The sequence below is a fragment of the Hemibagrus wyckioides genome, linkage group LG04 (assembly GCF_019097595.1).
Source record: "Hemibagrus wyckioides isolate EC202008001 linkage group LG04, SWU_Hwy_1.0, whole genome shotgun sequence".
NCBI classification, from domain to species: domain Eukaryota; kingdom Metazoa; phylum Chordata; class Actinopteri; order Siluriformes; family Bagridae; genus Hemibagrus; species Hemibagrus wyckioides.
In genome coordinates this window covers 17,393,926-17,465,142 of record NC_080713.1, presented here as the reverse complement: position 1 = coordinate 17,465,142, position 71,217 = coordinate 17,393,926, and the positions used below count along the sequence as shown (strand labels likewise).

At 37.9% G+C, this 71,217-nt stretch overlaps 4 protein-coding genes across 11 annotated transcripts in view; all 4 read left to right on the top strand.

Moving 5' to 3' along the window:
- skor1b (SKI family transcriptional corepressor 1b) overlaps positions 1-7,550 on the top strand; it is a 9,005-nt gene extending 1,455 nt beyond the window's left edge. Inside the window, exons 1-9 of one of the 5 annotated variants that reach the window (XM_058388335.1) lie at positions 1-1,128; positions 2,320-4,063; positions 4,404-4,491; positions 4,581-4,691; positions 4,830-4,901; positions 5,193-5,283; positions 5,529-5,603; positions 5,879-5,953; positions 6,944-7,550. The exon at positions 1-1,128 is cut by the window's left edge and continues 1,455 nt beyond it. In XM_058388335.1, coding sequence (XP_058244318.1) covers positions 2,330-4,063; positions 4,404-4,491; positions 4,581-4,691; positions 4,830-4,901; positions 5,193-5,283; positions 5,529-5,603; positions 5,879-5,953; positions 6,944-6,977 — 2,280 coding nt within the window. In that variant the 5' untranslated portion in view covers positions 1-1,128; positions 2,320-2,329 and the 3' untranslated portion in view covers positions 6,978-7,550. Of the gene's footprint in view, positions 1,129-2,089; positions 4,064-4,403; positions 4,492-4,580; positions 4,692-4,829; positions 4,902-5,192; positions 5,284-5,528; positions 5,604-5,878; positions 5,954-6,943 lie in introns of those variants that run through there. The other 4 variants (XM_058388337.1, XM_058388338.1, XM_058388339.1 and 1 more) reach the window with 4 other exon arrangements.
- Positions 7,551-12,510: 4,960 nt separating this feature from the next.
- On the top strand, positions 12,511-35,762 carry pias1b (protein inhibitor of activated STAT, 1b). 2 transcript variants are annotated; one of them, XM_058388099.1, is made up of 15 exons: positions 12,511-12,553; positions 29,329-29,776; positions 30,818-30,847; positions 31,120-31,204; positions 31,447-31,494; positions 31,799-31,889; positions 32,157-32,291; positions 32,437-32,542; positions 32,653-32,726; positions 33,204-33,364; positions 33,705-33,835; positions 34,178-34,364; positions 34,584-34,723; positions 34,953-34,993; positions 35,298-35,762. In XM_058388099.1, the coding sequence occupies exons 1-15, from the start codon at positions 12,512-12,514 to the stop codon at positions 35,577-35,579; spliced, it is 2,001 nt and encodes a 666-aa protein (XP_058244082.1). In that variant the 5' UTR covers position 12,511; the 3' UTR covers positions 35,580-35,762. The 2 variants fall into 2 exon arrangements, with proteins under 2 accessions (XP_058244082.1, XP_058244083.1); XM_058388100.1 differs by lacking the exon at positions 30,818-30,847.
- A 5,896-nt stretch (positions 35,763-41,658) lies between these two features.
- Positions 41,659-49,119, top strand: morf4l1 (mortality factor 4 like 1). 2 transcript variants are annotated; one of them, XM_058388570.1, is made up of 13 exons: positions 41,673-41,817; positions 42,740-42,797; positions 42,905-42,951; positions 43,126-43,193; positions 43,427-43,513; positions 43,760-43,840; positions 43,963-43,988; positions 44,126-44,214; positions 45,836-45,937; positions 46,060-46,148; positions 46,547-46,719; positions 47,399-47,483; positions 48,710-49,119. In XM_058388570.1, exons 6-13 carry the CDS (start codon positions 43,782-43,784, stop codon positions 48,792-48,794), a joined length of 708 nt encoding a protein of 235 aa, XP_058244553.1. In that variant the 5' UTR covers positions 41,673-41,817; positions 42,740-42,797; positions 42,905-42,951; positions 43,126-43,193; positions 43,427-43,513; positions 43,760-43,781; the 3' UTR covers positions 48,795-49,119. The 2 variants fall into 2 exon arrangements, with proteins under 2 accessions (XP_058244552.1, XP_058244553.1); XM_058388569.1 differs by lacking the exon at positions 42,740-42,797 and having other exon boundaries at positions 41,659-41,817; positions 48,710-49,118.
- A 2,386-nt stretch (positions 49,120-51,505) lies between these two features.
- uacaa (uveal autoantigen with coiled-coil domains and ankyrin repeats a) lies at positions 51,506-66,198 on the top strand. 2 transcript variants are annotated; one of them, XM_058388045.1, is made up of 16 exons: positions 51,506-51,809; positions 52,576-52,703; positions 55,001-55,089; positions 55,234-55,298; positions 55,891-55,948; positions 57,352-57,422; positions 57,911-58,017; positions 59,666-59,847; positions 60,700-60,731; positions 61,573-61,623; positions 61,978-62,005; positions 62,086-62,126; positions 62,412-63,524; positions 64,221-64,361; positions 65,626-65,691; positions 65,926-66,198. In XM_058388045.1, the coding sequence occupies exons 1-16, from the start codon at positions 51,762-51,764 to the stop codon at positions 65,995-65,997; spliced, it is 2,292 nt and encodes a 763-aa protein (XP_058244028.1). In that variant the 5' UTR covers positions 51,506-51,761; the 3' UTR covers positions 65,998-66,198. The 2 variants fall into 2 exon arrangements, with proteins under 2 accessions (XP_058244028.1, XP_058244029.1); XM_058388046.1 differs by lacking the exons at positions 65,626-65,691; positions 65,926-66,198 and adding an exon at positions 64,712-65,619.
- The last annotated feature ends 5,019 nt before the right edge of the window (positions 66,199-71,217 follow it).

Below are 71,217 nucleotides of genomic sequence, written 5' to 3'. Positions count from 1 at the left end.
CGGCCACTGATATCCCTGAGCTGGGCTTTGTAGTCAGGCACTGCTCATTGATCGCGCTATAAATACTTGTAAATAATGAATAGTCCTGTAATACCTATACCACTTCACTACTAAGCTAAATCAAATATATTACAGTCATGCATTTGCTATACATGTTATATTCCCAAGTTTCGCGTCCCGTGCGATCTACCCGAGTAACCCGACATTTAATAAAATTGACGATATAAAGGTTGAGATCGAACTATAATCTAGCTGATGCTGAAATAAGATAGCTCTTATCATGTATACAAATAGGACATTATACAGGTCTGCTGGCAGCAATCGGTTATCTGTTGATCAACATTTTTTGGCAGAAATGCGTTTCTAATTTAAAGCTAAACTTTAGGCTTTTAAAAGCATCATAAAGTTAACTGGTAGAGAGCGCGCGCGAGAGAGAATGTGTGTGTGTGTGTGTGTGTGTGTGAGAGAGAGAGAGAGAGAGAGAGCGCTCGGTGTGATGCTTACTCCACCACATGACGATGACTTGAGATGCTTTTGGAAATCTCAGTCCATATTATTCGGATGAGTCTCAGCTAAACTCTGCTGGTTTATCCAATCAAACAAGTAAGCATGGTAACATGTAGATTCTGTCAAATAGCCCGGCGCTCACATCCACACGCGCACAAACACATGCACGTCCCTTTCGCGTGGTAGGCTAAAAGATCACGTGGTGAACCTTAGAAACCGTCTCGGGCCTCTGTGACAGCAGCGTCCGTCGTTTCCATTGGTCCCGGAGGCGGATGCTTAATGTAAATACGCCGGCGCTAAGTGGGAGTGCCTCGCCATTAGTTTAGCTGTCAGTCGATCTCCGGCGCGCGCGATCTACACTGCTTTTATGTGATAAAGGCGCGCGCTGGCACGGGGACACTGTGCGCGGACTGCAGCATGCAGAGCCACGCGCTTTAAACACGCACAGTGCGACTCCACAGAGCAGATTACATGCAGCTGGAGTCCCAGACTCTAACCAAATCAAGAAGGAAACCACCGAAGACAGAAAAATAATAAATTAATAAACATACGTTTCTTAGAGGAGGTGGCTGGCGAGATCTCTACAGATAAGACTCAGAGCTTCTCTTCTCTTCAAATAAGGTAAGCCTTAATCATAATATTCATAATCATGTCATCTTTTCCTAATTCCATTCCATTTCCCAAATTTCCTCGTTGATATCACTTTATTTGCATGTTTTATTTATTTTAATGCGGTCGTTCAATATGTGTTTTAAAATAAAAATCTTACTTTGACAGGCAAATAATCGTCAAAGTTAATAATGAGATAATGTATCGTCTCGAGCCGAAATTGTTGATTGTGAGAAGTGTGTTATTTCTGCGAATTTCCGCTTAGATTTAGCAGAATATCTTAAACAACGATAAAAATCGGTATATAAGTTCTTTATTCTTTGGTGAAGATGTCTTGCATTGCTCAGAGTATTTATCCTTCGCCTTCATCCCTGTTCTTACACAATTACTTCCATTAGATCACTTTCACAAGAAATATATGATGAAACTACGCCAATAAATATAAATATAATAGCCAATAAAACTACAAATCCCTCATTCGTTTATTTAAAATATATATATAAATATATATAAATATGTTTAAAAATAATAATAAAACTATGAGAACGAATACAATTTTAATAAATCAAAATCGAGTTTATTAAAACTTTATTACAAGGTTAATCTCAGTATAAAGATCTTCACCCAGATTCTTTTCATTTGAATTAATGAAGCCTAGAGGAGTGCTCATGTGCTGCTGATGAGACTTGAATGCCCCATGTAAGTTACCTCATATAGTCTACGAAAATGTTATGTACTTAAAAAAAAACAGTGTTGCTATAGTTTATTGCAGTTCCGTGTTATTTTTTATTTAATCTTTTTTATTTGTTTTTGCATGTATTTTATGAGGAGCAGCCAAGTTGTTCTGCGTGTTAACTTATTTATATTTTATTGTCGTGGCCCTTAAAACTATTCAAGCCTTATTTATTATTATTATTATTATTATTGTTGCTGTTGTTGTTGTTGTTGTTGCTGTTGTTATTATTGTTGTTGTTGATAATCTTCTAATTAACTGTTCCTCGCTTGAACAGATATTTTATCTTGGGTCTGTTGAAGACTTAAGGCAGAATGTGTTTCCTCTGTTTTATTCTATACATTTAAATTATGTTTTTAACTTAAAGCAAGCTAGGAACAAAACAACCCAACTTGTTTCACGCTTGTTAAGGATATTTGCCTTATATGTTTCCAACATACCCTTTGGTAACAAGTATTTGGTGTCCGCAGATTTCCAGGAATGGAATCTATATCGAGTCAGATATCAGCCGGAAGAGATTCCACCTGTTCACCAAACTCGAAGCAGGAGTTGCAGTCCTACACCGGCCCCACACTCAAACCCAACCAAGTCAGCGAGACTTCTCTGTACGGAATACCCATTGTGTCTTTGGTCATAGATGGCCAAGAACGACTGTGTCTTGCCCAGATTTCCAACACCCTCTTGAAGAACTATAGCTATAACGAAATCCACAACCGACGTGTGGCTTTGGGCATCACCTGTGTGCAGTGCACGCCAGTACAGCTGGAGATCCTAAGGCGCGCAGGCGCCATGCCCATCTCCTCACGGCGCTGCGGGATGATCACCAAGCGCGAAGCAGAGCGCCTCTGCAAGTCCTTCCTCGGCGAACACAACCCGCCCAAACTGCCCGAAAATTTCGCTTTCGACGTGTCACACGAGTGCGCGTGGGGCTGCCGCGGCAGCTTTATACCGGCCCGGTACAACAGCTCTAGAGCGAAATGCATAAAGTGCTCGTTCTGTAACATGTATTTCTCACCAAACAAATTTATATTTCATTCTCATCGCACGCCCGAGTCCAAATACATGCAGCCCGACGCGGCAAACTTCAACTCGTGGAGACGGCACCTGAAGCTGACGGACAAAAGCTCTTCGGAAGATGTGATCCACGCTTGGGAGGACGTGAAGGCCATGTTTAACGGAGGTAGCCGTAAGAGGACACTACCTGGACATGGGTCTGAAAGTTCGTCCCCACTGAAATCACAAGGCCCAGTGAATCAAGTCCAGGGTAGTTCATCTGAGGTGCCCCTTAAAACCCTTCGTTGTGAAGATGACAGAGCCACCGTGCCTATACCGAGTGGCATCCGCAGTTACCCGGTAATCCCGGTACCTAGCAAAAGTTTTGGGATGCTGCAGAAAATTCCGCCACCCCTCTTTCCCCATCCATACGGTTTCCAGGCATTTGGACTGTGTCAAAAGAAAGACGATGGCGTGGTAGGGGATCAGAACAAAACTAATTTGCCTGGTGTATTTTGGCCAGGCGCGAAGGACAGTGCTTACCCTTCATTTCCCATGTTTTGGCCCACGGCAGGTGGCCTGCCTATGGCTCCTTATCACCACGCACCACCGAAACCGCCTCCCGAGGTCCTTTGCGCACGGCAGCACGAGTTCGATGCCTCAGAGCCGAGTGAGAGGAGCGCCAGCACGCCCAAAGACTTGATTGAGAACGAGCGCTGCTCCAGCACGCAGTCCAGCCGCAACGACGAGGACAAATCCGGTGATGAGACCAGACCTACGGAAAGCATGCCAAGAAAACCCAGCTATGTATCGGCCTTCAGGCCTGTGGTTAAGGACACAGAAAGTATAGCAAAGCTGTACGGCAACAGAGGCCCGTATTCGGGAACCAGGCCCGGATACCTGTCACCTGATTTCCTGAGCGAAAGTTCGAGTTACAGGTCAGCCTCTCCGGACGTGGACGACAGCGCAGAGGACCCGGATGTGGACGTGGAGTCTCACAAAGTACAGGAAGATGAAGAACGCCTTCAACTTTCAGTGGACAACCACCACAGTCCTCCAGCCACTCTGTCTGTTCACGTGCACGGCGATGGAGGGAAAGGCCAAGGGGAGGAAAACAGCCGAAGTGTCGCAATGAGTGACCCACACACAACACACACGAGTGAGGCAGAGAAGCAGAACAAACCGCTGCTGGAGAGCAACAAACCTGCAACGCGCTTTGAAGTGAGTACAAAGTTCATTCAGGTGTCTGTGTTTTAAATGTAAATAGTAATGATGTATATTGACAGTGCAAATCTATCCACGATGCCTCATTGTAATGTTAATATGGTGGGAATTTTTATTGTCTCTCAATTTGCAAATTAATTCTACTTACTTTGGTAAGAGGTCATGGCTATTGTTCTTCAAATGTGGATCTTTCATTTTCTCTAAATAGTGATTATGCAGATTGCCATTACCATTGAGAATTTATTAAAATAGTCTGCTTTTTTTGCAGTCTCAAGAGGTTTGCAAGAACGAGTGAAATTGAAGATAATTGCCATTAATTGCCTTGTTAATTTTACAGGTGTATACACATGAAAGGATGGCGCCTCTGTATCAGATGAGTGCGCCATGTTTCGGCTCCACAGCCACTTATCAGCGCGACTCCAGTGGTAAGCTCCACATTCAGATTGTCTCATGCCGTACAGCCTTTCTCTTTTTACAGAGTTTTTTAATCTTCTTGAATGTTTGTTTCCCACAGTTAAAGATGCGCATGAGGAAGAGCCGTCATCCACAGTAGAGGAAATAACTGCACCGAAAACACTGCACGAGCACACCGGCGCTCCCGAAGGAGGCCCGAGAGAACCCGAAGGTGAGATTCATGTAGGGAAAAAATCTTTAAACGCTATACGTCAAAGATGTGTTATAATGTTATAATAATAATAATAATAATAATAATAATAATAATAATAATAATAATAATAATAATTGTTATTTCCTCTGTGTCCAGATATGGAAGCTATGCGCAGTGAAGCAGGCAGAGTGTCACGGATTGAAATAAACATCGAAAACATGGCGAAAGGTACAATAATAATAATAATAATAATTATTATAATAATAATAATTATAATAATAATAATAATTTTGTACGTGCTTAAAATTTCGTTATCTTTACTGAAAATATAATAGTTGACCCAGTGATCAGTCAGAAACAGGCATATATTTGATTTGTTTTATAAATGTTAAATGTTATCTAACGACAAATTGGTCATTTTAGCCGACTATAGTCTGTCTGCATCTTTATATGTATTCAAATACCCGGTGCATATACATATGTATATTTACACGGTTGTACCTTTGTGTTCATTTTTAGAAATACAGCCAAAAAGTTCAAGCACTAAAGACAGGAAAAGCTTGATGCGTTCATGGAGCTTAATGGGCCAGGAGTCATATTGTACTAAAATGTATATATATATAATTATATATAAATATATATAACTATTAACATTTATAGCTATATTTCTATGCCATTTTATTTTATTTTATTTATTTATTTATTTATTTTTGCCATAATGCCATTTGTCATTTGAACTGCTTAATTATTTATCCAGGATCTATTTCACCCTAACAGACTTATATACTGCTCTTAAATAACCATATTGGAATAATGATGCTGTTGAAATAACTGTTCAAATTTTCTCATCAACAGAAGAGCTACAAAAACAACTAGTGGAACAAGTAGAGCTGAGAAAGAAGCTGGAACGGGAATTCCAAAGTCTGAAAGGTATTTTCTCATAGGCATGCAATTTTATTTTATTTTATTTTATTTTATTTTATTTTATTTTATTTTATTTTATTTTATTTTAATTTATTTATGAAGCACTGGTTTTCTTTTGACCCACTTTTTGATTATTTATTAAGGGTCACTTGTTTCTCTTAATGTAAGTCTTTATGTGTGGACTGATTATGCAAGAGTTACACTATAGTAGGATTAGATTTTTTTCCCATTTAACCAACGACAATATTGTTAATTTCTGTAATTTAATAATTGTTTCCCAGACAACTTTCAAGACCAAATGAAAAGAGAGCTGTCATACCGAGAAGAGATGGTCCAGCAACTGCAGATTGTTCGAGGTGAGGTCCTAATTACCCAAAATATATATTAACTCGCATGCAATCATTTTTTCAAAATATTTTACAGCACATGTACAAAGGGGACATAGATATATTAACAAAATAATTTAATAATAAACCAACACAATTAGAAAATGAATAAAAAGATGTGTTCAGGTTACCAACAAATATCAACAAATCAACAGCAGTTATTTCAAATCCAGATCCAATGTTTTTAAAATAAAATGCAAGTTCATTTGGTCAAGTTTAATAAAATTATGAATTAATTAAGTGAGCAATAATTGATTAATTTCTGTCATTTTCTTATGTTCAATGTGTATTCAATACATCACAGGGAATTTAGAGGAATACAAATGTGTAATCTTGAGGATGACTTTGTTCTTGATTATTATGATTATTATCTCCTGGGTTTTACAGTTTATTATGAAGGCATTCGGGTATTTTTTGTTTGTTTGCTTGTTTTTGTTTATTATTTTGTTTACTACAGTGAAGTGCAAATCCTTAGATTATGAGCTGTTTTGCTCACTTGTTTCAGTATCAAAAGACTATAAATCTGAATAGCTGATTCTGGAGATGAGTAGATGAGGTAGGATAATTGGCCTTTCATATCTGAGTCATTCTTTGTCTCTCCTGCTCAGACACATTGTGTAGCGAGTTGGACCATGAAAGAAAGGCTCGTTATGCTATTCAACAGAAGTTAAAAGGTAATCAATGATTCTAGCAAAAGGCAAATGATAAAACCAGAGCTAGGCATAAAGAAAACGTCCTGCTTAAGGAACTGCTCATGTACAGATTCTGTACTGTTGCAGACATCACAGACTTATATATTATCTTGGAAGGTTTTGCTTGCATCATAACACAAGACATTATGAGCGGTGTATTTCTTTATGGCCTTTGACCTTCTGTCCACTCTGTCTTTGACACACACACACACACACACACACAGATACAGACCTTGTTGTTTTAAGCGATCCATACCCTTTTTCCCAGAAGCTCACGACGCACTCCATCATTTCTCGTGTAAGATGCTGACCCCTCGTCATTGCTCTGGGACCTGTACATTCAAGCCTCCTCTACTACCACCGTGATGCCTTCAGCTTGTCCTTCACAAATAAGACTGCTCAAGACATGGACAGTGATATACCAATAAAAACAAGATTCACAACCAACAGAATTCCTCAGTTATTGGCCTGCAATGAGCAAGTGTGTATGGTAGTATCCTAGTTCTCAAACTGTAATTATTACTAAATAAAAAAGGCTTATTGTATGAACTGTATCATTTATATAAAATCTAGCTCAATGAAAAACTGACATGTTTCACTGAAAAAAAAAATATCATCTGTTAAGAAAAAAAAATTGTAATAGGTGGCTTTGTGCAATGCATATATTATGTAATATATTTTATTTATTGTGATACTCTTTCTGTTGGTGAACTGTTAGGGCACTTTCTTACGTTAGATCCTACACTAATTTATTAACGTATTTTTAACAGTTTTATTTAACCCATGTTGTTCATCAATGTTGTTTGTTCTCATGTGTAAACAATGTAAAATTGATGTAAAGCACTTTAAATAGACAGCGCTGATGGCAAACCTGATGACTGAAATGTGTATTAAAATATCTTGTTAAACTATATGATGACTTTTGTCTTATTATTTGCTGTGAGAATAGATAGTCTTGTAGCAAGAGTTGTATGTTACGGGACATAAGACAGTGTTTTAGAGTATGAAACTGCAAATGAAGTGCATCGAGATGAACATAAGAAATTTTAAGACATGGATATAGTATGCAAACTTTGACACACATGCACACACACACACATATTTTCGGACCTTAAATAACTATCAGTTAATAATTCATATGGATAATAATCAGCTATACTCTACAGGTCATGGGAACAATAATGCTTTTTATTTAAAGATGTTTGAATGAAATGCTCAGAAGATTTACACAATGGTCAGATGACTGTATAAAAGCACAACAGCAGAAAACTAGCACAATATCACACCCTACTTTATACTCATTATGTCTATATAACTATTCTGAATATATCTACATGCAGATATAGGTTACAATGCAAGGTTACACTATATATCAGATCACAGAATTAGTAGATCCGTATTTTTATACACTCTTTAACGTGTATATATATATATATATATATATATATATATATATATATATATATATATATATATATATATATATATACTAACACATAAATATATTACATTCAGTTCTCTTTGTTTCTTGCTATATCTGTGTTATTGCACAGGCAATGGTCTGGGGACACATAACAGAAGACTAACATGCCTTCCACCATTTAGTCTGCTTACCAGAGCAGTGCAAAAGCAAATATAATTCACTTTCAGTGTTCTCAGGTAATCCTGGTGTTTGCAAATAATTGAATGTATTTCTTTCTAATCTATCTGTGCATATATGTGATTTGAGTTCAATTATTAATATTCATTTTATTAATTAAATAATCCGATCCTAAAACGATCCTAAACGTTTCAACGAAGAAAATTGTTTGTAATACTTGGTCTCATGGCGCCATCTAATGGACTCTTTTTCCAAACATCATATTATACCGGTGGTCCAGCGACAGGATCCCGTGCTATCCTGTGCCAAATCAAATATGCGGACCGGAAGATCCGCTGTGGTCACCGACCACGAACAAAGAAACAACAACAACAACATACACCGCCCAGGCATAGCATTATGACCACCTGCCTAATATTGTGTTGGTCCCTCTTTTGCTGTCAAAACAGCCCTGACCCGTCATGCACTGTGTATTCTGTCACCTTTCTATCAGAACCAGCATTAACTTCTTCAGCAGTTTGAGCAACAGTAGCTCGTCTGTTGGATCAGATCACACGGGCCAGCCTTCACTCCCCACGTGTATCAGTGAGCTTTGGCCGCCCATGACCCTGTCACCGGTTCATCACTGTTCCTTCCTTGGACCACTTTTGATAGACCCTGACCACTGCAGACCGGTAAGAGCTGCAGTTTTGGAGATGCTCTGATCCAGTCGTCTAGCCATCACAATGTGGCCCTTGTCAAACTCACTCAAATCCTTACGCTTGCCCATTTTTCCTGCTTCTAACACATCAACTTTGAGGACAAAATGGTCACTTGCTGCCTAATATATCCCACCCACTAACAGGTGCCATGATGAGGAGATCATCAGTGCTATTCAAATCACCTGTCAGTGGTCATAATGTTATGGCCGATCTGAGTATACTACTCAATGCAAAAATAAGTTAAACAGCTGACTTCTGAGGGCTACTTAATCAACGCTAGTGCATTTGATTCGTCCAAGAAAAAAAAGAGAAGGCAATAATCTAGGTTATTCTGCTACACACAACCTACACCATACCTACACACACACACACATTGATTTTTAACCACAGTATATTTTTAGACCTGAAAGGAGCTTGCAAGGGCCTAAATAAATGGACAAGTGTAAGCTGTTGTTGAAGATGAATGACTATACTAGACATAGGAAAAAAGAGAGAAAGGAAGATTCAAAATGACTCTGCTTGGAGTAAGTACCTGATCTGTGTAGTGCCTGTTTTTTTTGTTTGTTTGTTTGTTTGTTTGTTTTTTAAATCAACTACTGATGGTGGTGATCACTATCAAACAGTTCTTATGGATATTATGGATATTTAGTTAATATAATTGTAATTATCTGCTCTCACTTAAATTGAAATGAATGAATCTAAAACAGTAATTATAAACAAGGAATGATAGGCTTTTAATCTAACTGCAATTTTATATACATTTATATAACAAGAAAATTATATATAATTTTATATAAAAGCAGGAAATGCTGTTAATATAATATATAGTTTTCCAAATCTACACTTGAGTGAGAAGTACATTTCAAGAATATAAAGCTCCAATAGTTTGAATAATTTAATATGATTATTTTTGATGTAATCATGGTAGCTCACTAGTTACATCACTAGTTTTGATGTAATCATGGTAGCTCATCCTTGTACTTAAACCCTACTAGGTCCTTGAGCAAGGCCCTTAAGACTTGACTGCTCAGCTGTAAAAGAGATAAATTGAAAGTTGTTCTGAATAATTTTTTTCTGGTTTGCCAAATGCCGTAATATAATATGTTTTATGCTGCAAATAAGCTTGAGAAGCCTAAAGTTGTAGGCATCCTATTTATAAACAACACAGGTTCCAGAGTTGGCTTAAGAGATTTAAACCAGATATATTTGCCATAATAATATACATATGATGTACCTTCATCTTTCAGGTTTGTTGCATTGGTTCTTTACAGACTATGGCTTGGATGTTAACCATAGCATTATTATTTGAAAAAGTGAATTATAAGACTTTAAACTCATTTTATATATAATTACATGCATTCAATGTACTCAAGATACTTTTATTAGAGCAGTCCTTACAGTGCAAGTCACATACCCAATCAGGCATAACATTATGACCGTGAAGTAAATAACACTGATTATCTCCTCATCATGGCACCTGTTAGTAGGTGGGATATATTAGACAGCAAGTGAACATTTTGTCCTCAAAGTTGATGTGTTAGAAGCAGGAAAAATGGGCAAGCATAAGGATTTGAGCGAGTTTGACAAGGGTCACATTGTGATGGCTAGACGACTGGATCAGAGCATCTCCAAAACTGCAGCTCTTGTGGGGTGTTCCGGTCTGCAGTGGTCAGTGTCTATCAAAAGTGGTCCAAGGAAGGAACAATGGTGAACTAGCCACAGGGTCATGGACAGCCAAGGCTGGTGCATGTGGGGAACAAAGGCTAGCCCGTGGGTTCCTATCCAACAGATGAGCTACTGTTGCTCAAATTACTGAAAATGTTAATGATGGTTCTGATAGATGGTTCTGTTTTAGCAGCAAAAGGGGGACCAACATAATATTAGGCATGTGGTCATAATATTATGCCTGGTTGGTGTATAATGTGGTTCAAACTATACATCCATTTTAACAAATAAAATAAAATGAAAATAAATAAATAAATAAATAAATAAATAAAATAAAAACAAAAAAACACAACAACTGCAGTCAAGGCAATAGTGAGGAAATTTCCCCACTGTGGGGTGAATAATGGTTTATCTTATCTTATCTTATCTTATCTTATCTTATCTTATCTTATCTTATCTTATCTTATAAATAAGTCAATTATTGTAAATGGATAATGTATAAATAAGTATGTAAATATTTTATATAGAATGAAATATAAAGATGTAAATAAGTTATTGCACAATACTCCAGGATTTGCATAAAATATTAAAATGATTAAAAATAATATAGAATGTAAAGTGCAGCAGAATGTAAACATATTGAGTAATATATGAATAGACACATACTGAGGTATACAAAGAATGTAAACATATTTAAGTTTTGTGTAGGAAAATGCTGAATCAGATTGTTGCGATCCTTCAGTTTATGTGTTGGTGTGTGTTCACAAGTATGGCAGCATTTAGCTCCTGTATGGTGCTGGGGTAAAAGCTGTTCTTAAGACGTGATGGACCTGAATCTGAATATAAATCTGAATTCTGTGCTATAGGTTCTATAATAACATGAAAAATAAGTGTGATAATTGTATAGTGGGGACATGATATGATATGCTCCAGGCTCCCAGTGACCCTGTGTAGGATGAGATGAATAGATGTTGAGTAATATTATATTGCAGAAACAGCTGCCAGTACCGATGCAATTTGAGCTGTTTTTCTTTTAAGCTGTAGAAGCTTTTAGGAATTAAGTTTGCAGTATCTTACTTTAGGTGCAAACATTTACAAGAAGGTGCGAGAAAAACAGAAAATCCTTTTAGTGTATTTTGGTCTATTTTAGACCAATTGTGGTGTATTTTAGTGTATTATATATATACATACACACATTATTTAGAGGGGGAATACAAGCAACTAACAAGAAAGTATGACTTGCTTAATGATCTGCCAAAATCAGATCAGTGTTGCGAGGCTAAAAGTGCATATCATATCACTAGACTTTCTGTGGTAATATAAGCACAAATGACCTGAAATCCCTGCTGAAAAATTCACCTTTGTCTGTAGGTTACTAGCCGGTAGACTGTGTTTAATAGCTGATAAGTTATTTTCCCTTTTCTTTGTTTTTTGCTGACTAGAAATTAATTCATCATTGTTGGAGATTTTTTTAATGACTTAAATGTTATATTAATTTCTTAAAACGGAATAAAATCTACGAGGTAGCATTAGTATTGGTCATTGAGAAACCTCCTTTGAGATCTCCTTTATTCCAGCATCCATCAGCAGCTCGCCTGGGTTTTTGGCAGCTGGAAGCTGTTTTTCTTTCAGCCAGGATTATGGTGTTTTTCATTTGATGTTTCTTTTATTACGTTCTTCGCATCCTCTGTTTAATTGGGTGTTTCTTGTATTACTGCACTCCGTTAAATGATCCAGTCTCATTAGTTCGGCTGCACAGATCTGGCCTATCTGAATACCGATGGTTCATTTGAAAAACTGGGCGCTAATTTTGAATCTGAGGAACGTTATTAGAAACGCGGCTCGCTCACGTGCCGAGGGCCTACCGCGCATGCGCCAGAGAAACAAGATGGCGGAGAGTGCGGAATTGAAGGTAAAGCGTAGCCAAAAATTTACTATTGATATCATCTCTAATTGAGGTATTCTTGACCGCGTAGTGGTGTTTGGATGTATTTTGTTTATATGAGGCGGTGTGCCAAATGTGTCTTAAGCGGTCTAACTACATCGGCGGCTTTGTTGCATGATGGAGGAACGTTGTTATTGTTGTGATGTTCAGACTTGGTTGTGTCAACTGGGGTGGCTGGGAGCTAACAGAGCTAGTTAGTCCTGTCGGAGCTAGCTAACAGCTTCCTCCTCAGCTTTCATTAGCGAAACTGGTTAGTAGCTAGTTACTTAGAGGCTAAACCTCAGCCGAAACATTGCTGTGGGTTGTAGGTTCAGCATAAATAATTTTTTGTTGCACTTTTTGGCCTGCGACGCTGCAATATCGTTGATGAAACAGTGTGTAGTTATGAGCAGCAGGCTGTAGTTAGCTTAGCTGGTTTAGCTTGGTTACTAGCTCCGTCTGTGCGCGTAGGCTGTGTGGGTCTGCAAGCCGGCTAGCGAGCTGTACATTATTAGCCATGTCTGTAGCTCGACATGGTGGTATAAAGTGAAGAACTTAGGCCACGGTTTAACTGTTCAAATGATTCAGACTAATTGAAAACATAAACGATGGGTGTATTTTTTTTCCTTCATGACTGAGTGACACAAACCGAACGGCACAGGACCGAGTATTGATTTGTTTAAATCCTGATGGCTAGCTCAGCCTGCTGTGGTGGATCTGCTAATGTAGTGCTCAGCTAGCTTCAGGTCTCTCTTTGAGCTATAGGAGTGTTGTAAAAACAAATAACTCGCAAATATAATGTTTAAACATGTCTACATTTTCAGATATGCGTTTTGATTGCTGTTAATATTCAGTGTGTTCTGGAAAGAAGTTTTATCAGCTGTGAGTGAATTTAGCTCAGGCATTGAGCATGTAATATTTTGGTGAGATAATCGAACGGCTTTTTCTGAACTATTTTCTTTTATACTTTGGTGGATATTGTAAAATAGTTGAAGCGTGTTTTTATCTATTAGAATAGTTTCTTTCACTTTCATGTTAGACATTTTTAGCTGCTTATCGTGTGTTGATGAAGCCGATATGAGGAGCTACTTCAGACTACTGTGTTGTTGTTATTATTGTTGTCAGTTTTACAATTTACTGTAATTATAGATCAATGTTTGATTAACAGCTAGGCACCAGTATTGTAAATACTTGTTAGATTTATTCATGAAGTTTGTTTCATGTATTGACTCACCCACATGTTGCACATGTCCTTAATACACATGATCAGACTCTTTTATGCTTTTTATTTGTCCTTTTGTAAATGATTTACTTGAAGGTCTGCCTGACATTTTTTTCAGCATCAGGTTAATTTTAAAATTCTGGCAGGGGAAAGGTCTGTTTTGATGTTTATGTACTGGTTTAAAGTAGTCTGAATATCGAATTCATTTGCTTTTTATAGTGAATATTCAGGACTGATCTAAATGCAATTTCACATGGAAGACTGAGAAACTATTTTGACCCCAGTGTTACTGACCTGTTGCTAAATGTTATCCTTTTGTTATGCTGGTTGTAAGTTCAGCTTCAGAGACTTCAGAACTGTGAGTTTATGTGCAGGAAGGCAGCAGTATGGCTCAAATGGACAGTTTAGTTTACAATAATCAGTACACAATGTCCAGCATGAGGGCATATTGTATTGTGTTAGCTCAATAGACAATACACAACTGTTGTTACAGGACTCTATAGTCACTAGCAGTCCAATACTGTAAAAACAAATAATATCCAATTACGCAATAAACAAATTAAGAATTGTGGTGTTTTCCTGTTTCTGGATATAAAGATCAGTAGGTTAGAATAATGGACACTGAGTAGTGCAGCAGCATGTCTCCAGGCAAAGTGCAGACTCTAATCATTAGTTTTTCTCTTCTATTCGCATACATTATATTGCCAAAAGTTTTGGGACACCCCTCCAAATCATTGAATTCAGGGGTTGTGCTTGGCTTCTTAGTCCCAGTGAAAGGAACTCTTAATGCTTCAGCATACCAAGACGTTTTGGACAATTTCATGCTCCCAACTTTGTGGGTACAGTTCCTGTTCCAACACCAGTGCATAAAGCAAGGTCCATAAAGACATGGATGAGTGAGTTTGGTGTAGAGGAACTTGACTGGCCTGCACAGAGTCCTGACCTCAACCCGATAGAACACCTTTGGGATGAATTAGAGTGGAGACTGCGAGCCAGGTCAAAACTGAGACATCTGCCTTTACATGCACATGAATGTAATATGGAGTCAGCCCGCCCTTCACAGCTCTAACTGCTCTTCTGGGAAGGCTTTTCACAAGGTTTAGGAGAGTGTTTCTGGGCATTTTTGACCATTTCTCTAGAAGCGCATTGGTTGAGGTCAGGACTCTGTGCAGCCCAGTCAAGTTCCTCCACACCAAACTCACTCATCCATGTCTTTATTGTCCTTGCTTTGTGCACTGGTGTGCAGTCATGTTGGAACAGGAAGCGGTCATCCCCAAACTGTTCCCACAAAGTTGGGAGCCTGAAATTGTCCAAAATGTCTTTCACTGGAAATAAGGGGCCAAGCCCAAACCCTCAAAAACATCTGAATTCAATGATTTGGAGGGGTGTCCCAAAACCTTTGGCAATATAGTGTATATTTAAACATTGCTTTTCTCATTACATCAGTACCTGACTAATACAAGAACCTTGGAGGTGAGATTAAACAATTGAGGTAGAGACAGAGTGAGTGTTCTCTGTTGTGCACAACCAGTATTGATACTGCAATAGAAAATTTATTATTTTTCTGTTTTTTTCCCTCACTATTTATCTCACACACTGTTCACTAGGCTTGTGTGATAGTTTTTTTCCCTACTGCTAGCAAACTTACCATTCACAAAATGGCAGTAAACTATTTATTCCTCCAGAACTAATAAACAAGCCTTTTCAACAAGTGTAGTCAGGAGTGTAGGTGAGATGCAGTAATATCAGCTGGAAAGTTGGGAACTGCTTGCTGAAAGGAGTCGATGCACTATATGTAAACCTAACAGTTTGTTTTCAGTATAATCCTTTTACTATTTGTCTGGTGCTCAAAGCGTTTAAATGCGTATAATGCACATAATGCTTGCATGTGCGTTCCAGCATAATGATGCTGCATATTTACTAGAAATGTGTTACTTCTGTTGAGAGCGTTTGATGTTTGGAATAGACTGCAGTGCAGCCTGCATGTGCATGTTGGGAGACTCTGCCCGGGAGTCGTAATTTAGCACAATGAACTGTTAAGAAAGTAATAGAAACTCCATTAACTATGCAGCATTAATATGTCTAATCTGTAGCCTACATGCCTGCAAAGGAGAGTTGGATTCTGCTTGGGACTTCTCACAACAATGACAAAAATACAGCAGTTGTAATCATTTTCTAATTATCATCACCGTTAGAAAGTATATTGGTACTTTGTTAGATTTGATACTTCTTTGTAGCCCTGTTTATTTGGCCTACTTATTTTAAATATACAGCATAATTTCTGGCTTAGATCTGGTATTGTCCTTAATAAATGATAAGTGAAAGATTTAATTCCATACTAAAGAACTCAATACATTCTCTGTTTTCCATGACAGAAACGAGGGCAGCTGTACGTCAAGGGCATGTGAGATTTGAGTATTGAGCTGAGCTTCCTTGGTGTCAGTTAATATTTTCATTGACACATTTCTAGTTTTATTCAGAAGAAAAAGATCACTTTGGTTTATTTCCGTTTGACATTTGTGGAGAGCTGGTATTGGAGTATTGTAATTAAATATAAATAATAACCAAATAATATAATGGTAATATTCTAATACTATCCCTGTATGCCGTGGCAGTGTATTGTTCAGAGATGATTGTTTTGCTGAATGAATACATCGTATAATCAAAAATTGAGTAAATTGCAGCCATATCGCAGCAAATTACACTTTTATTTAGCTGTTTTGCCTTGCTTTCCATCGTTCACTGTGCAGTTTTACTCTTATCCACGTCAATATATCTGCATATTGTGTAGGATTCAGCTAAATGCATTCCTTATTGTTTACCTCACTGTAACTCACATGCTGAGTAGTACAACAGGAATTGAGACAATGAATGAAGCTATAAGAAGCATTTGCTTTCATTTCTATAGCATCATCTTAATCATTAATTCTAGACTAGTTCTACCGTCCAGCGTGATTTCCAGACGGTCTCGCAGTGTTGCATATTTTCCGGCAGCTACACAGGTCAATTAGTTGGTGGTCATTGCTTTTTGACACGCATCTATGTTCACTCTGCAGATGTGAAGGTCATATGCATCCCAGACCATTAGAGCCTGTTCACACCTGATTTTTAGTAATGTCCACACGTGATCTGACCACCCAGGATTAAAAAGCACAAAGTATTCTTTTGTAGGACATCTTGAGCTTTAAGCAAGTTTCTAATTTCTCACAGCCTTCATTTGCTGTGAAACTGATGGTTGAAATAAAAATAAAAAAAAATCATTTATTTGATTGGGAAGTTGATCTGTCTCTGTTTTATAAAGACCTCCTTAGACCACACAAAACATGTTGGACAACAGGCATAAGTGGACATGGGCAAACTCCTGCTGATTTCTACTGGCCTTGCTTGTATCCATTTAGTTATATATTCAGTATTACACACCTTTGCATGTTCAATATTTGTAAAACCTTTAGGACCAATTTATTCTGTCACTCTGGAAAAACTATGGTTCATCAGAAAACCAAAAATGAATTGTTGGTTTAAAACCCCCTACCCCTGCCCCACTTTTTCTTTGACTTCAGGTCATGTGTGTTATTGCTGCCTTGTTTTCTTGTAGAAAGGAAACTAACATGAAAAATAACATCCCCTTAGAGGTGCTTCCTCCTGTGTAATTGTTCATCAGACTGTTTTAGTAAGTCAGAATGTTATGACTCACAGTAACCACAAAAAAGACACAGCCAAATAAAGAAGTTTTCAATCAGGAACTGAATATGTAATGCCCGTAAACAAGAATTTTGCTCAAAATTTTGAGAGATCTAGATTTCTGCATGAAGAGATCTTAAATTTTGATAAGCAAAAGCCCACAATGAACACATCACAATAAACATCAACTAATACAGCATTACAGGATTATTGATGGAAAACAATGGGAACTAGCAATATATAATAGCTGCTGTTCAGTCCATTTCATTTAATTTTTTTTCTTTTCTTTGTCAGCAGGTACTAGGGTTAGGACTCAAGGATGTCTTCTGAGTTTTGGATGACAGGTTTCAGCTTAGTAATCGCCTGTAGGAATTTTGATAAAATGTGGAATTCCCTTTCCTTTAATGATTGTCCCAAGGCAAGAATGAAGCACTACGTCAGAGGTGACAACATTTATTGTTTAGCTATAGCATTTACAATACAAGAAACACCTGAAAACTACACTACTGCTTTTTTAGCACAAACACTGAATAAAGATTTGCTTGGTGGAAAAACCAGCTCACTTTAAGGGAATGAGCACAGGATCTGAAACACATTTGCTTCAGGATCGCTTACTTTTGCTTCATGCCAGTTTTATCTAGTTGAACCAGTAGAAAACCAAAAGGTAGGTCTCTGTGATTGGCAAAAGCATGTGACTTCTTTTCTTCTAAATCATGCTTGAGAAGCCATTGCATCTAGTTAGACGTTTCATTGTTTTTGTTTTTTTCCCCCAGCTACAAGCCAGGCCTTCTCTATCATAGAGTGACTGTCAACCAGGTAGAGGGAAAGCTAGTGCCCACAATAAGACGCGTGAAGCTAGCCAACACTGCCCCAAACTACCACTGACAGGAGAGAGAGAGAATATACCATCCATCCCATTCACGGAGCATTTTTCAGAGGAGTCAGTTTTTTTTCTAGCCTCCTATCCTCGGATGGCTCCGACATCATCTAGATTTGAACTCGTAATATATTGACGATAGATATTATGGTTCTTTTCCTTATGCCCCACTCAGGAACCAGATGTGTTTCCATTTTGTTTGCTCTATTTTAGTGTAGTTTCTGTATCTGATGGTGGATCAGGCTCTTTAAACAGTGATTCTGTACATTATAATGCCATGATCTATATTAGAAGTGGAGCACACACAAACCACTGTCACACTTTGTTTTAATGCTTTCCATTAGTACGATGCCTTTAGAAATACGTGCCTATATGTAGACCAAGTAATTCAGGTTACAGAAAACAGTGGGTTATCATTTAATTATGTGATTATTATAAATGAGAGCAGCTGTAACATCGTTTTTTTGTTCATTATATTTTTACGGTAATATAATTTTAAAACAAAACCGAGAAACAGCTTGCTACTCTACTGACCAATGGTACAAATAATGAATTTGATAACAATTTTGTTTTGAACCAAAACAGCTTCACGTAGATGCTGCCTCATTGTTCATTTTAACAAGCCAAGATCAAACCGGCTAAACGTAAAAGCCCTCATTATACTCTGAAATTGCTGCACATACTTTACAACTAAATAAAAAAAATTCTCTTTAGCTCATTAAATGAAAATGATGACATAAAATGTTGCCAAAACATGAGCTGTTCAGTATATTTGTCTCCCCAAGCAGGAGCGGTCTGTGCTTTCATTATAAATGTTCATGCATCATTGATGTGCTGCTATGAAAAGTATCTCTGCTTGCGCCTGCTGCATTGTACCACACTTGTACTTTTTTGAGTAAAGCTTAAATTCCTCTTTGTTGATGGCAGAAGCTCTACTCTATCGTTCCTGCATGCTTTTCTAACACTAGCTCAATTGTTTACATTGTAGTGGTGAAGCTGCTGTCAATAATTATTCAGCCTGACACATGCAGACAGTTTCCATCAGTAGAAAAAAACAGAACTTGAGTATGTACGTTACTTATAGTTATAATAGTAGATAGAAGCATCTGGAGACCATGATGGTCGCTTTGAACTACTCTTCCCACAGTCAGTTTTGCACCGGGGTCTCCATCATTAAATATTTGTTGGCTTCGCCAGGAAGGAATTATGTTAAATCTGTAATGAATTCATAAACTACGCTGATGCTCATACTTATAAGTTGCTCAAAAGCTCCTGCTTACATAATTGCACGTGACTATGTACAGTAACTGAAAGGAAATTATTTATAATTATATATTCAGGTAACACCCAGATGAGGATGGGTTCCCTTTTGAGTCTGGTTCCTCTCAAGGTTTCTTCCTCATACTATCTCGGGGAGTTTTTTCTTACCGCCGTTTCCTTTCCGTTTCATTAGAGCTTAGGATGAATTTAAATGTAAAACTTTGTTTACTGTTTATTCTGAATTTTTATATTTCTTTATTTTAAAGCTGCTTTGTGACAAGGTCTGTTGTTAAAAGCGCTATACAATTGAATGTCTACTGTGGATAAACGCTGATTGTTTTTATTAAAAAAATATTTGAATCCGTGTTCCCAGAGGCTTTAAAATGAAAATAGTTATGGGAGACGTGATGTATACTGATGTCACAAATGCTTGTTTGGTTAGACTGCGTTTCTTTTTATGGAGCTCTATAAATAGTACTGTGGCAATTCTGTGTTCTGCACAGATCAGACATTTGCTTCAGGTGGAGACCATGACAGAAGCTCTATTTTCTCTTTGCGAGAATGTATTTGTTATTTGTTATTTGTACATATTTGTTGTAAGGCATTGGTGATCAAACGTAATTTTTATAACTGTACAGATGAGTTCTTAAATGTGATTGGCCAGAAGTTGCAGTGAGGAAGCATTGTTGTTTTGTGTGCCTAAATTTTGTTGTGTTGTAGATGCAACAACTCTCAATAACCACAGTTTGGGTTGCAAAGGGGCGGAAAATTTCCTGTAAATTTCCATGGAAACTTCATTTCGGGAATTTTGGAAATATTCCAAGTTGGAAACAGGAATTAATGGGAAGTTATTTAAATTATTTAGAAATTTGGGGAAATTTATATAAACTGTACACTACCAGTCAAAAGTTTGTAACGACAACAAAAAACAACAGTCGGTTGTTATTTTAAGACACGAAGGTCAGGTGTTCTGGGATCGTTCTTGCAAGAACAGTATTGTCGAGTGCATTTGCAAAACCCATCAAGCACCATGATGAAACTGGTTCACATGAAGACCATCCCAGTAAAGCAAGACCAAAATTTACCTCTGCTGCAGAGGAGAAGTTCATTTAGAGTTACCAGCCTCAGAAATCACCAATTAACAGCACCTCAGATTAGAGCCGTTACGAAGGCTTTACAGAGCATCAGTAGCAGACATATCTCAATATCAACTGTTCAAACGACATTATTGTGTATTTCGGCCGCCTTCAGCATTGTTTTACAATGTAGAAAGAAATAAACATCAAGAAAGATCATGGGATTAGAAGGTGTGTCCAAACTTTTGACTGGTAGTGTATATACAAACACAAATATAAACATTACATTTGCTCATAAGCTGACACACTAGCAAACTAATGTGTAAATGTAAATGTTTGCTCAGTCAGTGTATTTGTTTTTACAATATTTTGTTGCACAATAGCTTACACACAGCACAAGAAAGCTCATGTAATATTTATGTAATTTACATGACTACTCACCAAGATGGACTTTTTTTTTTTACTATTTTGTGTGCAGGGTTCAAGAAATGATCAGTGCATGTTATGGAGCAATGCACAGTGCATGTGGAGGTGTATCCTCAATAGCCCTGCAGTGCTGTGTGCATGTGATTGAGGAATATACAGGGTAGAAATTCAACTACAATTGCATTACATCTGGTTGTTTTAACCAAGATTATGCTGCAAGATATTTCTTTTCAACTACATTTAAGTTCCCTGTTGTAGGCTAACCTGCAATTATCCAAAATCCCGGTTTATTCCCATTAATTCCTGTTAATTCCCATATATCCCCGTTAATTTCCATGGAAAGTTTCCAGCCTTGAAAATTCCGGGAATTTTGCAACCCTAACCACAGTGCACCCACATGCTTGTGATTTGCAGTATTTTCAGTTGTGGCTATAATTTTAATGCATTATATTATTTATTTATGTGCCGGGATAAGGGAACAGCTTCCCACAAGTCAACGTCCAATGACTACGATCTAAAGTTGGGGAAATGTGCTGGTGTCTGATTTCATACATTAAACAAGGCGAGTGGTGATGGAAGGCAATATGATGAAGCACTGCCATCTTTCAAATCTGTAGTATGGGGACATTTCAGTTTCAGTGTGGAGTACAATCAAGAAGAGAAAAGTGTAAACAAAAAAATGATTGTTTGCGAGCACTGTTTTACACGTCACGCCTATTCAAACAAAAACACGTCCTACATGACTGCACATCTGCAGCGCCATCACCCACCTATACCACTGTATGGAAGCAGGATAGCCGAGCAGATCTAAAAAGTCTCTCACTAATGCCTAATGCTAATTTAAAGCAGTATATTTAAATATATTCGATTTCATATTTTCCCCAGTATATGGGCTACCAGCAGCTGTGAGCTGCCACAGCTAAGATTCACTTTCTCTTCTGTGTTATGTTTTTATATATACGTTTATTTTTATTTAAATACCTTTATTTATTTATATCGAATGTAATACTAGAAAAAAAACGAACCGAAAACCATGAAAAAAAACCTGAGGTACATATTGAACCTCGGGCTAACTGTAGTGTTGCATCCTTATTGTAGATATGTAGGTTTTTTTGTTTTGTTTTTTTTAAATGCTTCTGTAATGTAGTGGTTGTGTGTGATTTTGTGCTTTCGGGTTTTTTGGCCTGCGCCGTGTATCGATCGCTCAGCTACAATAGAAAATGATTATTTAATCTGGCACATCAGTTCAGTGGAAGTGTTACTGTTTTACAAGCAGCTATAGTGTATTTCTGGGAAACGTCTTCACTGTCATGTGCTCTGCTATAGCTGTGTGTGGGGAAACGAGTGTGTGTGAATATAGCACAAACGGACCGCTGCAGCACAGTTTCACTTTCTTTACTGTTAGACGTTATTAAAACTATAGTAAACTTAGCATTTAAGTAGGAATAGCAGAGAAGAATGTTTGGAATCTAGGAGTGGTGTTTTCTGATAACGGATTAATTACAAAAATGCAGTTAATATACCTGTCTCCAGCGCCAAAGTGTGGGAAACGTTACAGGTATTCTACACACAGACATGTTGCGACAACTTCTCAGCTAAGGATTTATTTGGGGTTTTAAAGCTTTGCGGGATTTTCCTATTCAACCGTTTTTAAATTCGAGCTGTAAAGAAATGTTATATAGGATTTTGTGTAAATAATCATTTGGGATCCCAGCTATACAATATGGATGTTTAAAATATTGTCACCCCGTATCAACCTTTTCCGCTTTAACTCTGACATTTTCAGAAATAGGTCAGCTGATAGAGTTTAGTCTCTTGTCTACCTTTCCCTTTAAATTTTAGTCATTGACGAGTGTGTTGGCATTAAAATATCTAAGTAAAATTTGTGTGCTTTAGTAATGTAATGGCAGATGTGGTTACAGCTGAGTGATATAATATTTTTCAATTGCATGGCACTAACAAGTGCATGAAGTATAGTCTCTGTGAGCAATAGATAATATTTTTCATCACATTTTACCTCTATTTAGTAAAGCAAAGCCTTTATGTTTGTTAGGTGCTCAGGATTAAGTCTTTCCTTTGACCCCTGCTTACTTTCAGGTTGGGATATGTAAAGAAAAGAACATGCGTTTACGTTATACAGTATAGGTTTAAGGGCTCGTGTCTAAAACAGAAGACATTTTTACATCAAGCAAATTCAAAACTAAAAACATTACACAAGATCAATAACTGTTTTTAAACACTGTAGTCATGCTGTAAAGTCCGCTCCAGTTCCTTTACCTTTCTCAAAGATATTTTGATGTAGATTTTGGTGTTTAGATTCCATGTGACATTGTGCTAAAACTGAGATGTGTCAGTAAAGCATAATCACTAATTAATACTCCCTTTATTTGCTAATCGAGACATGTATGTTTCAAGACGAATATTCGGTTCGAAGCATGTCCCAGAACTGCAACTGCACACACTTTTCATCTTCAGCCCCATTCTGTATGTGTGATATTGACTTTATAGATATTGACTGTAATTCTAGTAGCTGATGATTAGCTCAAGCCACACTTTGTACATACTTGCATGGAATCTTTTTCAATGCTTATTCACACCATCGGCATGTTCCACGCATATCTAAAATGTTCCAACCAAAGTATTTTTTTCTTAAGTGCAGAGATGAAATTCAGCCAGCATGGAGTAACAACTCCTAATGAATTCTAATACTTCACAGCTGTTTAGCCTTGTCATGCTCAAGAATTATTTTCCCACTGCAATTAACCTTTCCTCCTTTAGTGATCAGCAAACCGCAAATTAGATAGCTGGAGCCAGTTCCCTGGCTAAACATGTTCCCTTGCCAAATTGCACAAACAGAACTGCTCATACAGTTACTTTATTCTTTTAAGTGTTCACACAATGCACATAGTGTACCATGTTGAAATGAAATTTAATTCATTTGACTGCCTTAAAGATGGAGATGCTAGTACTCAGAAAGGATCTGCAGGTTTTACAGTAAAGATCAAGAACTAGACACTTGTAAAGGTCTCACTGGAGATATAAACCTGCTAGTGTCCATGAATGTTTATATTTATCTGTTGGTCAGTACAGGTATTTGCATGTTGCATATATGCACTCCTTTCAGATGGGACATTTCTTTTTCATATTGTTTCTCTGACTTCATGTGGCTTCAGTATTTAAATACACAGATCATGAACAGTATGACCACCTGCCTAATATTGTGTTATTCCCTCTTTTGCTGCCAAAACAGCCCTGACCCATCATGCACTGTGTTTTCTGACACCTTCCTATCAGAACCAGCATTAACTTCTTCAGCAATGTGAGCAACAGTAGCTCGTCTGTTGGATCTGACTACATGGGCCACATGCATCAATGAGCCTTGGCCAACCATGACACACTTCCTTCCTTGGACCACTTTTGATAGATACTGACCACTGTAGACTGGGAACATGCCACAAGAGCTGCAGTTTTGGAGATGCTCTGATCCAGTCGTCTAGCCATCACAATTTGGCCTTTGTCAAACTCGCGCAAATCTTTATGCTTGCCCATTTTTCCTGCTTCTAACACATCAACTTTGACAAAATGTTTACTTGCTGCCTAATATATCCCACCCACTAACAGGTGCCATGATGAGATTATCAGTCCTATTCACGGCACCTGGCAGTGGTCATAATGTTATGCCTGATCAGTGTAAGTCATGTGTGTACCTTCCTAAACCAGTCACCACAGGTTTCTAAGCTGTCAATCACAGACTGAGTGTCTTAAGGCAGCTTAAGCCATTGCTAGAATATTTTAGTTGATGAGCTCATTTCACTTATTTTTGATGCGTTGACAAGGAGGGAAAAGCTAAGATGTCTTATGTCTCATTTGAGATCTTGGTCAGCTACACTCTCCTATGCATTGATTCTTATTTAACAGTATTCAAAGAGTGCTCATATTAATTAGAAGCACACTTCATGGTGTTTGTCACATAAAAGTTCAATTCTAGCAATAGTCCCACTGAAGCTGTTACTACAGTAGAGTTAAGGTCATCATCTGCAGACATGGCAAATTATACATTTTTAATGAATGACTTCTGACTTGAAATGAAAGCTTGTCAGGTGAAAATGAAAAGTACGAAGGGAAGCCGATTTCACTGGTTCAAACTGGCCTTTCAACGGGAACACATGAATCATTCTGAGCTAGCTAGCCAAGTAGCCAGAGGGCCATTATTAATGTGGTTTCTTCACTGTCTATTTCCATTATATTATAAATTCAAATTCAAATTTTATTTGTCACATACATATACATTCACAGTACGACATGCAGTGAAATGTTTTTTCACGACTGTCCGGCATGTAAACATTTATAAAAAGTATGTGAGAAAGAGATCCATAAAAAATAAAGAAGCATAAAGTATGTGAGAAAGAGATCCATAAAAAATAAAGATAAAAATAAAACTAGAGTATCTTAAAAGTATAAAAACAGAAAATAAAGTAAAATAAAATATAATATAGATAAATAAAAATAAAATAAAAATATGAAAATATAGGTGTAAATAAAAATATAATATAAATAAAAAAATTAAAATATGAAAATGGGTGTAAAAATATGAAAAATAAAAATATAGGTGTAAGTAGATAAATAAATATATATAAAATATACACACACACACACTAAACAAAGTGGTATATACACATAAATGCAGACATGAACATGAAGGGATGTATGTGTATATGGCATATATTGAGGTGATCCAGTGTTATATAGGTATAGTATAGGTAATATGTTATCTTAAGTCGCCTTCTGGCAGAAACATGCTCTTGTAAGCTAGTTGAGGAAGAAAGTTTAAGAACAATAACGGCTGTGCTGCATCTTTCTCTACATTGAAGGTTATTCTGAAGGTTGTGAGAAATTGGCTGTGGAGCTCCATGCAACTTTGAGGCCAGTTATTGACAGCTGTCTGGCAAAAAAAAGACAAAAGGAAAAGCCTCCAAGCTAATGATCACTCTGTGGTTCTCTGTTATACTGGAAGTTTGGGAACAAAGAATTGGCCATAATGTTTTTAGGCATATATCTGACCTGCTATATGATGTGTAATTTTAAAAACTCAGACATGTTTGGCAGTTCAATCCTGACAGCTCGGACTGAGTTACTACAATTTATTGTTACAGGATTGACTACGATTCAGGGCGTCTCAGGAACATGATGTTTTAAAGTCATATTCCTCCCCTGACTTTTGTATTGTTTTCCTTTGTTTGACCAAAATCCTTTGCACTAGTTTTTTTCCTATTATTCCTATTATTTTTTCCTATTTTTTTTAAAAAAAAAAAGCTTTTTAGAGGTAAAAAATACATGCCAAGTTTATCAGATCATGATAATTACTTTTTTTTTTTTTTTTTTAAGTTACTCAGAGTAGAGCAGATGAATTTTTTCTTTTACTTATGGCCTCCTGAGTCTTTTGATGCGACGACTACTACTCAGATTTATCATTTCAGTAGCATATTCTGTTTTGCAAGGTTAAGCCTTATTCATATTCAAATTATATATAAGCACAATCGTTCACTGTTTACTTTTGAGTTATTTTGGTGTTTTCAGCTCTTTGTGAGCATTATCGATTCATCAATCAACATAAATCAGCTGTCCCATATGGCGTTTATCAATATATGTGTGAGTATGAAGAAAATAAGCATGACCATGCCGTGACCAGTTTAATGATCTATGGCTTTTTATTATAGTCTCCAAAAAAAAAAAAAACAGTGAGTCATGTTTCTACCGAGTTTCTGGTTGCAAGTGATTCCACATGAGAAGCTATGGATGTCATGTTGTTTTTATTTGTTGCTTGAATATGTTATGGATGATTTTTTTAACTGCCTTTCTAATAGTTCATGAATAATAAGCAGTTATTTTCGCCTGCCTGTATGTGTTGAGGCGTTCATTGCATGTGTGCTGTGGATCTGATCAGTGGTCTGGTTACAAAGCCTAACAGCAGGACTAAACATCTGATTTGTATCAACCGCTGGGACACTGCTAGGTTTACTTTTGTTCTGTTTGACTGATTTGTTGTTTTGATTATTTTGACATTTAGACATTAAAACGTACCAGTCATAAAGCATACCAGACAAAGCAATTTTCATTATACTGATAAAATTTTTTGATGGCTCCTGTTTGTTAGCACATGTTGTCGATATGCATCAGTGTTGTTTGAATACATTACTTTTTTCTTTTTTCCCCTTTTTTGTGGGGGTGGGATTTAGGGTTTGTCACAGTTTTGTGTTGTTTTTTGAATGTGTGCGAGGAAAAGTTGTTCTACTGGATACGAGTTGACGGATGCAACTGCTTGAGGAACTGCCTAAACATGGAGTATCTTCTGCATTGGGACCGTAGTCACTCAGATGACAGAAACAGACTGGCTTGAAACCCGTGTCTCTTTCTTCTTTTCTGTAGACGTTTGCTCCATTAGAGGAGGAGTCTGAGTCTAGCCTCCCTGTATTAGACAGCATGTTTGTGCTCATGGGGGATGGGAAGCTTTAATAAAAATGTGTTTGTGTTCATGTTTACATGACTAGTCCTGCTGGCAATAAACTGGCGAGAAGAGAGTGGTCACAAAGATGGAAAAATGTGAGCTGCTAAGGTCTGCAGTTCTTTGTTTTCATTGGAGGTTTGTTTCACTGCTTTTGTTATGAAAGCTCGCTGGTTCAAGTTGAGATTGAGTCTTCCCCTCCCCCAATATCTCACAATCTCCCCTCACTCCTGGGCCGGGTTTAATTGAAACCAAATGTTGGGTGTTAGGCAGTTTAGTTAAAATGCCCAATAAGTGTAAGCACTTTAGTGATTTTTTTTTTTTTGTGTGGTCTTTGAAGCTTCTAGGAAAGGAATGTCTTATGTTTGCATTTTTATATAATTATTAAACAGACCGTGTGCTGGTATCACATGGTTAGAATATATTCTGCATTATTATATGCCTGAAAGGTAAACTAAGATAAGCTGTGCAGCAGGGATCTGAGGCCAGTGTGTTGCGTACATGAATAACTGTGAACGGTATACATTTTTCAGTAAATTGGTATTTGTTTCAAATTTGGCATACACAGTTCTGTGTAAAAGTTTTAGGCAGGTGGGAAGAAATGAATTTCAAATAGAACGGCATATATATATATATATATATATATATATATATATATTTATATATATATATATATATATATATATATATATATATATATATATATAATTTTTTTTTTTTTTTTTTTTAATTGTTTATTTTTATCAGTCTACAAAATGCAAAGTAAGCAAATCTAAATCAAATCAATATTTGGTGTAACCAATTATACCAAGCAGGTGCTGATCATCAATTTCATATGTAGCCTGAAACACAGCCACTAACTGAAACAGAAACGGCTGTGTAGGAGGCTTAAAGCTGGCTGAGGAACAGTCAGATTACTAAGGTGAGGTTGTGGAAGACGGTTTCCTGTCACAGGTCAAACACCAGGGCAAACTGAGCACAGCAACAAGACACAAGGTAGATATACTGCATCAGCAAGGTGTTTCCCAGACAAAGATTTTAAAGCAGACTGGGCTTTCAAGACCCTTTACTGTTCAGACTATATTCAAGAAAGAAATATATTCACAAAGAAACAGGCAGTGTTGAGGACCAATAGGTACAGTGGTCAGCGTTTTATTCTGCAGCAGGACAACGACCCCAATGTCTTCAGCATAGAGAAGAACAAGGAGTCCTGGAAGTGATGGTTTGACCCCCACAGAGCCCTGATCTCAACATCATCAAGTCTGTCTGGGATTACATGAAGAGACAGAAGGATTTGAAGCAGCCTACATCCAAAGAAGATCCGTGTTGAGTTCTCCAAGATGTTTGGAACAACCAACCTGCCGTTCCCTCTGTGTGCAAGTGTACCTACAAGAATTGATGCTGTTTTGCGGGCAAAGGGTGTCACACCAAATATTGATTTGATATGGATTTTCCTTCTGTTCATTTACTTTTCAATTTAGTAATTAATAAAAGAATGATGCTTTGAATAAACTATTAACATTTCTATTTTTGTAAGCATTCTTACTTTTAACACCTGCATAAAACCTTTCCACAGTACTGTAAGTTTAGGTACATTCTAACTCTTGATCATAAGTTGAACAAAAACAATTTTTTGTCATTTATTTGGTGCAATAGTATCAGTCCACAGTGACTGTTAGGTTAATCTTTTTTTCCCCCTTCCCTTCTTTGGCATAATAGCAAATGGTGATGAGCCTGCGTGTCTCTGAACTGCAAGTACTCCTAGGATACGCTGGTCGCAATAAGCACGGAAGAAAGCACGAACTATTGACCAAAGCACTCCACTTGCTGAAGGCTGGCTGCAGCCCTGCTGTACAGATGAAGATCAAGGAGCTGTACCGTCGCCGCTTCCCCACAAAAATGGTGTCCCCGACAGACCTCTCTCTCCCTGGGGTCCACTCTACAACAGGTGTAGGGTCTACAGTTTTACCTGCTAGCCTCACCCAACTCGGGTTTGACAGCCACGGCGCACCTTCGCCTCTGCTGCCTGTCTCTCTCCTGGGGCCCAAGCACGAGCTGGGCCTTCCACACCTTCCCTCTGCCCTGCATCCTGTCCATCCAGACGTCAAGCTTCAGAGGCTTCCTTTCTACGACGTGCTAGATGAACTTATCAAGCCCACCAGCCTGGGTAAGTCATTTTTTCCACCACTCCAGACACAGCTGGTTCTTTCGACTTAGTGACGCTGACATCAAGGTGCTCTTGGTATGATTTATGGCTCATCACGTTGGATAAGGTCCAGTGAGGCTATATATAGCTCTCGTGCTAAAAATAATGAGGCAGTATCATTGGAAAAAAGGTGTAATACATATTTGGGTCTGTTCACAAGCTACCAGATTTAGTGAGCCTCAGTTAATGTGCATGTGGGCATATATGGGGGGAAGCTACCTTATTGAATGAATGTTGGCATTGCAAATGTTTGAGCTTTAAAAGTAGAAACAAGGTGGATGTGACAACCACAACCATGTGACATTAGATGAGCTCATGACTTTTAATGAACTGAAACTGGCCTACATTCATTCTAAAAACAACTTATGCTAACTTATGTTGTTTAACATTCTGTAAAAATACTACAGAAAAAAAAAAAACAGAATTATATACTATTTATCTAAACTTGTAGTCAAGTATATGTCTAATGTTGAGTGTGAATTTAGCTCCTTAACATTTAAGATAAATTTGACAAATTACATTCACATGGTTGTGAGAATCTATTTTGTGGAAGTTGCAGTGATTCAGCAGATTCAGGGAAAATACCCAGTACAAAAATCCCTGTCTGATGATGGTGCATCTCAAAGCATGGCTCAAAACCGTGTGAATTTTCGGGACAAGAAATCTGTGTTCTTTTTAAAATTATAAGGCCTTATTATAAAAATGTTAAGCCAGTTTTTAAAAGAGATGGGTCACAGTTTAACGCACTGTCCTGAGGAGTTTCGTATAGGTATAGTGCTCGACTCCTATTTTAATACAAAAGCAATTCCAGCCGAGAACTTCAGCAGAATTTTTGTCCACATGTCTGTCAACAACTGTGTATTTTTAGCCCCTTATTAGAACCAGGAAAAGTACCTTTTTACAAACATGTATATGCCACACCTTAATGGAATAAATATTTAACATTTTAGTCTAATGAATGTATGAATGAATAATTTTCTCTCTGTCTTTCTTTCCTTCAAGTTCTTCCTTACTATAAGCAGATTAAATTGAGTAAGTTCTTTTTGAACATGTACAGTTTGAATTGCATTTAGAGTGGTTTGCCACAGAGGAGAATCAGTACATTGGTTCTTGTATTTGTAGTTTTGGTGGGAAAAAAAATTGTTAAAAATTTTCAATTCTAAAAAGCTTTCAAAATCTCAGAATACATCCCCACATAACTGTATCGTCATAGAATATAATACCCTTCACACATCAACTACCATTTCAGTTTTATTCTCATGATTTATCTGCCTAATTCCCTTGCACTCTGTTGTTTTTTCCAGCCTCAGACAACAATCAGAGGTTTCAGGAAACATGCTTTGCATTTGCATTGACGCCACAGCAAGTCCAACAGATCAGCAGCTCAATGTAAGTAGTAAGTTGATTTGCTTTCCATGGTAAGAAACCATGATGCAGATCAGGTTTGCAAATCAGTAGGGATACTAATAGTCATGTAATGTGAATAGGAAATTTGGGTGGGCAGGATGATGTAATGTATTTGTTTATTTATAAATATCTATTCCACAAAGACTTTTCAAACATAAAAAACATGAAAGTTTTTAAACATGCAGTTGTTTCTCGCTCACCCCTTCCCCTTGTCTGTTTCGTAGGGACATCTCTGGGACCAAATGCGACTTTTCAGTACAAGTTCAGTTAAGGTATAAACTCGTTTTCATTCATAGTGAAACACAAAAGACAATTAATAAAGGTCTTTTTATTCCAAAGACTGGTTTATAAATTCCATTATTTCATTCTGAAATGTCGAGTGAGAAGAATGCGTTAGTTATACAATGCACATGAAAAGTACAGCTTGTTTCCCCATTTGTTCCTAATTGTTTAGTTTGTTTTTACATTCCTGTGCTTTTTCTGTTTAGGTTTTTGTGGGCCAGTAAAGATCGTTCCCACACATTTCTTAGTTGGCCCCACATCATGCACAGTTCCCATCTGCTTTATCTTTTGCAGGTTTTGCTTATCAGAGACGAGTTGTCCTCAGGAAGACCATTTCCCACCAAACCTCTGTGTGAAAGTGAATGGAAAGCCCTGTAACCTCCCCGTGAGTCTGAGCTTGTCAAAATCACCTATAAAAAGATTTAGTCTGGTTGGGATGAAAGCCAAGCTTTAACTTTCACTGTAGCAGTTCAGGAAAAATGTTCTTAATTGAGGTTCAGAAGAGTTTTAATGTAGCACCAAATATTTATTGGCTCTTCAACCAGTGAGTAAAAGGTTATTATAGATTATTTTAATAAAAAATGAACAAGTACAGGTATATACTGCTTCTCTTTGTTTGGTCATGTTTGTTATTTTTTCTGATTGTCTTTAGGGCTATCTTCCTCCAACTAAAAACGGAGTAGAGCCAAAAAGACCAAGCAGACCCATCAACATTACCTCTCTGGTCCGTTTATCCACAACAGTTCCCAACACTATTGTGGTATCTTGGACATCAGAAATCGGCAGGGTAAGCAGTGAGACAGAGATGGAGTTGGTGCTGCCAGTCAGCATTGCTTTATTTAATTCTATGAATGATGCAGAGAAATCTCATTGCTTTTTTATATTGCGCTGAATCTGTTTCTCAAGAAAGATATGGTCTTTCATTTCTTTAGAGTTATTCCATGGCAGTGTACCTCGTCCGACAGCAGTCCTCTTCAGTGTTGCTACAGAGACTACGGTCGAAAGGCATCAGGAACCCAGACCACTCAAGGGCACTCAGTGAGTTCAGTAGTGAAAATAATATTTTGAATGATGTATGGCCAGAGATGCTATATTGGTGTTTTTGTGTTCAGTTGTTAATCATAAATCGCCCTTTTAAATTTCAACAGTTAAAGAGAAGTTGACGGCTGACCCAGACAGTGAGATTGCTACCACTAGTCTGAGAGTCTCCCTTCTCTGTCCGGTATGCTTGCTCTCTTTGTTTTTGTTATGATGTACAGATATGTGTATATTAAAATTTAAATAACTATGTGGTGGACAAGCTGTGAAGAAATATCTTGCCTTAAGTTTAAAACAGCCCTGCTTTCTGCCCTATATCTTTAACATGGCACATAGTTAATTGTGCAACAGCTACAAAAACAAGCAACTTCTTAAGCATTATAAAGCAAATTGGTGATTGAAGGAGACTTTATTGGTCACCTTTACATTACAGCACAGTGAAATTCTTTTTTTTAAAGTATCCCCACTTGTTAGGAAGCTGGGCTCAGAGTGCAGAGGCAACCATTATATGTTGCCCCTGGAGCAGAGAGGTTTATGGGCCCTTTAATGCTCTGACCTTCTGATCAGTAACATAGAGCATTGAGCATTAAGCCATCACTGCCCACTGGAATGCTTGTCTGATTTGATTATGACTGTGTATGTATGTGAATTCATGTGACAGCTGGGGAAGATGCGGCTGATGGTTCCATGCCGAGCGCTGACGTGCTCACATCTGCAGTGCTTCGATGCTACACTCTACATCCAAATGAATGAGAAAAAACCCACCTGGGTGTGTCCAGTCTGTGACAAGAAGGCCCCATATGAACACCTCATCATCGATGGGTCAGTGCCTCATTATTGAATTCCTTTGAAACTGTAAAAGCACCAAAACTCATTTCTGTGCCCTTCTGTAACCGGTTGCTCAGAATTACAGTGTACAGTTTTGGTTTTTTTTTTGTTAGTTTGCCAAAGCTCAATAATAATTACTGAACATCTCTTCAGAGATATCACCAGATGTTTTGTCTGTCTTAATATTTGGAGTATTTGTTTTATAGATGTATTGTATGTTCATTTGCCTCAATTACAGTTTTAACTTCTGAAACTGTTGCACATTGCTCCACAAATAAGAGTAATGACCAAGGTACTTAGTTATTCAGGAAGCTGATTGTTTTATTGTGTGCAGGTTGTTCATGGAGATCTTAAACAGCTGTGTAGACTGCGATGAGATCCAGTTTAAGGAGGATGGTAGCTGGGCACCTATGATATCCAAAAAGGTGGTGCAGGAGGTGTCTGCTTCCTCCAATGGCTTAGAAGGTATGCTCTGCTAATGCTCATTTTCCTGTCATCTTCAGGATGTAAACACTGCTCATAGTTCTTTGCTTTAGCAGTGAGCTAATACAGCATTACTTAAACTTATATTGACATTGTTTTACTTATTTAGAAAGTAAACTGTTCATTTCTGGAGTATTCCTATAGGTTTTAATACATTAATGTTTGAGACCAAATGTCAAGATAAATATTAGTAAAATTGAATGTTGGGATTGAGATCAAAGTGTGCAGCACTGAAGTACACACGTGTAAAGTAAAAAGATATTACATTGCTAGATTAAAAAAAAATTAAGCTTGTTCATTATTTTCGATCTGTCTTTTGAACAGGTTCATGTCGACCAGTGCTGTCTGAGCACAAAAACAGTTCATCCCACACCAGCAGTAGCAACAGTAAAAAAGTGGAAGTGATTGACCTTACACTGGACAGCTCTTCAGATGATGATAATGATGAAGAGCCTCCACCTAAACGAGCCTGTCCTTCACTTTCGCCCACTTCACCACCTGTCACTAAAGGGTCAGTCTTCATTACAGTACACCCATTTACTTTTACTGAATGATGAGGCATTTAAAGGCCTGGTGACATGGATATAAACTGTGTGAAAATTTCCTTTCCCCCCATTCAAGACACTATTGTTTCGTGGCTAATTTAACTAGCTATTAATTAATTGAAAAAAACATTTTCCTTTTAATTTGTGCAACTCAGTTTATCCGTTATGTAATTTTTTCCCAACAGGGTGTTGAATCTTCACCATCAGGCATCGCCAGTGACGCGAGCTCCAAGCATGCCAGCAGTGGAGACTAACTACATTCCCCCTCCACCACCTCTTATTCAGGACTATCGCCACTATTACCACACGCCCAGTGACCTGTCAGGTATGAGGCCAGATCCATAGCTGTATGGCGCTTAGGGGCAATTTGTTTTCCCACTTTTATAAAACTCCCGTAAACACTGCTTGGTGATTTTCCATGTTCCTCTCCCTTATCACTTTACTTTACTCACTCCACTAGTCAAATAGATATTTAGACTTGTGCCAAAGTTCTTCTGGTAATTCTGGCATTTTTTGTAATATCTGTTCTGTTTATATTCTTTGTTTTTCCACAGATCTGAATTTCTTTTCATTTTTACCAGGGGAAAATCATCCGGTAAGTCCCATATATGACTTGTCCTCTAAAGCTTAACTTTAAGGGAACCCTGCATGTAAATTAACAAGAAGATATTTATGTGCACGTGGTTCATATATAGCTTTTCATATTGCCCATTTGAGGGAAACAAACACTAACAATAGCGACTGTGTTAAATGTTACTATTTTTGGTTAAATAACATTTTTAAACATATTGTATTAGCCTGTGAATACATGTCCACCATACATGTCCCTTTGAACCAGTTAGAAAGTTTTAGAAATGCTAACATATTAAAACTCTCTCCATCTGTTTTTCCACCACCAGCATTACAGCATGGTTATGGCGGCAGCAGCCGCAGCATCTGCCTCGGCGTCAACATCGGAAGATCACGAGCTTCTCCGCTTCTTGCCCTATAACTCCTCACAGCTGTACCTGGAGCAAGCAGGCACGGCGCCGAGCAGTTCACTGGCACCGCCCAATGGCAGCGCAGGCAGCAGTAGCAGCCTGCGGGACAGCCATGGGCACAGCAGTGTGTCCCGTTCACGGTCGGACACAGCTGCATCAGTCATATACGGCTCCATCCCTGACGTCATCTCACTCGACTGAGCACACAGGCACAACAAACCTAAGACTTGCAAGATGGGCTCTCTGCACCAAGCATGGGAGACAAGAGAAGCCTGGTGCGCTTCAAAGAGGATTTAGAGATGAATTGAGGCAGAAGGAAAAGAGGGGTGGGGGAAAAAGAGGACAAATAACTTTGTAAAAAAAAAAAAAAGAAGAAAAAGAAAACGCTGTACAGAGAAGAAATATCTATTTTCAGTTTTACTTTTGTATATAAACAATAGGACGCTGCCTGCCCAGTGAGTGACTTCAGTTCATATTTTTTGTGTGAATACTGAAGGTGTTTTTTCACTTCTCCATGTGCTGTCCCTTGACTTAAACTTATTCTGTATCTTTTATACTCTTTTTGCTATTTTATTTCACCTCAAACACTTATTTCAGTCCCAGTCATTTTGATCTTTTTTGAGGGGTCAGTATGTTATTTAATGACACTTTGTTGTGCAGGTAATTTATGATGCTTTTAAGTTATGTAGTTTGTATGCTGTATAAAAGCATTTCCTGATGCCATTTACAGGATCTAGCCATGAGGCACGCTCAGAACGGCAGACACCTCTTATTCCAGCTTTGCATTTACCTCCATCTAGCTCTCAATAAAGTATGCGAAAGAAAGAGTTTTTTTTTTTTGTTGTTTTTTTTTTTTTTTTTTTTTTTTCCAGATATTTATGCAGAGACCATGTTGCACACATCTCCCACCTTATGAAACTAAATGTTAACTATTATGCTAATTATTTTAAAGCTCAGTAGTTCACTATGAGTAATTTATCAAGCGGGGAGAAATGTCATTGAAGGTTTGGTACTATAGTATGATGCATTTATGAAGTGAAATCAGTTAACCTAAGAAGTATATTTAGACAACTTCATGTAGCTGTCCAGGATGTGCCATCCTAGTCTGTCTTTTAAATGAAGCCTTTTCTGTTATAACAGAAGACTAATTGAGGTCTAGTGGTCTGTCCACCTTCAGTTTTTACAAAACAATGAAATTAGATCATCATTCAAACCATCATTCGCCTGAAATTGGGGAACTCGGATGTTGTTAAAGATACTGTTGTCTGTGTTGATTGTACTGAAAAATGCTGTATTGCAATGAGCAGAGTTTGAGCAATGACACGGGTACCAGGAAATGGTTAACACCCATTGCATTCTGTGTTGGTACCTGCTGTTTCCTGCATTAAGTTGTGTTCAAAAGCTGTGTCATGTGCTACTCTTCCACAACGTCATGTTTTCAGGACTGTGATAATCAACTTTTTTGAAAGGATAGATTAACATTTTGACGATTAATATATTTTATTACTTACCGAGTCGTAACATCTTGAGAGGAAATTCCATCTATGACCTACATGTACATTTAAAAAAAAAAAAAAAAAACTCAATCTTTGGACCTATTTTCAACCAAATCATCTTTTTTAAAAGTCTGGTGCACACATTTTCATTTTATTTTTTATTTTTTAATTGGCTGAGCAGAGTTTGGTTTTCAAACCATTGTTGTGAAAGTGTTGTGCCTTGTCATATTGCTGGTCCTATTGATCATCTCTCTTTTTTTTTTTTTTGGGCATGCAGAAACCTAGTAGAAAGACAGGGTTCTGCTTCCTGGTGTTCAGCTTCATGTCTCCATATAGAAAGAAGGATTTTAATTGTCAGAATGCTTAAGTATCCTTTTTTAAGGGGATTTTTGAGTTTTATTTAAATGTTTTATTTCCTGGTGACATCACAACCATGTCATCTTCGCCGCCCCCTTCCCTCACTCCTCTTTGTTTAAAAAAAAAAAAAAAAAAAAAAAAACTTATTTATTTTTAATCTATATATTTTTAGTATTTGTTTGACAATTATGCTATACTGTCATCATACATTTATTTCAATATTAATTATTTAAAGAACCCTTGCCACATGCTTTGCATTGTAACAAGCATCTTGTTATTTGTACTTGTGTTCCTTGTTCTGTCTTATTGATTTATGTCTGTTCTGTACATTAATTCCATCTCCACAATCTATGGTGTTGTCAGATTTGACGATTTCATTGCAATTAAACACTTAAACGATGAAAGCCAGCTGAGTGTGGGTTAGCTCTGGCTCAGGACCCCTTAAGAAATTGAGTCTAATCGAGTAATTTGTTTAGCCACTGACTCAATATGCACAGCTGTTACTACCTGTATAAATGTAAGCTTTCATCAAAATCCATCTGTTTCCTGTAAGCCAACATTCGTACATGTAGTACATGCTAATTAAACCTCATTGTATAAAAAAAAAAAGAAAGAAATTGTGCACTGAGGGACCACGACTTGATCTTGAGAACTGTTCTTAATGAGAAAAGTCTGCACTGGAAAATGAATATTGGTGAGGCATTAGATTACACTGAACTGAAGCCATGAAAATGAAGTAGTCCGTATCTAGATTCAGGTAGAAGCACTGTCGTTTATTTTTTATTTTTTCCTAAAGAATTGGCGCAGAACGTGCCGTACTCGACTGACACTTAAACCATTTCCAGGTTTCCAAACAGAATCCTACCACTAGAGAAGCGACTTTAGCCCATTTTAGCTGTACTGGTAAGACTGGTGTGCATGAGCTCTCTCTGCCTTAAATTCTTTTATTATTTTTCTCATGAAAGAAATCAATATGTATATCAAGCCACTATCAGTTTGTACAAAACATCAAATTATTTATTATTTGATTTGGGATACATTGTTTACCTAATGAATGTTAATTGTTTATGTAGAGAGTGGTTTAGCTGTAATAAAACACATGCAACTATTTACTATTGCTGTCTTTATTATAAATATCTGCATATCTGCTCGTATCTTTTACTTGGCACTGTTTGTGGATCTACATTTGGAATATGTTAGTTTCGGGTTTATTACCCTCAATAAGTATTATGCACAAACCACTGAAGAAACAAATACCTCTGATTAAAGTAATGGCCAACATCCAAACCACAGGAAATCAACACAGCAGGGGAACCAAGCAGGATCCAGGAGGTTGTGTCAGTTCCTCAAGGCCGGTGGGTGAAAGCAGGCCACGAACTGTATGTACTCTCCATTGATTGATTCTTATATACAGCCAGCGTCAGAAGTATTGGCACCGTTTGTAAAGATGAGCCAAAGAAGAACTGAAAATGGTTCTTTGAGATTAGGAAGACATCCTTCAGTATCTGCTGTTAGAACAATAATTACTACATTTAAAACATTCAGAACTGTAGTGAAGATCCTGAAAGTATTCACAATTGCAAATTACCCCGAATGCACAGTCAGATGGATGGTTAGAGTAGGCTATGGGAAGGCCTTGGGAACCTTGTTAGGACACACCAGCATCATGATTTCCATGGAGTACCAGTAGGTTTAAATCTGCCTAGCTTTGCCAGCTGGCTTAATGCTGGATCTTCAATAACATGCATCCAGTGCTCCAGCGCCCACAGAATCAAGCTTCTGGCATGATCATCCCAGTCCACTGACTTAAGCCCTGTTGTGAGGTAAGCTGAAGTGGAGAGGTCACAGAAGATGGACAGATTCAGTATTGGGGAGTGGTTTCAGGTTTCTTGTTCTGTATTATTATCAGTTCTCATTATAGAAGACTTGGAGCTGTCATGTTGGCAAAGGGACATGGAACAAAGTATGACATGCAGAGGCTGTAGTAACTGACACGCTGTGTTGTATATAAAAATATATTAGGAAAAATATACATTATCTAATGGTTAGATTTTCTACTTTAACACAATGACATTTCAACATACTTCCTCCATCTTTAAGAGGGTTGCCAATCATTCTGGAGCTGGCTGCGTGTCAATACCAGCAGTGTACAAACAGTTCCTGAAGTGCTCTGAACTCTCAGGCCTGTCTGCTGTTCCTCTCTATAGCAACATGATCCTTCTAACACCAGAAAGATGTTTATTCGACATTTAACACTATATTGCCAAAATTTTGGGACACCCCTCCAAATCATTGAATTCAGGTGTCGTTTTTCAGGGGTTGGGCTTGGCCCCTTAATTCCAGTGAAAGGAACTCTTAATGCTTCAGCATAGCAAGGACAATTTCATGCTCCTAACTTTGTGGGAACAGTTTGGAGATGGCCCCTTCCTGTTCCAACATGACTGCACACCAGTGCACAAAGCAAGGTCCATAAAGGCATGGATGAGTGAGTTTGCTGTGGAGAATAGAACTCCACACCAAACATTTCATTTTATCTTATTTTATTTCACTTACATTCCATTACACATTCTTTTCTTTCTTTTTCGGCACTAAGTGTCCTGTGTTCTTTTGTGTTGTCTTTCTTGTATTTATTGTCTTTTGCACTGTCTTGTCTATGCCCTGTTTGCACCTAGCTGCACACTGTGCACTTTACGTGGCTAAGACAAACTTCTGTCCTAGCTCTGTGGGGTTGTTTTTTGTGTTGAACTCTTTGTTGTTGTATGTATGTAGCACCAGGTCCTGGAGAAACGTTGTTTCATTTCACTATGTACTGCGTCAGCTATATGTGGTTGAAGTGACAATAAAGCTTCTTGAATCTTGATAGAACACCTTTGGGATGAATTAGAGCAGAGACTGCAAGCCAGGCCTTCTCGTCCAACATCAGTGCCTGACCTCACAAATGCACTTCTAGAGGAATGGTCAAAAATTCCCATAAACACACTCCTAAACCTTGTGGAAAGCCTTCCCTGAAGAGTTGAAGCTGTTATAGCTGTAAAGGGCGAGCCAACTCCATATTAAATTCAAGTGCATGTAAAGGCAGACGTCCCAGTATTGGTCTGGAGCGCAGTCTCCGCTCTAATTCATCCCAAAGGTGTTCTATCGGTTTGAGGTCAGGACTCTGTGCAGGTCAGTCAAGTTCCTCCACACCAAACTCACTCATCCATGTCTTTATGGACCTTGCTTTGTGCGCTGGTGTGCAGTCATGTTGGAACAGGAAGGGGTCATCCCCAAAATGTTCCCACAAAGTTGAGAAAATAAAATTATCCAAAATGTCTTGGTATGCTGAAGCATTAAGAGTTCCTTTCACTGGAACTAAGGGGCCAAGCCCAGCCCCTGAAAAACAACACCTGAATTAAATGATTTGGAGGGGTGTCCCAAATCCTTTGGCAATATAGTGTATGTAGCTCATTTGTGTAACATGCGTGCTTCTTGATTGAAACACGATCACAACCATCTACATGAGATACAGGGGCATCCATGAGATTCAGAAGGTTACAGATGAGTATTTTAATATAGCACCCGTGTTTTATACATGCACAAATTACTTATTAGCTTGATAGCGTTAGCGTTTTTCGTCTCCACCGCCATCACCATCACTCGCCACTAGTCGACTGTATCTCACTCTCAGGCCTTCAGTCTGGACTGTCATACTGATACTGTTAGGCGCCATCTAGTGGTTATCTGAGAAAGTGACTCAGTTCCGACATCCACTTATTAAACAATAACAGCAGCAATATGGGGTATATATATATATATATATATATATATATATATATATATATTCTAGCAAATTATTCAAGAAATCAAATTTGTGCTTATATTTAAAGGTGTAAGAAATAAGATGAATAAGAAAAAAACAGCATTGCAGTATTAGAGATACAGTACGAATAGATAATACAAATGGAAATAAAACATTAGGCAGCATCCAAATTGGGCGCATTACCGCCACCTACTGGACTTATTGTTTTATGATAATAATGTTATACAACACATATAACACATTTTCAATGTAACATTAAGTACAGCATATGTCTACATATGTGTATACATTGTATATGCTTTATATAACATAAATACAACTAACTGATGTATTTGTATGCAATGTTTATAAAGGTGAGCGGATGTTGTCCATCCTCGCGCTTTTATTCTATCACAGCCACTAGGTTTTCAGCGGCTGCGTTATTTTTCACATCAGTATTCCCTAAAATCCCGCCTACTGGAGCAGTAAAATAGGTTCATGCTCAGAAAAAAAAGCAAATAGGAAAACCGGACTGCTTGTACACTGTTGTACATTGTACAGCGTTTCCACACTGAGGTTATACTGAATACGGGTGGGAAAACACTGCACGGGGAACAGCGCGTTTTAGGTCAAGTCACGTGACACGGGCGCCAAATTAATGCGTCAGGAGAGGAGACGTAGTGCGGCGCCTTCACCGTATCTGAACGGACTCGGAGCTGGCGATGCCTGGATTTGATTTTCCAGCTATTTTTCGTGCTTAAGCTGTGAATGGCGCCTAAACAGGACCCTAAACCTAAATTTCAAGAAGGTAAGACGCGTTGGAATGCTTCATGACCGCTGGGAAATAGCTGATGAGCTCGCTGCTGCAGCTCGCACAATGGCGCGCGCACAAACGAGTCCGGTGTACACAAAGCCGGAGAGGGAATGTCAGAGCTAGCAAAATACGATTACACCTGAAACAAGAAGTATGTATATTATGTCACAACATTGTTGTGAATCGTGGTAAAATTGCTGGAAATTGCAAAAAGCCACTGCGTTTGACTAATGCCATTTGTATGCAGGATAAATGTAGCTAGCTAGCTCGTGGAGGCTGTGCAACCCGATGGCTAGTTAGCTGTGTGTGTGCAAATGTAGGAACTAGCAATAATAATAAAGTGTATCTGTAGCCATTAACTAGTTTAACTTCATAGTATTGAAATGTTACTATGGTAGTTGCGTTGTTGTTGATTACCGATTATATCTTTGCCACTGCTTGTTTATTTTGCTCTTAAAAAAAAAAATTAGCCTAAATTCCGAGGTCCTTCCAAGGGTTCTGCGCATGCGCATTTTATTTTGCACGGCCATAAACTCGTGGTTCATTTTAATGATGGAGGCATTTCCTGATGAAGGGAGAAATATTTTCGCCTGTCACAATTCATTGCATATTCGTTCTTTTTTTGTGTTTTAGCCTTACTGCATATACGCATTTAGACCTCCATTTAGCCAGCTGTCACATGAAGATAGAGAAGTTTTCTTACCTGTTTAACTCTGATCACAACATTGCACCTTCCATCAGGTTTATCTAGATTCTCTGAATGAATCTGAATGAGCTATATATTTCCAGCAAGAAGCAGGGCTGCCATACAGTAGCACTGTTTGGATTTTTTGGCAAACATAAGCTTTGGCTTAATGACTGAGGCAGAACATAAAGTTTTTACTGTACTCTTCTCTGTGTGATTTCCTTCATATAGAAACAGATTTGAGATAAATTAAAGACTGTTGGTTAGTTCCATGGACAAGCAAGTGAAGGTAGATTTTAACCAGAGTTAGTTTTTATATAAAAGTCCATCATGTTGCATGCTTGTGAACGGTCGATAGCAATCTTATCCTTTTTTTTTCATCGTTCTGTTTTTCAGGTGAACGAGTGCTGTGTTTTCATGGGCCGCTGCTATACGAAGCTAAGGTACCTAACTCTCAGTTTAGTGAAAGATTTGTCGAAGGTGATGATGAAAAATCAGATATCTATGAAACACTATTGTATATTAGAGTATTAATTTGTGTGTAATTACACTACATTCATTTGTAAGTAATGAATGTGTACTAAAACTCTGACACTATTTGTCTCATTATTTTGCAGTGTGTAAAAATCAGTATCAAGGACAAGCAAGTCAAATACTTCATTCATTATAGTGGATGGAATAAGAAGTAAGTCTATCACAAATACATTACTACATGCTTCTCCATTTCTGTTCTTTCAGTGAAACAGCAGAGTTAGAGAAAAGTTGTTGATTTGTTGTGCGTACATTTTCTGCTTCCAGTGTAATTTTGCTAGAGCTTTATGTAAGTGAGTGAATGACCTAGCAGTCACTTGTAATGATATTTTTGCTTTATTTCTTCAGTCTATAAATGTTTTTACGAATTTGTCCTGTTCTTGTTAGCTGGGACGAATGGGTTCCTGAAAGCCGTGTACTCAAATATGTGGACAGCAATCTGCAGAAACAGAAAGAGCTTCAAAAGGCAAATCAGTGAGTTCTCTTAGTCACTGCTCAACCAATGAGGAAAAAAAAACATTGAACCCTTACCTTTGTTTCTGTCTTCTGATTTGATATTTTTCCACTTTTAATATGCAAAATGAGTTCTCATGCACTCAGTTTACAGTATGAATGAAATGTTTTATGCAATAAAAATATATTTTTTTATTTTGTCGTAAAATACATTTTAAAGCCACAATTCTGCTCATCTGTTGAAACCAAAATATGTCTATTTTCTAGAGACCATTATGTTGAGGGAAGGATGAGGGGAGTTGCACCGAACAAGAAGATAGCTGCTGTGCAGCAAAAAAATGTTGATGTGTGAGTTTGAGTTTTCTTTTTTTCTTTTTTTATGGTCTCTTAGCCCAAGTGGCATTTGTCAAATAACCAGCCACTCCATCATATAAAGTTTACTAAAATATGTTTTCCATTTTTATTTTCAGGAAAACAAAAAAGAACAAACAAAAAAGTAAGTTAAAATATTTCTTCCACCATATTAGTTCGGTGAAAAATTTGCACTTTGTGTTTAAACACTGAAGGAATTATATGTATATTATTTAACTGATTTATAACAAAGTACACTGAACATTTTTGGTTTGCATCTAGCACCAGGAGCTGGAGAAGGGACCAGCACTGGAGAACTTCCTCACCCTCCACGCAAGAAGAGGGCACGTGTTGACCCAACTGTGGAGAGTGTATGTTAATTCCTATTTTTTCTACTAGGTCACACATACACTATATTGTCAAAAGTTTTGGGATACCCGCCTTCACATGCCCATGAATTGAATATGGAGTTGGTCCGCCCTTTGCAGCTATAACAGCTTCAACTCTTCTGTGAAGGCTTTCCACAAGGTTTTGGAGTGTGTTTTTATGGGAGTTTTTGACCATTCCTCTAGAAGCTCATTTGTGAGGTCAGGCACTGATGTTGGATGAGAAGGCCTGGCTCACAGTTTTTGCTCTAATTCATCCCAAAGGTGTTAGATCAGGTTGAGGTCAGGACTCTGTGCAGGACAGTCAAGTTCCTACACACCAAACTCTCTCATCCATGTCTTTATGGACCTTGCTTTGTGCACTGGTGTGCAGTCATGTTGGAACAGGAAGGGGTCATCCCCAAACTGTTCCCACAAAGTTGGGAGCCTGAAATTGTCCAAAATGTCTTGGTATGCTGAAGCATTAAGAGTTCCTTTCAAGACAACACCTGAATTCAGTGATTTGGAAGGGTGTCCCAAAACTTTTGGCAATATAATGTACATGTACAGCATAGAAAAAACTAAAAGTACACCATCCTTCAATTATATGTTTTGATTTATCAGAGCCTAAATAACAATTGAGTGGTCCTTACTAACTTATATAAAGAAACAAGCTTGGGTGACAACATTTAAACACTAAATTAACATTAAACTGATTTCAGCATGTAGACAATTTTTCCCTAAAGGTAAACCAACTGTCCAAACCTAGGTGAGGGGGAAATAATAATCAGGAAAGTAAAAAGGGTATATTTAAAGAGTAATTAGCAGCCAAGTGTTAATAACACAAGATTAGTTAATTGAGAAGTGTAACTACCTCTATAAAAACAGAGCATTTGGTGTTCTGTAGAACTCGGGTGTGTGTCTACATCATACCAAGAACATTAGCCCTGACCTCAGATAAACAGTTTTTGTTGCTTCTTCATCCAAGAAAGGTTATAAGGCTATCTCCAAACAATTTAATATTCACCAGTCTATAGTGAGAAAGAATGTTTACAAATGGAGATCCTTCAGGTCAGTTACTAGTCTTTCCTTGAGTTGGTGTTCTAGCAAATGCAGTCCAAGGACACACTGGGAAACTTGCAGTTGTTGACAACTTTATACTAGAATATTCTTGAGACAAATGTGAGACCATCTGTCCAGCAGCTCACACTGGGCAAAAAGTACCAGCGTACCAGCAAATCAATATCTGAATGGCTAAAGATTAGAGTTACAAAGTTTAAATATTGAGTTGTACATTAGAATTGTTTTAAATTAGAATTAAGTATTTGATTACATAAAAATCTGATATGTAATTTTATATTTCTGATCAATTTTTCTACTTGAATTAGCCTTGAAATTTCTGTACAAAACAATAGAAACATCTTGGCTGGCTTGAGGAAGTATAGAGATTTGTAGAGTATGCATACCTTTTATATTCAATTAAAATTTGGCCAAACTTTCCATGTAAACTTTTTCCACTTTTGAGATAATTATAAGAAATGAAACTGGGATTTTGTCAGAATTTGGCTGTAATTTTTGGCAATCCACTAAGTAAAACTGGCTGTTTAATGGACCTCTTTTGTTGTAGGAGGAGACCTTTATCAATCGTGTGGAAGTTAAGGTGAAGATTCCTGAGGAGTTAAAGCCATGGTTGGTTGATGACTGGGACCTAATCACTAGACAAAAGCAGGTGATGTTTGAAAGCCTCCCTACCGTGTTAGTGACCATGAGAAGATATAACTGTAACATGAAGCTTTGTTGTAAACGTTCACTTCATGATTGTGACTGAGATTTTTTTTTTGATTTCTGTAGCTATTCCACTTGCCTGGAAAGAAGAATGTAGACATGATCTTGGAGGACTATGCAAATTACAAGAAATCAAGAGGAACCTCTGATAACAAGTATGCACAATTAATAAAGAGAAAGGCATAAAGTTAGTTAGCATGTAATAAGCCGTATCTTTGTCGTTCATAATAATAAGAAGCTGGACTGGCCTTTGTTCTTTTAGTTCTTCACGATATTTATGTTTCTGCTAAGTTGAATTTTTTTATGCACTATTTTGAACAGTTTGAGACAGGCAGTGTATTTTCCTTAGATTCCTGTCTTGGAAATGGTTGGAAGGGCTAGTTATTGCCTTATAATTAATGTAATTGAATATAATTATATTTAATAATATTAAAATCTGATCAATTATAATAAATTGATCATATTGAAATAGCAGCTTTTGAATCACAAATACCGGATTCAGATGGTTTTTTTTTTTGCTTGTGATGAAGTTTGTACTGATGTCTTTATTTAGGGAATACGCTGTGAACGAAGTGGTTGCTGGCATCCGCGAGTACTTCAACGTTATGTTGGGCACGCAGCTCCTTTACAAGTTTGAGAGGCCACAATACGCAGAGATCCTGGCTAACCATCCTGACACGTCAATGTCGCAGATTTACGGGGCACCACACCTGCTGAGGCTTTTTGGTAATCACTGCTAACCAAATTCTTCATTGTGATCATGCTTTGTAGAACACTTCCACTCTTATCCTTGATTTATAGTTGCTGTGATGATTATAAGAACTGAGTCCCATAAGGTCAGCCTTTATCCATGAAAAATACAACCGCTGAGGCGTCTGTGGATATATGTGAGGTTCAGCTAATGTTAGATCATTTTTCATATATGTGGGAGCCTGGAGAGGTGTGTGAGCATAAAACAAGTTTACTGTGCTCTTCCATAACAAGCATAAAAGCATTAGCTCCACTGAGATTCAATCCTCATAAACATGTAGGAAGCCACAGTTTAAGCAATGACCATAAATCAAAACTTAAAGGGAGAGGAAAGGGCATCTTGGGAGAGGGATGATGATTTTTACTTGTATATGTTTTACAGGTTAATAAATATTAACTGGATGCTTTACTTGCTGAATCTGTAACAATGTGTGAGTGAAATGTTTAGTTTGTTAGCTCAGGTAGTTTTCTTTCAAATTTAAGAAATGTTTTGATTTTTGTGTAGGTATGTGTTAAACATGATCTTATTTGTATTCCAGTGTTAGCTGCACTTGAGGTTTATCCACAATTAAATTCTAAGGTAGATTGTAGGTATAATAGTGTCTGCACTTGACTCATGTGTCTTTCAACCCTGTGCCTCTTAAATGTATGACAGTGAGGATTGGGGCCATGTTGGCATATACACCTCTGGATGAGAAGAGCCTCGCTCTGTTGCTCAGCTACCTACAAGATTTCTTAAAGTAAGTATGCATTAATACTACTGGAGCTTTTATGATGTCCTGTTTAGCTGTGTTTGCAGTGTTTTTTCTTGACTAAAAATGAGATTAACCTGCAGTACAGAGATGAATGGGACACAGGGACAGTGTAATTGAATATTGAATTAGAGGGCCGTTGGAGAATACATCACTGTGAGTGCTTTGTTACTTTAATTGGATCACAGATACTGGGTAGACTATTGAGTTGGAAAGGGATCCCCTCTGGTGCTTTAGGGAGCTTCATTTATAACTCTTGGATCTGTGTTGGCCCCCAGAGTTACAGTGAGGATGTGGCCAGAGGATTGCACAAAGCAAACAAGATTCTGATAAATCTGTGTAAAAATGAAACTTGTATGTTTTGTATGGAAATCCAGCTCAAGCCAGACGAATGGTTTAGAAACATCTGCATCTGGGTTTCATAAAAATCTGTTCAAATAATTGAAAAAAAAAACATATTTACAAATCGCTCATCAGTTAAAGTCTAAGTCATGACTAGCCAGAAAAGTAAGATTAGTCTTTGATACGTCCTGGACTTTTGGAAACACTGACACACACACTTTGTCAGGTCAAAGAACATCCATTTTTTTTCTATTTAATGCTGTGGAACAGCTACCACCAGGTGGCATATAGTTGTGTTCTATCTGTCTGTCTGTGATTCTCATTAACACAATATCTTAAGAAGGAGAAACCTTGTAGGATATATCTAGAATTTTCATTGTAACCAGAAGATGATTCCTTCCTGTTTGTGAGGCATAAAAATTAGTAACAAGGAGTAAACTTTGTTGCCATTCCTGTCAACGTGGTTGCTCTCTATCTTGAGATGACAATACTGCCATCTTTCATGTTGCCAATGAACGACAAAGTCGACTATCTTCAAGACTTTCTCATTTCTGAAAACTTTGGTTTTACCTCTAACTGTAAGTAGTGGAGACTTCTATAAATGCTACTTTCATAAACATTTCCTCACAGGAAAACTTCACCATATTAGCAATAGCACATGGGTGTTTGTGTTTGTGGCTAGTCTGCCATCTGCATTTTTGTGCAGTTTATTTGTTAGAAAAGATAACTTATTTACCCGAGTGTATTGATTTAAATCTGTAATTTGCCTTGAAGTCAAACTACTGTATTAGCTGGATAGAAAACTCGGCAGCACTGTGGTTCATAAACTATTTGCTGTAGAGTTTTAATTGTGATCCATCTATTTAATGCAGGTATTTGGTGAAGAATTCATCGTCCCTTTTCAACGCCAGTGACTACGAGGTTGCACCACCAGAGTACCACCGCAAGGCTGTGTGAGCACAAAGCCAACAACGACCTGTGGTGCTGAAATTTCATTACTGAATTTTATTTTTATTTGTTTCTTTTTAAAAAACCCCTTTCTAAAGGACACCCCTAAAATCCAGTGAAAGCCCTAGCACAGTTTGGTTGACTGGAAGGTGAATCAAGACTGCTAACAGCCCATTGTTCAGGACTGATACTAAGGCTTATTGGAATGCTGCTCACGTGCTGAAATATTTTGGTTTGAATACACTGATACTGTGTGAGAAAAGCAGAATCAAGGTAAATACTGCAGAAGTCTTTTTTTTAAATATATATAGTATGTTTATTAATAAATGGTCCTTCTCAAATATGGCTCAGTGTCATTTTTCATTAGTGTGGAGTGCTAAAATATTTGTGTCTACTAATGATTTATCCAAGAAGGTAAGCTGATGTATACACACACTTTAAACCTTTTTGAAAGTGATGCAGCATTTATTTTTTATTTTAATGTGTTTTGGCACATTTACAATTTTCCCTTGAAAATAAAAAAAAAATGGACATGCACACACATACACAATCACTTTACATTAGGAACACCAGTTATATACCAGTATTAGCAACCCTTTTACCAGTATTAGGAACACCAACTATATATAATCTGTTAATAATGTGGCAGTGGCACAGTGCTTAAAGTCATGTAGATACACATCAGGAGTTTCAGTTGCTAATAAGAGAGGTCAGAGGGGAATGACCAGACTGGTTTGAGCTGACCGGAAGAATCTGAAGAATCTGAAACTGTCCTGTCTTGTTGGCTGAGAGGAGTGGGTCACAATGTGGTCTTATGCTGTTGTAGCCCATCTGCTTCATGGTTTGTTTGTGCATACTGAGATGCTTTTCTGCACATTTTGTAAAGATAATTCGAGATGCTTTTTTCTGACCTCTCTCCTGCAAGCCATGCCATGATCAAAGTCATGATGCACTTTGTGCTGCTGCATGAATGTACTAATATATGAATGCAGTCTAATAAAGTGGACAATATATGCTACAGTGTAGAAACACCTATAAGTATATACACAGCAACAACTACAGTGTTGAAAGACCTATAAGTATACACATAGCAACTATGTATATACACTACCAGTCAAAAGTTTGGACACCATTTAATTCAATGTTTTTTGTTTAGGGATTTATTTTCTACATTCTAGAACAATACTGGAGATTTCAAAACTATGAAATAACACACATGGACTTAAGTAATCCATATGTAATGACAACAAAAACAGTCAGTTGTTATTTTAAGACACGAAGGTCAGGTGTTCTGGAATAGTTCTTGCAAGAACAGTATTGTCAAGTGCATTTGCAAAACCCATCAAGCACCATGATGAAACTGGCTCACATGAAGACCATCCCAGGAAAGCAAGACCAAAACCTACCTCTGCCGCAGAGGAGAAGTACATTTAGAGTTACCAGCCTCAGAAATCACCAATTAACAGCACCTCAGATTAGAGCCGTTATGAAGGCTTAAGCAGACATATCTCAATATCAACTGTTCAAACGACATTATTGTGTATTTAAGAGTCTTTAATTAAGGTCCCTTAATCCTTATTAATGTGTTTTAGCATAGATATGGTTTGTCAACCTGTATGTGGAAGAACTTGATTCACACTTCATTGATGAACACATTCCGAAATCTAAAATCTAGTGGAAAGCCTTCCCAAAAGAGTGGAATCTGGAATGGGATGCTCAAGAAGCATGTGAATTTGATGATCAGGTGTCTACATACTTGAGCTACACTGATCAGGCATACTGAGAGGTGAAGTGAATAACACTGATTATCTCTTCATCATGGCATCTGTTAGTGGGTGGGATATATTAGGCAGCAAGTAAACATTTTGTCCTCAAAGTTGATGTGTTAGAAGCAGGAAAAATGGGCAAGTGTAAGGATTTGAGCGAGTTTGACAAGGGCCACATTGTGATGGCTAGATGACTGGATCAGAGCATCTCCAAAACTGAAAGAAAGTTCAGAATACACAGTGCATGACGGGTCAAAGGTGTTTTGGGCAGCAAAAGGGCGACCAACACAATATTAGGCGGGTGGTCATAATGTTATGCCTGATCTCTGTATATTGGGTATACTTACCACGCAATTTTTACTCCTCTTTTTTTCTGTTTTTCTTTTCTTATTTCCTGTTACTGTTACAGCTGACAAAGACAAAGAAATTAATATACTCCAAATATTAACACCAATACTTTTTTTTCTGGTTTCATGTAGTCTGCATTTATGATTCATGGGGCTGGACATCACAACCCACCATTATCACAGTTAATGTGCAGTTACAGAATGTTAAATGCAATCTAATGCCAGGTTTTAATAAAACTGGTTTTTATGTGTAGAAAACCTTAGAAATACTACTACTAGTAGTAGTATTTCTAGTAGTAGTAGTAGTAGTAGTAGTAGTAGTAATCATCATAATAACTAAACAAAACTAACTGTACACATTTAAACAACGTTTAATAGAATGTATAGTATTTATTCTCCCTAATAGTTCGTTTTAAAATGAATAAATAATGCGGATCAGTGATCCCCCCCCCCATATAGTTAATAGGATCCCTCACTGTAAAAGGTGTGAAAACCCCTGGTCTACAGAGTTGTCCACTAAATCGAAAATATGTAATACAGGATATGACTCAGTACATGATCACACGACACCAACTCGAGATTTTGTGTGTGTGTGTGTGCGCGTGTGCGCGCGCATGTGTGTGTGTGCGTATTAGATGTGAGAAGGGAGATCATGTGAAATGTGAATACTCTGCGACCTTCGCACTGGGACTTTAACCTGCATACTGGGTTGTGTTTCTCTGCTGGTGTGTGTTGGAAACGCGCCAGTGTGAGCGCTGGAGTCTCAGAGACTGCACAGGAAAACGCGCAGCTCTGAACTTCTCTACAAGAGAACAAGTGTACTAAGTCAACTGACTGCTTTTGATAGCTAGAGTTCTGCAGCCATGAAAAGTCTGAAACAGAGACTGAAGAAACACGAAGCGTCGAACAGCGTGAGTAAGATTTATTTTTTTAACAGATTCAGTCTTATCGGGTCCTTTTTTAGCAACTGAGAGGAGTTTAGGAAATAGCTTTGGCTACTGGCTAGCCTCCTGAGGTGGGGCTTTAGTAGAAAGATTGGGTGTGGGTTCCTCAAAAGCAACGAATTGGTACATTTCATTAAAACCTCTGAGATTTACTTCTTTTATATATATATATATATATATATATATATATATATATATATATATATATATATATATATATATATATATATAAACCCTGTAGTTGCAGTGTTTGTAATCAAGGTGCATGTCAAAATCCTGTCAGATTTACGCTTGTCTGTTAAACTGTAGTAATAAATTCTGGATAAATCTCACATCTCACATGTTCAGTCTTTAGAAGATAATAAACATACACTCCTAATACAGAAACAGATCATGCTTTATGTATCTGAGTGCAGCAGGGTTTTAAATCTGCACTGCTTGAAGCGTGTCCAGATTATTACCCTAAAAACATTCCACAAATGCTTGTCCTAAATTGTTTTGCTAGGCTGATGTTATTCTGGGTATTTAGAGATTAATTCCTGTAAGAACACCACATGCCTTTTCAATCTAGTGGTTTAAAGCTATTCAGACGTAAATCCCTTTCTCATAAAATTCTACCCTAAGGATCTAAAGTCTCAGGACATGAAGTCGTGCGGACAGAATTCAAGACCGCATGTGTCCACCTAAACTATTTGCTGTTGTATCTAGCTGTCATGTTTACCTGACGTTACAGGCCACAGACTGGAACAAGTATGACGAGCGTCTCCTGAAAGCCGTGGAGATCGGTGATGTGGAAAAAGTCACCAGCACACTCAGGAAAGGTGCAATCGCCAGTAAACTGGATGCTGATGGCCGCTCTTCGTGAGTGTCACCTTTAAATAAGCTCTCCTGTCAAAGAGAAGACTGCTGATTTTGCTGATCATTACTTAAATACCTGTGCTTCTAACCTGACTGTGCAGAGCAATTTTAGCAAGGACAAGGGATTCAAGCACATTAACCATTTACGTTTGTATTTTCACTTTCTCTCTTGTCTTACTCATCTCTTGGCAACAACATCTGCTTTTATTTACAACTGCACAGACAAACAGGCTCACAGATAAACCCTTATGAGAATATAGTGATGATGAGCTTTGTTTCTGATATATCCTCTACGATGCACAATGACTGATACCTTTGAGGTTCCTGGTCGTGTCTTTTTCTGCAGCTTTCAATGCATTTGAAATGTAAGATCTGTTTTTAGCTAAAACGTTTGCATGTCTTTTTTTGGTGAGATGATTTCACACCTCTGCGTTATATCACCGGACAGAGCTTCATAGTGCTTCCTTTAACAAGTAAAGATCTATAAAACTATATCTTCATCTGCATAAACTCATAAGTCTCATCGTGATAAATAGTTGAACGAGGTTAGAATATTAATGAGGGTGCGACCATCCTAAAAACACTTCAAAAATCTTTGGAGTTTGGATGCTGTTAGATTCATAACACAAAATAATTGAGGATTCTTTGGACTTGACACTACTCCACCTCACTGTAATAAATATCTTTTTTATTTGAAAATCTGGAGAAATTGGTCCAATTTGTGCTGTTACGGAACACAACAAACAGCAAAGATTTTAGCAGATTTAATTAGTTAATATCCAGGCAGGTGATAAATTACAGAAAAAACTGGTGCTTTGGTTTTAGGGCATTTTGCTGGCATGGTTTGGGTGTCCACAGAAGATGTCCACAAAAATGTACCACAAATAAGTTTTCTGATTAATCATCTTTATCCTATGAAACATTTTTATCGTCATGGGAGTAGTCTTTTCCAGGATGACGTGTGCTCACTGAATGGTTTCATGAAGATGAAAATGATTACAATCATATGCTATGGCCTTCACAATCACCAGATTTGAACAGTTATAGGATATCTTGGACTGAAGCATTAGACAGTGCTGTCTACCATCATCAACAAAACACCAAGTGAGATAGTATCTTTTAGTAGAAAGGTGTTCTTCACTCAGGTACTGTTCCAGAGATCTGCTGAATCAGTGCAAAGGTGCATTGAAATTGTTTTATGGTGGCACCTTTTTTTAAATCTGAAAACCTTTAAACAATGTAATGTTTAGAATATTATAGAATATATAAGCTTACTTTCTTTGTTGGGAAATACATTCAGTTATAAGATCCTTATTAACCTTATTAGCTTTCCTAAGCATTTTTAGTGTTAAATCATCAACGACAAGGCAGTATTTAAATTACATTGCTAGGCTCAACCTGTTTTACAGGATACTGGCCTGAAGCTGAGATCAAATGGAATTTTTTAGGTCTTTAGGAATTAGGTTGTGTCCCTCATTATGTTTAAAGCAAACAGCAATAGCTTTTGACCACCTTTTTTTGATTACACCAACATACTTGCCTGGGTGTGGAAAATAATAATAATAATAACTGATAATAACATGAGCACCATAGTGGCACAACAGGTAGGGTTGCCTCCTCATAGCTGCAGGGTTGTCTGTTGCTTCCAACCTACCAAAGATTATTCTGGTAGGTGGAGTAGCTGCTCTAAAATTGCTAAAATGTTGTCCTGTGTTGGACTTTATGTATTGTATATTATATATAGATATTAATGTGTCATGGCCAGTGGTTCCAGGATAGGTTCCCGATTCACCTTGGCCCTTACCAGGATAAAATTCTACATAAAGATAAAGATAATTAATCACACAGCTGAAAACGCATGACTGAATGATAATACCATATTTCATCCACCCTCCCTCCACCTCCCTGCTCTCATCAAGTGAAAATGCTGAGCTAGCTCAAGCTTGTTTGGAGCTCACAATACGGATGAATACAGTTGAATAAAACTGTATTATTTCTAGCCTGATATCTTGTGCATGCTGAAATATGTTATTTCACACAAGGACATAGTATTATGATGTATGTATTACATTGTCTTTAACAAATATTAAAATATGGACTGGTCCAATCTGTAGCTTGTAGTGCCTTTTCTGTCTCCTTGTTTGTCCTCCTTTTTTTGGGCCTTGTCTTTTTCTTTTTCTCGCTGCTCTACACAATGATTAATCTTTGAAATGTTCTGAAAGAAATGCATTTTAATCCATTGCCATGAAATGCAGAATATAAGCTATAGAAAACAAATCATTCTCATTTCTTCAACACAGGCTTCACCTAGCAGCAAGCAATGGCCTTATAAATAGCCTCAATGTTTTCCTTGCCCACGGAGTCAACCTACGCTCAGCAGATGCCGCTGGTAAGAGTCATTCTTTACTCTAAATGAACCATTGTACTTGATACATGATATATTCTACTTCTGCATTGATTGTGGTGGAACTGTGATATGTGACCAAGAACATGTAGAGCATGTTTCATACAGTAACAATGTCTTATTCTGCAGGTAAAACAGCACTGCATCTTTCTTCAAGAGGTGGCCATTCTGCCTGTGTGCAGCGACTTGTGCAGGTACAAAAACTTTTGCTTTCAATCAGTAACAACTGCAGGAAGAAAGGTCTGTGAACTAGCTGCCTTGGAATGACAAGTTATGGTTGTACTGTGTTTGCAGTTTATAAAAACAGCCCTGGCAAAAGTGATCTTTTTAAAAGCCTGTTGAACAAGATCTAGTGACAGCTGTTTTGTTTTCTGTTCTTCTTGGTTGTGTACAGCCTTTGTGCTTTTCTCCTTTTGTTCTCTCACATAAAACACTTGAGCTGAAGCAAGGTTAAAGCAGGTCTTTGTACCATAGCAACACTACCTCCTCAGTGTACAGTAAACATTGAGGAATCATAAAAAAAAGCTACTTCAGGGTTAAGGAAGATAACGTTGGTGTTCCTTCCTGAGTGAAAAATGATAGCCCTGACTTAAGAAACAACTGTGGCATGACAAAAATGTTACTGTATTGCCAAAAACAGAATATGTTTATTTAATCATTGTTGGTGTCCTTAAAAATATATCAAAGTTTTTTTTTCATGTCTGTGGTATAAAAATAATAAAAGGAATGAGTGTTTAATCTGTAATGATTGATCTATTCAAGTAATATTCACCATTTGTGTTGCAGTGTAAAAGTCCTGTAGACAGCACAGATCTGCATGGGAGGACAGCTTTGCATGAAGCAGGTGAGCAGAACATCTAACATCTCTTGCATGTCTTTGTGATAAGCACTACCTCGGTTCATTGTGTTCTCCTCTTTCGTTCATTTAGTTCTATTCTTTTGTTCATTATGTTCTCGTCTTTTGTTCATGTTCCTCAAACATTATTTCTCCAAAGAACCTGGACAGAATACTAAAGACAGGAAATACTACATTACATATTTTGTTAAATGAAGTTATCCAATGAGTAATAATAAACATAAACTAATGATGTCATATTACCTCCTGAATTTGACCAAGTCCTGTATAAATCTTTACACACTCAGCAACCACTTTTTTTTAGGAACAACTTTAGTAACTTTAGTCACTACTGGGTAGTGACTATTACGGCCAGTTGAAGTTTACTGAACTCATGCTCATGGAACAGTTTGAGACGACTTCTGCTGTCACATGACACATTATCATGCTGGAAGTAGCCATTATAAGATGAGTGTATCAGAAATATTATTTCAGTGCTCCATGTACATTCAGTTGTCTTGATATCTAATGGCAAATCAAGAACCTTATTTATTAAACCAAGTGTTCAGGGAGCCACAAATGTGGAATGTGTTATATTGAGAACTGCAGATCATTCAAAATATAACAAACAGTCTAAAAGGAATTGAAAAGTGAAGATGAGCAGCACCCTGATGTGATTTCTAGATTTAATCTAAGTTACGTACCTACAAAACAGATGTAACATGGCTTCATGGATAGTGCCACATATATTTTCACTCCAGTGATTTCCTGCTAAATAATCAGTGTCTTGTGATATATTCAAAGATTTCTTTGACAGTGTAAATGACATTGCGTTCATAGTTCCTTTGTTGGGTTTATTTTAATAATTATATTTTCAATTATTCAAAGCCCTACTCAATTTCAGCATCAAAACTATTTGGCACTCAATGAGTACAATAATACTTGATGATGTTTCCATATGTAACAAATTTGCTTATGATTACTGGTCATAATAGTAGTAATAGGCCAGTAATCATAAACAATATACAATCATATAATATATACACTCAGTGATCACAATCATATAATATATACATCTCCAGGATGCCGCGCTGTCATTGCCGTGCTCTCATTGCCACGGGTTCTATTCCCAGGCAGGGTTAACTGAAGCCACTGAAGAGTTAACTCTCAGTGCCAGTCCCACGCCCGGATTAAATGGGAGGGTTATGTCAGGAAGGGCATCCAGTGTAAAACCTGTGCCAAATCGAAGCATGCGGACCAAACGATCTGCTGTGGCGACCCCAAACAGGGAGCAGCTGAGTGAAGAAGAAGAAGAACAACAACATAATATATACACTCAGCATGGGTGTCAGAATATACTCATAATATACACTTACACTCCACATGATGCTAATATTAGCTTGTTTATTCAGCTTTTGCAGGTCACACTACAATTATCAAAATGCTGTGTGGCAGTGGTGCAGCTGTCAATTCTGTTGACAAGGTAAGAACAAAACCTGTATGGTTAAGCATTTCACTAAATTCACTACCTAACTTCACTCAGCAATAATTATCCCAAGCCCTGGCCTTTCCTTAGAAAAAAAAAATCCCCTTTACTTGCACAGTGACTTTCCTTGTCCTTGAAGCTCTGTGTATATATATCCCATACTTGCCACACCTTATTATCAAACACATTGTTGTCATAACAGATGGCTGTGTGAATCTAGTTACATTTGCCCACATCCTTATAACGAAGATACACTGTAAAATTCTTATAAATTAATGTAAGGGAGAAGAAATCCACTTCTGTTTGTAGCATCTATTTTAGGTAGTTAATTGCTGCAGAAATTGCTAATTGCTTTTAAAAACAAAAAGTAAAGATGGCAATATTTATTTAGAACCTTTGCTAGTGAGAAAAATTTAGATTGATTACATTTTTTAAATGCTTGTTTCAAGCCAGAAATGTATACCAAACATTTCTGTTTCCATCAGGATGATCGCACTCCTTTGATGATAGCAGCACAGATGGGTCATAGCCGAGCTTGTCAACAACTTTTAAATTGTGGAGCTTCTGTCAATCTACGAGACAAGCAAAATAAGTATGTTATTTTTTTCACCCTTACCATTCTTATTTACATTCAAAATGATGTCTCTTCATAAGGGCCAGTGTGGCTGCAGGTTTTCATTCCACTCATGCAGGAAACACGTGTTTAATCAATTATCCACAGTCATCAAATGACTCTTTGCTGTATAATCTGATATGGCTGTACTGTACAGAGAAGCTTTAGTCTATGTAGCAGCTAATACAGAACATTTGGCACATCATGGGTTGACGTACAATGTAGGTTAAGGGTAAGAGCATTTCAGGACAGGGATCCTGTAGTAACCAACAAAAAGCCATGGGATTGGCAAGAAAGGGTTGATTATAGGTGCTTTTTTTAACGAGAGGGTATCAGGTGCTCACACAATACACGCTTTATCCTGGTTCCGAGTCACAGTGTTTTAAATTACGTCTATTTATATTTTGGGGAATAAAACCAAGTGTGTTATTGAATAGCACATGGAAGTACAATAAAAATAACAGTGGAGATGTGAGAAGGTGGGAGTAGGATTTCAAAGCAATTTCCTACACACCTCTAGAATATGGACAGCTTTACTAGGTTTAATTTTGTGGTAATAAAAATAAGAAATAAGAACAAGTATTTAAAGGAATTGTCATTGTCATCTTAAGTCTAGACCTGCATTGTCTGATATTGTGATAAATGCTCACATATCAAGATATTGAGTTAAAACCCAGACTTGCCACAACTAATCTGTGGCCAGGAGCCAATAAAGCAAAAGTGCCTGTGTTCTCTGAGTGGGAGGAGTGTCTCTCTCTCTCTCTCTCTCTCTCTCTCCTTCTTTATGTTTGGAGAAGGTTGGCTAGTGGTTGGGAATTGGCAGGTGGCCAACCTGAAGAGAAACATCAATATTTGCGGTTCCTCCATAATAGCTCTGTTTCCTGTTTGGCTAATTAAGAAAGCTTATTTAAGAATACTTGTTTGTTGAGTGACGTCATCCAACAGTACTATTGTATAGTGAGTAGAAGAAGTTTCGTTAGATTTATATTGAGAGTGAAGCAGCTGGCGCAATGTTGAAGTGTGCTTCCTAGACAATAAAAACTAAAGAACTATATATAAAACAGCATTGCAATTTTTTTTATTGATGTTAGTGTGTGTTTATATAAAACCTTTACCCTCAGAAACTGTAGTAAATAAGGGCACAGTCAGGGCATTGTTGTCTGCTGCGTGCCTAAATAAGGGAAAGGCATACAGACAACGAATAAACTTTTGTACACATTTATCTAAAAGTCATAGGGTGTGTCTCAATCAGCTCACTAGCTCCGTTGATCATGAATCACAATATCATGTACACGAGTTCAGGCACTGGTAAGAGCCCCTGCTCACTACACATCAGGACAATGATGAGTCAATTTCCGGTGACATGACTCCATACTCGTTAATCAGTAGGCAGTAATGATCTTTCAGACATTATGTGTTTGTTATTTAAAGTACATTATGAAAAATACTTGTATTGTTCTGTTACATAGCCTTGCCACATTTCTACCTATTACAACAATGATAACAAGCTACTTACATTTGTAGACGAAGTTGGCGGAGAGGTCATCTGCCATTTTTTTCGAGATGAGTGGTCTTAGTGACATTATCTCTGTATATAAAATGCTGTGTCTCTTGTGTGTGTGTGTAGGACTGCTCTCATCTTGGCTTGTGAGCACAGTTTTCGTGAAGTAGTGGAGGTCTTGCTGAAACATAAGGCAGACGTTACAACTGTGGACCTGCATGGCCATGACTTATGCCACTATGCCCGGCTTAGTGGAGACCAAGCCTTGATCATGATGATCAAACAAGCCTGGGATGCAGCCAGCAAAGGCAAGTCATCTAATGCAAACAACAGCTTAACTATAGTGAAGAAAAGTTGTACCTGGCAAGATTTGGCAAGAATAATATTGTTCTAATCCATCCCATTTCTCTTCCTCTGAAACATGGCTGTACATGTAGGACTTACAGTACATTCTTTTGTTGATTGCAGATATTGCAGAGAGATATCAGAGTTAGGTGATATATACGGACACATCATCAGAAAACCCTACTCAATTGGTCCTGAGGGACAGAATTTTTAAAGCACAACTTAATGGCCTTTGGGGTTGGTTTTCACACTGAGTGACAGTGTGTCAGTGCTTTAAGCTAAACAAAAAAAATAAAAATAAATGAATTTGACAAGAAGTGGTATTCACTCTTTATTATAGATCACCGATCCCAGTTTTTCTACTGTGCCTGCTTTCCTTAAGACTTTATGGGTGTGTGTGTTGGCACATGTATTCTGTTAGATGTTGTTGGCACTTGTCTATGAATGAGCTTAGTAAAGAAAAACGTGTGAGATGGATCAATGTTTCAGCTGTCTGGCTTTTGATTGTAGGCCCCTACTGAATACATTAAAGTAGTTTCTCTTCTGAATCAGTATTCTGATGTATTTTTCAAGTGCTGACTGCTGTGAAATTTATGACACCATAAAATAAAACCTCAGTGGAGGATATTGAGCCACAGCCACAAATTACAAGAATTGTGTTATGACCCTGGCTCTGGAACTAGCCCTCTGCATTGTTGCTCAAATTGTAAATTAAATAAAGAAAAACATCTATGAAATTATTATAGACTTGGTACTAAAACATTGAACAGTACCAGAATTATAAATATATTGTTCTTGTTTTTTTTTTGCTACAGAGGCTTCTAAGACTCCAAAATTACAGCAGCAGGTAAGGATGGAATGGAAAATCTCAAAGGGTGAATTGATATTTATGAGTCATGTTTTAAATGATTTACTGGTGTTACTAAGGCAAACTGAATATTTGACATCTTGCCACCTTCCTTTCTGATGCTTGGTTTTGCTTTGGCTCACAAGCAGAATCACAAACAGCTCTTCTCCTGGTTCTCTGCCTTATGACTGTTTATTTTACTGCAACATACACCAATCAGGCATAACATTATGAGCAGTGAGAGGTGCTGTGAATAACACTGATTATCTCCTCATCATGGCACCTGTTAGTGGGTGGGATATATTAGGCAGCAAGTGACCATTTTGTCCTCAAAGTTGATGTGTTAGAAGCAGGAAAAATGGGCAAGCGTAAGGATTTGAGCGAGTTTGACGAGGGCCAAATTGTGATGGCTAGATGACTGGATCAGAGCATCTCCAAAACTGCAGCTCTTGTGGGGTGTTCCCAGTCTGCAGTGGTCAGTATCTATCAAAAGTGGTCCAAGGAAGGAGCAGTGGTGAACCGGCGACAGTGTCATGGGTGGTCAAGGCTCATTAATGCATGTGGGGAATGAAGGAAGTTAATTCTGGTTCTGATAGAAAGGTGTCAGAATACACAGTACATGACGGGTCAGGGCTGTTTTGGCAGCAAAAGGGGGACCAACACTATATTAGGCCGGTGGTCATAATGTTATGCCTGATCAGTGTACATGTCAATCTGTTAACAATAATAATGCAGTTGAAGATGCAGCCCAGTTCTGTTCAGCTATGTGAGAATGGAAGATGTATAGTCTCCGCCATGTTAAAGTCAATAATAATCAATAAATGTTGTTTTTTTTCTGTAGAGGTCAGTGAATAATGAAACTCATGCACTTGTGAGGAAGATAAGTGTGCAGGTAAGCGTAATATTGCCCTTCATCAACACTATTCAGAAATTATCCTATAATTCTTGTCCGCTCATATCTAATATAATTCAAAGCCAGAACTGGACAGTGGGCTAGATTATTTAAAATTTTAGTGTAATAGAGTGTAGTATCTCAAAGGCTTCTGCTAAAGGCCCATCTTTAGGTGTCAGCTATCCTAACACAGTTTCACCACCACAACATACAGTGAGTACCTCACTATAGGTGAATGGTGTCTGATGGAGATTGAGCTAGGCACAGTTTTTCTCCACTGAACCCTGAGGGGTTTATTTCTGTGGCGTTTAGTTGCGAATAACCTTTCATTAACGAGTGCTATCTGAATTGCAGAACGAGTATGGCAGCCACTCAGAAAATGGTAAGAGTAGGACTTTAGAATTGTAATCAGTAGCACATGGTCAGTCTGCTGTTTTCAACTTCAATTTTTGTGTCTTCAAGGAAAAGAAAACCAAATGAGTTATCATATGGATTGTGCACAGGTACGTAGCTTCTCTTTTTGTTACTTCTACTGTGTTCACAAATTTTTATATTCATTTTGACATGAAGAACATAACTTTAAGGCGTTCCGTTTTTATACCCTCGCTACCATTATCTGTCAATTTGATTAGGATCAGGAAGCAAACTTCTGTAATGTTCTCATGTTACGCAGTCTCAGCTATGAGTATGTAATCTGAAGTTAAGCTCTTGGCTGCTCAAGGAGATCTGCTGACAGAATTTTTCAAAAGACTTACTTCTTTATCAATTCCTGAAAAAATCTGTTTTAGGTTCGACATCATGCTCCTCATTCAGCAGCTTCAGGCTCATTCAAATCAAAGGAAGTGCTGGCTGGTGAGGCTGATCTCCTTAAGAGGGAGCTGTGGGAGATGAGGCGGAGGCATAATGCTGTACAGGATGAGCTGCTCAGGTTGGACGCAGCTCTGGTCATGCGCACTCAGGACTATGAGGAGCTGAGGAGGAGCAGTGAGCGAGCATTGCAGCAGGCCCATGCTCGTGCTTGGGAGCTGGAGGAGGCACTGGCGGAAGTGCAGCGTAGAATGGTAGGGTCGGAGACCAAGGTGAGGCAAATGCAGGCACATTTGGTAGCCATGCGTGAAAACCTAGTGGAAGATCTGAGAGTGCAACTGCTTGAGGCCAAAGCAGAGCTGCATCGGGCACAAGAGGAGCTTGGCCAAAGCAGAAAGGAAGCTGAGGAGCAAAAAGAGAGGAATGACAAGCTCCTTCAGGAGATACACAAACTCACTGAGGAGTTGCTGAAGAAAGAGGACACACTGCAGGCAAGGTTAGCAGTTCAGGAGGCTCAGAGAACTGAAATGGCTTGTAAGGAAATACAAACCCCCTTGGAATGGAAGCCTTGTTCTCCAAAAACCACCATGACAGATCTTACAAGTGAGATTCTTCAGCAAGAGATGGATAAGAAGAGCTACATCAGCCTAGAGGAGCATGAGTCTGTAAGAAGCTCACTCAGTACTGCACTTCAGCAGGCACAAAGCCAGGTTCAGGAAGCACTGATGGAGCAGCAGAAAACCAGTAAGGAAAATCAGAGTCTCATTAGAGAACTACATGAGCAGAAGACAGAGCTGGACACCCTGCAGGAGGCCCTACAGGCCCGGTTTGTGCCTGTGGCTATGCTGGAGATGAAGGAGAATGAGCTAGCTCAGCTTAGGCTGACTCTTAAAGAGATGGAGAAGAGCAAGGAGAGGGAGGATGAAGGCAAGAAGGCAAGCAATGCTGAATTTCAAAAGGAGTCTCAGACTGAGCAAATATCACAGACCAATAGAGAAACACAGACTGGGGAAACTCCAGAAACCTCTACAGCTACCTCTATCAACTCTAAGGAGGAGCACCTGTTACTAAATGCTGCTGTAGGAGAAAATAAGGTTTGAGCAGATTTAAATCATGTTTCTATTTAACTATTTATTTCTGATAGCAGTATACACTCACCGTCCACTAGTTCCATTGTTTGTAACACCTGTACACCTGCTAATTTGTGCGTTTACCCAATCAGCCAATCATGTAACAGCAGCACAATGCAAAAAATCATGCAGACACTGGTGAAGAACTTCAATTAATATTAACATCAAATATTAGAAATAGGGAAAAATATGTTCACAGTGACCTTAGCCACGGCACGGTTGTTGGTGCCATTTGGGCTCGTTTGAGTATGTCTGATACTGTTGATATTCGTGGATTTTCTCTTCAACACTCTTCCGTTTACACAGAATGGGGCAAAAAAATATAATGAGTGGTAGTTCTTTGGGTGGAAATATCTTGTTGATGAGAGAGGTGAGAAAAATTGGCCAGATTTGTTTGTCAATAAAGATATAGTCCTGTAACTCCTATATTTACTCTTTACAACCATAGTGACTCAAACCAGCCAATCAGACACAGAAATCACACTTTTTCTTCAGTCTGATATGTGGTGTGTACATTAAGCTCACATCACACTGCCATTGGCTGATTGGATTGTTGATTGGACTACAGATGTTCCTATTAAAGTGGACAGTGAGTGTATATTTGTAATAGTTACTGAGCACTACCATTTTTTTTCTTACTCAAGCTGTTTTTCATTTCAGGATTCAGATATAATAGTGGAGGCAGAAGGCCAGAGGGCGGCTCAGAACAGCTCATCAGCACCCAGCAGCGCCTGTAGCCTCGTGCACTCAGACTGCACCATCCTGCAGGCACATATTAACAGCCTACAGCAGCAGCTAGAGGTCAGTCACCCCTTGCACACTGGGTAGTTTAAAAAACCTCTCTGCTGCTCTGCTCTCAGCACATACAAGCACTAATGCTACTTTGAATATGCTTGAATTTCATCCACAATATTTTATATCCACGCTGTCTGTAGTGTTTTCTAATGAATCGTCTGTTTCATGTTTCATGGATTGTTTGATCTTTCTTACACAAAATCCTACAAGCCAGATCAGTGCTTGAAATTTTCATATAGTTCATATAAACAAAATCAGTAATATTATATGAAATCTGTCTTTTAATAGGATGCAGTCTTTTAATTTTAATGCATTTAGTTACTGCATGCCAGCACAACTTTTATTTTGCTTTACAGTGATGGAAATCGTCTAGCAGTGTGTTTCAACAGTAGCTCATGTTTATCTGAGTGCCAGAAAATGGAAGCCACCTCACATCCACCTGTAAACATGAGCCTGGTGTCTAGAGAGACCCTCACTTTAGTCGATGATTCAAGACTTCCTACCGACAAGCATTTTGCCATTTTACCCAAATGCTGGGTAAAATGCTACTTAAATGCCTTCTTGCACTTAATTCCTTACACTGGATCTTAATATTTCTTAGTATCTTTTTTCCTCATATACAAAGCACCAAGTTAAGCAGTTAACATTTTTACTAAATGTCACAAGTGTTACGTCCAGGCCAAGAACACTTTCTTATTTATTTGTGACGTTCGTATTTGTATGACAGAGATTGGTGGTATTTCTGACTTTAACATGAACCCTGTAACTCTGTCCAGAAGAATCTCACAGGCTCTCCAGCTTCACAAACACTTCCTTTTCCTTTGTGTATGTGTTTCTGTGTCAAGGTCAAGCTTTCTTACCTTATCTGTGAATTTCTGCTGTAAAGATAGAGTCAACAAAGTCTGATGTCATTGCTTATGCAGAAGCTATTTAAGAAATGCTTATTGTTCTATACTTTTTTTTGCACAGAATTCAGAGACAAGCTGAATTAGTTACATAAAAATAATCAGCATAATAAATAAAGTGTACCAGGTTCCTGATTGAAAACAACAACAACAACATTTAACCAGGGCACACCACAGGCTCTAGTATATGTAATTAGAATTTATGGAATTTTGTTGACCGACTCATAATAAGAGCTAGTAGGGGAGTCTTGAGTAGGAAAATTCCCTAATGGAAGAATGCTGTAGATAAATGTAGATAAAATAGGAAAAAACATCCTTACATTCTTTCTCTCTCTCTCTCTCTCTGTTTCTCTCTCTTTCAATAGAACTCTGAAAGACATTATAGGCATGTTCTTGATATATATCGTTCACGTCTTCTCAGTGCAGCACAGGTATGAATTAAAACTTACAGTACTATACCATTTCATATGTTTTTTAATAACATCTTAACTTCCTTACTAAATATTTTATACATTAATTATAGATAATAATATAGTATATGTATTAATATATGTACTATATGCTTTAGGCCCAATAAGCTTGGAGTTGGAGAGGTTAAATGATTGACCAAAGCAGTTTTAAATATGGTTAGTGACTAATCGTTGATTTATTTTTTGTATTTGCAGGGTTACATGGATGAGGAGGCCAGATTGGCACTGCTTCAGATTGCCCAAATGAGACAGGAGTGTGTTTGTTGATCATTGCAGAGACAGAGAGAGAGAGAGAGAGAGAGAGAGAGAGAGTATTTGAAAGTGTAAGTGTATTTTTGATAAGGTTATATAGGTGACAACTACTGTACACAAGCTATTTATGCGCCTTTTATAAAATATTATGTAAATATATAAAGTAACAGTTATTTTATAGAACGTATTATATGCGCAAGTTGCTAACTTCTTTAATAAACAAACAGAAAATGATTTACATGTTGTTGCTTTCTATGGCTTCTTGAAAAAACTCTTCCATCACAGCTCTTGTCCTATTTATTAAAGATTTCCTTCTTTACATTCCTACTTCATCATAGAGCTTTGTGTTTATGAGAACTGCCCCTGCCATTGATTTTGATTCAGATGCTGATTATTGCTGCTGTACATGTTGGAGGAACAGCACTGCCCTCTTGTGGTTGCTACTGCAAACTAATTTTGGGTGAGGAAATATGGAGGATTTACTTCCACCCCCCCCCCCCCCCCAAAAAAAAAAAAAATCCTGAGGTTCTGATTTTGTACGATGTCCTTGCAGTAAAACTAACCTTCATGGACTAGTCGAATCTGTTGAGTGGACCCTGTCTGGTTCCTGAATGTGAAGTGCAACATGTGAAGTGCAACCTGAAGTGCAGTCTGGCCTCACACAACAGATTTCTACTAATATTTATTAGAATGATCTCCACTTTTTCCAAGAAAGAATATTTGCACAGTCAATAAAACCTAGCCTCTTATATATATATATATATATATATATATATATATATATATATATATATATATATATATATATATATATATATATATCCAGTATTTTTCTATATCACTTCTGAGTCATGTGCCAGTATTTTTTTCTCCACTAAGATCCTGTGATGTGAACCCTCTTACACATTCTCCAGAACCTCTCCCCATATGGCCTTCATTTAAGCAGTAACCTGAGAAATGAGTCTTGTAGCCTCATGTTCACCCCAGCACAGTCATCCATCTGCTTTCTTATTTCTACTAATAAGATTTATATTTTAAGTATAGCTCTAATCCCTGTGCTCACACTCACACCTACATTTGTGTGTTTTCCATTTCGTGGCTGAACAGAGTTATTGTGGCCAGCGTGGTTTTATTCACTTTCTCGGCCTGGGTGGCTGGACTGCAGCTGCATTTGGTGAAAGCAGTACTATTTTGTAAAAGAAAAAAAAAACCTTTTGGCATTAAGACTATGTTTTTTTCCACCCAAGGCTGGAGATTTTCTGCAGGAGACAGAAACTTAATATGCCATTTAACTTTGAAGCCAAGCCAGCCACATTCCCCTCCTCCACCCCTTCACCTCAATTTGTTCAGTTGAAATCCACTTCCATGCTCTGGCCATTATTGTGAGTTCTGGTTTATATTTAAAAGGAGCACAAACCACAACATTGGTTTCTAGTTTAGTTCTTTGCGGTCTGATCTGTCAAAGCTGTTCTCAGTAATTATGGTGAACGCTTTTCAGTGTGCCTGGAGATTTGCCTTTAATCAGATTTCCAGTGCCCTAACCAGAACCAGATGGCTGCATTTGGTTTGGTTTTGCTCATATTCTTTAGTGCTCTTAAAGATCATAACATGGCATTTAACAGCCTCCTAACAAGTGTTGGCTGCATGTGGCTCCACCCGTTACTCAAGGCCTGTCCCTTCAGAGCCATAACTTGTGCTGTAATCTGATCACTTTAAAGGAGGTAAATTTTCCCTCTGATTTAAGCCACATAAGCCAGCACACTTGTACCATTCCAGACATTTTATGCTGTATCTTGTGAAATGCTTTGGTTTTCTTGGATTAAAATCTATGATGGTATCCATAAAACTTATGCAAATAGTGAAACTGTGCAGTAAACATGTAGTGCAAAGCCCGAGATCCCCCATGCAAAATCAGTGTCAGTTTTAGCTGTCTGTCAGTCCTACCTGTACGTGTCAATTGACTCACTAATCACACCCAAATTGATATTATACAGAATTGCCTATAAAATAATTAGGAGCCATTGCAGCATGAAAGAAACCCAGGTTTGACAGAACACAACTTCAACTGGAGGTGTAATTTGAAATGTTTTGCTGCGTCTACCCCTTCTACTATACAGTAGGTGGAAATCACTAGGCTAAAGGAGTACTGTGCATTTATACAACAGTAGGTGAGAAATACCAGGATGACCGGCTGCTTCTGCTGAGATTCTGCAGTATGGAGCCAGTGGACTCTACGCTATGCTGTAATGCAATGGGACTGGTGAAGAAGATTCAAAAATAGCAGAAGGCCAGAAGCGTGTTGATGTTATAGCTATTAAATGTTCTTCCTTGTGTATACACCATGCTTGTTTAACTACACCTGAGTAAATTGTTAACCTGTTGAAAGTTGAAATAAGAAAAAATGTTGCAGTTAAAAAAAAATAAAAAATTGTGATTATGATATCATAGGTCGTTATACAATGCCAACATGGTAGATAAAATATGTCCAGAAGTAGTATTCATACTACACACAAATACTGATCACTGTGTGCTGCATTAATAGCTGAGCATTAAGTACAGAATGAAATGCAGTGTGTACTGTCATAGTGTGCAAACTGTTTATGTGTGCTTAGTGTCAAATTCTCAGTTGACTAACATGGCTGGTGGTTTGGGTTAAAAACTGTATTGAAGCCATCCACTAGAGGGCGTGCAAGAAATTTTGACTCTGCAATGGCTGTCTTGTCCACCATACTGTTTTTATACAGAATATTTAGAGACTAGGTCTTTTTTTCTACAGATCACGATATGTGTATACTCTGTAGATATGGTTATGATTCAATATAGATTTTATTCCTAGCTGACAGGTGTGTATCCTTGATGCCTGACTGAGTGTTTGCTATGTCGTCACCGGTGCACAGCATCCAGGGGAGAAGTCAGGTCACATCCAGAGATCAGCAGAATAATCATCTAATTTGTTTCTCGTCTCTGTATTAACCACAACACTTAACAAAATATATCAGCGTATAAAATATAAATATATCAAAATATATCAGCGTCGTGTGTGAGCACCAGTTTATGATTCGTTTTTCATATCACATCACACTATTTTTTATTATCAGTGCTTAAATCCAGTATCCATTGAGTCTCTGATCCTGTTTCTAGTAGAATTTTCACTATCTCTCATCCCACTTTAGACTTTTTCTCCCTTTTATCAGCGCATCTTGTTTCTGGTCTTGTGGCTGTCTATCTCTAGCTCAAATGAACAGGCCCTCGTGGTTATTCTCATCTTTCACAAAGTGCTGAGCCACGCTGTGTAAAAGTAGATATCAAAAAATCTTTAACAGACGGTTAGAGAGCTGAGTGGAAGGCTGCCAGAAACCACATTCACAGCTTGTTGCTCTGTGCACCAGAATCCCTACAGTACCCATGCAGTGTACTGATTATTGGTATGTCAGTTAGTCTGACTGTTTTATTAAACACGATTTTTTCAAAATGCTTACAAGGTTTAAAGGCAGAATTGTTCCGCTCCAGTTGGATATTTGACAGCAAAGTTTAGTCTTATTAGGCTGTCACAGGGCTGGAAACAACTGATTTAACCCATTAACAGCAGGATATCTGTCTTTAGTCTGTTTCAGTCTTTCCTATTGTTATGAAATACAGCAAGGGTATCCCTGAGGACCACTTTAATATAAAAATTTAAGACCAAAATGCAAGTAGTTTGCATTTAGCAAAAAGTAGTTTATTTATTTATATATAATCTTCAATCCTTGCTTTTTCCTGATCAGGGTTGCTGTGGATCTCAGGAACTTTGGGTGAAAGGAGGGGAAATAACCATCGGTGGGAGGTCAGTCAATTGAAGAGCACCTTTCACAAACTCATTCACACTAAAGGACAATTTATAATAGCCAGTGCGCCTATCTGGTTGTCGGGAATGTTGGAGACAAATAGAGAATACAAGGAAACCTACGTGGACACTGGAAGAACAAAAAACTCCAGACAGAAACCCCAAGTGCAGACTAAAACCACTTATTTGTTTGTTTTGTATGGAATTGAACATATTTTCTGCAATTATATTCAATGAGAAACACAAAACAGAAATGCCAATCCTACAGGCTCAGTACCGATTAGCCAACATATGGTAGACTGCTAGCCTCAATAACTTTTTAAGAAACTTTAAGTTATGTAGTGAAAAGAGTCATGAGCCATGTTTTTGCAGATTGTATAATGTGAAGAGACTTTCAGACAGTCGATGTGACAGTTGTGACCAACAAGCTGAACCAGCAGACCACAAACCAAATCTCCGTCAGCATCCTGTCAGAAATGATCCCAGCACCACACACACAGTTACACACCAGCCCACAGGAAAGATTAAGTGTAGAGGCTTGACTGTTTGAGACTGCCTCTCTCTGATCACTCTGGTTCATACACTTCCTTTAAACACTTTCTGAAGAGCTACGCCAGCTGCTGGGCCACACGGGGTTTCCAGAAGTGTCGGAGGTTTTTAATGTGGCTGTGAATGTTTCCCTAGAGCAGGAATTAGCGGTAGCGTAATTACACAGTTGGCACAGAGCCCATGTTCTGCAATGGCGGAGCATCTAGCTCTGTTTGTGTGTATGTTTGTGACTGTTGATCATTAGTATTGGAAAATGTCTTGGCCACAAAAAGGGGCTGCGGTCTCTACCATCTATTAAAAACATGAAAGAACAAACCTCTCGTCTCTGGAGAGAGGAACCCACCAGACATAAACAGCCTGTAAAATGGAAAATGACATCTGCGTTCATTTGTCTCATGTGAGATGGCCACATTTGGCAATCCTTACTGAAAATTCCTTCCAATCGCTTGGATCAGGACATTTACAGAAGGGGGAGGTAGCTCTGCTCATCTGTTTCCAGTAGAGCTTTGGAGCCATGAGGAATATGCGTCAATGGCGAGAGACTGATCAGATGTGAATGCTCTGAGGCCTCATCACACTTTATAGATGTTTAGCTCTCATGGGTCTTGCATCACTTCCTTCTCTGATGAATGTTTATGCAGCCTTTTTCAAAGACATATGGGTTTAATGAAATCCATGTTGCGTGGAATGTTTTCTGTCCCCACAGCCCAATCTTGTTTCCTACTGTTAATGCCGGCTCTATATGAAGAGCTGAATGAGAAAACAATTCCAAACCGTATTCTGACCTTCTGGGAAATTTCCTGTGGAAGGATTTGGAAGGAGCGATTGAGAAGGAATTAGAGCATACTTGTGCGTCTGCTCCA

What these genes read in the sequence shown, in the direction of transcription:
- pias1b (XM_058388099.1), top strand. Translation starts at nt 12,512, where the DNA reads ATGCGCCAGAGAAACAAGATGGCGGAGAGTGCGGAATTGAAG. An exon ending in TCAGTACAAGTTCAGTTAAG is followed by an intron (nt 31,495 to 31,798) that starts GTATAAACTCGT and finishes TATCTTTTGCAG; the next exon opens with GTTTTGCTTATCAGAGACGA. An exon ending in AGACCACTCAAGGGCACTCA is followed by an intron (nt 32,543 to 32,652) that starts GTGAGTTCAGTA and finishes AAATTTCAACAG; the next exon opens with TTAAAGAGAAGTTGACGGCT.
- morf4l1 (XM_058388569.1), top strand. Translation starts at nt 41,778, where the DNA reads ATGGCGCCTAAACAGGACCCTAAACCTAAATTTCAAGAAG. An exon ending in CAGCAAAAAAATGTTGATGT is followed by an intron (nt 43,841 to 43,962) that starts GTGAGTTTGAGT and finishes TTTTATTTTCAG; the next exon opens with GAAAACAAAAAAGAACAAAC. An exon ending in AAAAAAGAACAAACAAAAAA is followed by an intron (nt 43,989 to 44,125) that starts GTAAGTTAAAAT and finishes GTTTGCATCTAG; the next exon opens with CACCAGGAGCTGGAGAAGGG.
- uacaa (XM_058388045.1), top strand. Translation starts at nt 51,762, where the DNA reads ATGAAAAGTCTGAAACAGAGACTGAAGAAACACGAAGCGTCGAACAGC. An exon ending in GTGTGCAGCGACTTGTGCAG is followed by an intron (nt 55,299 to 55,890) that starts GTACAAAAACTT and finishes TTTGTGTTGCAG; the next exon opens with TGTAAAAGTCCTGTAGACAG. An exon ending in CTACGAGACAAGCAAAATAA is followed by an intron (nt 58,018 to 59,665) that starts GTATGTTATTTT and finishes GTGTGTGTGTAG; the next exon opens with GACTGCTCTCATCTTGGCTT.